This window comes from Saccopteryx leptura, chromosome 1, assembly GCF_036850995.1.
Source record: "Saccopteryx leptura isolate mSacLep1 chromosome 1, mSacLep1_pri_phased_curated, whole genome shotgun sequence".
Lineage (NCBI taxonomy): Eukaryota > Metazoa > Chordata > Mammalia > Chiroptera > Emballonuridae > Saccopteryx > Saccopteryx leptura.
This window is the reverse complement of record NC_089503.1, coordinates 214,312,840-214,384,928: the sequence shown is the minus strand read 5'-3', so window position 1 is coordinate 214,384,928 and position 72,089 is coordinate 214,312,840. Positions and strand designations below refer to the sequence as shown.

Below are 72,089 nucleotides of genomic sequence, written 5' to 3'. Positions count from 1 at the left end.
CCTACTTAAGTTGCTATTTTGCTTCTAACTCTGAACACACCTCACAATGTACTAACCAAATCAGTAAGACTTAAGGATCTACATTCTATTCTATTTAAATTTAAATGAGTGCTCCTTACAAGTTCTAAAAACACCCCATTTTTTCTAAATATTAGAGCCAGCATTTCCAATTTTTGCATGCAAAAAAACCTTAATTCAGACCTTAAAAACAGACATATTTTGACAACATTAAACAAAGACTAAACAGAGACAAGAATTAGATGAACCAGACAAACCAGAGAGAAACCCGGGATTTCAGAGCACATCCAGATTAGAAAGATGCCTGCCTGATATTAGTCAGGGCATTTTCTGACAGAGACTGAAGGATGTGACTAAATAAAATCTCCCTGAGAAAATTTGCTCTCGGCAGCTGCTGGGATATTTCCTATAGTCAAATCCAACACAGGTCCCCTGCCTCAACCTCCAGGCAAAGAACAAGAAACAAAATGATAGTTCAGAAGATCATAGCCAAAACATTAAAGAAAATCAGATCAGGACAGGAAAAGCTGTAACTTTCCTAATACCTGAATCTCCTATCCATTCTCAAATTCTATAATTGCTGTAACCAGCTCAGGTTGACTATGCTGAGATTTTTCTCCTACCTCAACAGCCCCTTCATGAAAGTCCAACTTCCACAGCAAATAATCACCACCGGAGAGACAAGCACAAGCAATCACCTTCCAGTCATTTGGGGGAAGAACCTTTGCACTAATAGTATCTAATAAACCAAGTGAAAAAGGGGCAGTAGGCCCATACTGAACACAAGCAAGTTTAAGCTCTTTCAGAGTTCTAAAAGGTACAGGTTCATGTTCTCGCACTAATCTCTCTGTATCATCCTGTCTTTCTACAACAGGAAAACAGGTAAAGACATCATTTATTGTTTCCCCTACATTTTGAGCCTGGTAATCAGCCTGATAAGGGAACAGAGGAGCAGAGGGTTGAATGTAGGAAGGAGCTGAGGGCAGCAGAGGCCCCGCGGCTAAGGCAGCCATAGCTATGGATTTTTCATCCCCCCTGTCATCCTCAGACTCCAAGTTATCCTTGTATTCACATCCCTCTGTTTCCAGCTCACCCTGATACTCTTCAGACAATGATTTGTCTTCATACAGAAACATTCCTACATAAAGGTCCCTTACTTTTGACCCTATCTATCCCATATTCTTTTACTCCCAACTACACTTTCCCCAAAAACTTTCTTTACTCACTGTGCGCTCTTCACTTTGGGGAGTTCCGTCACCTTCCTTCAGTTTTAGTTTCCTCGTACTCATACTCAAGTCTTCTGTTCGGGCACCACTTGCCGCGGACCAGCGCAGCTCCAAATAACGGTGCGGAATTAAGGAAACACACTTTGTCAGAACAAAACCGATGGGACCGGGAGGACTCCTCAAACTGCCTGGCAGCATCTGAGTGCCTCACAGCCCCAGTTTGCTTTATTATATAGACCTATGCAAATCAAGGACCCTGATACAAAGTTGCACATCAAAGGCTAAGACAGGAACTCTCCCAAGGCAAAAACAGGATACATTAGTGAAATTTACAAACATCTGAAACAAACAAAGAGTCAGAGGAAGGGCATGTATATTGCTTCCTGCAACCCAAGGAAGGAAGTGGAGTGGGTGCAAACACTCAGCATCAAAGCCAAATATGGAGATGGAGGGGGGAGAACTTAGCCCCCTGCCAAGCCTCAAATCTATAATGGATTTTTGCCATTAATGGTCCACAACACAATTTTAACATTAATAGTACATAATTTTTTTGTTTATTTAAAAATATGGTTAACATGTATTTTTATTTTCCCTGTCTCTCTTTTTAAGGGGGCCCAATATTTTCTTCTGCGCCTGGGGTCTCAACTGACCTTAATCGCCTCTGATTTTATAAATTTTGTTATACTTCTTAGATATTTCTCCATATCTAATTAGTTTAACTCTATTTTTATCTTAAATTATTTGGAAATAGAAATGCTTATTGAAATATATTTAAATGCTAATAATTTTGATGCCTGTATCTCTTTTTATTTATTTATTTATTTATTTATTTATTCATTTTAGAGAGGAGAGGGAGGGAGAGACAGAGAGAGAGGAGAGACAGAGAGAGAGAAGTGGGGAGGAGTTAGAAGCATCAATTCCCATATGTGCCTTGACCAGGCAAGCCCAGGATTTCAAACCGGCAACCTCAGCATTTCCAGGTCGACACTTTATCCACTGCACCACCACAGGTCAGGCCCAATGCCTGTATCTCAAAGTCAAACAGATCTGAGTTTGAACCATTGCTTTGATTATAGATAAAGTGTCCTAGCTTTAATTTATTCAACAATAAAACAGGACAAAATGGTACCTACAGGTTAGGGTTTTCATGAAGAGTGAAAAAGATAATTTATTTAATGTAACTATCAATAGAAAGTACTCAACAAATGTTAGTTTCCTTCTCTTTGATTCTTCTAAGCAGACTGTTCCATAATAGGGTGTAATCTGCTATGTAGGTAGAGGAACACAGGTGAGAATGTTTCAGGTACTTTTACCAGATTAGGCCTTACAGTTGAGGCCAATGGGGAAAGGGTCTATACATTCAAAGAGAGAAGCTAGACACATCACCTGGGATAACCAGGCTGGTCCAACAGCTAAGCACCCACCAGGAACCTGGAAATTCATTTAGAGTCGATTTCCTGCATGGCATTCCTGAGAAGAGAGAGCACTGCAGTTGTATGGGCCCAAGGCTGCATTAAGATCTCAATGCAGCCCTGGCCGGTCGGCCTGGCGTGCAGGAGTCCCGGGTTCGATTCCCGGCCAGGGCACACAGGAGAGGCGTCCATCTGCTTCTCCACCCCTCCCCCTCTCCTTCCTCTCTGTCTCTCTCTTCCCCTCCCGCACCTAAGGCTCCATTGGAGCAAAGATGGCCCGGGTGCTGGGGATGGCTCCTTGGCCTCTGCCTCAGACGCTAGAATGGCTATGGATGCAACAGAGAGACGCCCCAGAGGGGCAGAGCATCGCCCCCTAGTGGGCGTGCTGGGTGGGATCCCGGTTGGGCGCATGCGGGAGTCTGTCTGACTGCCTCCCCGTTTCCAGCTTCGGAAAATGGAAAAAAAAAAAAAAATGCAGTGTGCAATGACTAAGCATTCTTCTTTCTCTCTCTCCTCTTTCTCAAAAATGAATAAATAAAATCTTAAAAAAAATTTTTTTTTTAATGGTCTGACCTGCGGTGGTGCAGTGGATGAAGCTTCAACCTGGGATGCTGAGGTTGCCTGTTCAAAACCCTGGGATTGCCTGGTCAAGGCACATAGGAGAGTGGATGCTTCCTGCTCCTCCCACCTTGTCTTTCTCTTTCTGTCTCTCTGTAAAAATGAATAAATAAAATCTAAAAACAAAAAAAAATTAAAAATCTAAAAATAAAAGAATTCTCATATCACAGAAGCCAGGTGGAGTTTGAGGGCACAAAGGCTGGTGCCTGAATAAGCCAGAGGAGGGTGACTGGAACTAGCAGCTAAGTCAGGACCGGGAGACAAGACAGGAGAAGGCCTGCAGTCTATCTATCAACTGGTTGTAAGTATTTTGAGTTACAATGAAGCTAGTAAATTCTCATGCCAAAATCAGAAATACTCTCACAGACTAATGTCAATGTAAAACAGTTTTCACACCTGTAAGCATTTTTATGAGTTTATTTGAGCCAAACTGTGGCCAGGAAGCAAAGTCTCAATGGACTGAGAAAATGCTCTGGGAAATGGTGCTTTTACCAGTTATTTTATACAGAGACAAAAAAGGATTACAGGAATTGATTGGTTTGGTGATAGATTAGGGAGGTGGGAGAAAGCAAGGTGGAGGAATATCCGGGATTGGATAAAAAGTACTGACACTTCTTTTACATAGGCAGGAACGAGATAGTTCATAGTTAATTAACATGGTAACAATAACAATGGGGGGATTTGTGGGTTCCTGCCCTGAGGGTGGGGCAGGAAAAGATTACCTGCTTATTATCAGGTACAATATTATAGATGCAAAAGACAACAGACAGGCTAGATTCGTGGTGGGATTCAAATAATTTAACAACCAGTTCTCTGCTCTAATGACCATTTTAAGTATAAAAGGAGATATATACTGTACTGAAAGGTAGTTTATTATTTCACCCATTTAATACTTAAATAAGAACAATAAAAGAGGTACACAAAACTAGATTATGTTATAAGAAATAGTTTTAAAATATTAATGAAAAAATAATACCTGAAAAAAAGTAATACAAATTGTCACCCTCTGGTTGTTTGACAATTTTTCTCCTTACATTATATGTTTGTTTACTGAAGTAACAAACACAAGGGAATTAAAATGTAGTATTTCATCAAAGGTATAATGAGTTTTATGAAATGAACAAATAAATATTACAAGCATAGTTCCACCAATTCTTTTTCACCTGTGGACATAATGAACATTACTACAGGTGCTTAGAATAATATGCTATTGCACAGATGAATGTTAAAAAAAGAGTAAAGAATGTCAATTTGTGATCTCCACGTTGGGTGGCTGCCCAGGCACCCACCTCAGAGAGAACCCTGATTACAAGTGCCGTTTTAACAACCGGTTTGCTCAACTCAACAAAAAATTAGGTATCGGAATCGGCTGAACCCTACCGCTGCTTCCCACACCCCAGCAAGCCTGCACGTGTTCTTGTCTTTCTCCTTCCTAGGCTGCAAGGGCCCTTCTCTCACCTCTGTAACTTGTTTTCTGAATCCATGCAGCTTGGCTTCTACAACTCACTGCTACCTCTGGGACTTTAAATGAACTTTCACTGTGTTTGAGTCTTGGCTCTATATTCTTCCTTAGCCAGAACTCAAGGACCAAGGTCTAACATTTGGTGCCATTTGCCATCAATATAAGTAAAGAAAATCACAGAGAGTAATACCATTGAACTCATTAACTATTAGTTTGGTTGAATCAAATACTTTCTATAATCAAAAACAGCTATTCTCGCCCTAGCTGGATTGTTCATTTGGTTAGGGCACTGTCCTGATAAGCAAAGGTTGTGGGTTTGATTCCCAGTCAGGGCACATGCAGTAAAAGAGTGATGTTCCTGTTTTTCTCTCTCTCTAAAAAAAAATTAATAAATCAATAAATAAATTTTTAAAAAATAGAAGCAGCTTTTTTCTGTTGCCAGACCATCAGGTACTTCTGGTGCCTTGAGATAGACTGCTATATTTATTTTTTCACTGCAGGCTGATACCCACTATCTCAAAAGCCCCGTGGTGCCAAACTCAAATTTATTTACATACAATTGTTTTTTAAATAGCCTGAACCATCAAAATTTTAGTCACTTTGCACCTGCCTGCTTTGCGGCACCCCACAGACTTCACCCAGCATCTTTACTTACAGATAAACTTGCAGCAATAAGCCCCCGAGCCAATGCTGCCAGGGGGGCTCTGAAAACCCAAAGACTCCATGTTAGCCCCCTCTCTCATTCTTCTCTCCGCTGGGGGTCCATCGCCTTCCTCTTCCTCTGGATTGTGGCCCTTGACAGTAAGCATTGGAGTGGTCTCATGCTGGGAGGGGAACCGTGTGCTCAAGTGCTAGCTCTGTGTTACTGCTCTTCTTGGTCACCTTTTTCTTCGGTTAGCCTAGGATTTTATTTTATTATTTTTTAAAACAGAGACAGAATCAGAGGGATAGATAGAGACAGACAGACAGGAATGGAGAGAGATGAGAAGCATCAATCATCAGTTTTTCCTTGTGACACTTTAGTTGTTCATTGATTGCTTTCTCATATGTGCCTTGACCATGGGCCTTCAGCAGACTGAGTGACCCCTTGCTCCAGCCAGTGACCTTGGGTCCAAGCTGGTGAGCCTTGCTCAAACCAGATGAGCCTGCGCTCAAGCTGGCGACCTCAGGGTCTCGAACCTGGGTCCTCTGCATCCCACTCCGACACTCTATCCACTGCGCCACCGCCTGGTCAGGCTAGCCACGGATTTTTTTAAAGCCTTTCATGGACTAATGACAGATTCAGTGGGAAAATGACAAAATGCTGCCAATTATGAGTGAGATATAACTATAGAAAGAAATATTGTGAAATACATCTGTTAAACAAAATTCAACTGAGTACATTTGAAGAGCTAACTGGCTTTCCTAAGGATTCATAAATCATGCAACACCCATCTGGCAACTAGAAGGGGTGCATGAAATGGAAGATTTTCATAGAGAGAAGGGTGGGCAAGGGAGCAACTGACAAAAGAAAGGGTTACTTTTAGACCAGGACATCTTTGGGGGGGAAGGGAATGGCAAGGGTTTTTATCATGCAGATTGCCTCTTCCTTCTTTGGTGGGGAGGTGTGGAGAGAGGACACCCCCCCACTCACACACACACATTAATTTACTGGTACTTGACTGGAAAATTCCAGACTAGTTGGTTAAGATTACACTTCTGGGAGACCTTGAAACTGCAGTAAGATCCATCATTAAATCTAAGGTCGCTATCGTGGGGTTTTTTTAGCACAAGTGATGCCATTTTGGGTCCATGATTTTCTCTTTAACATATCTGAAGTTCAGTGATTGCAATCTGAGACTATTAAGGAGAGAAAAGGTGTAGGAATTTTACAAAGATTCAGAAGATGTCAATTTGGGCTAAGTAGCCAAATAAGTTTCAAACAAATGTATTTGTTCCTATTGCCACGAAATATTCAACAGGAATAGGCCATGATCTTCATTCTGTCATTTACTAATTGTGCAAACTTGAGCAAAATTTTCATTTACAGTCTTTGAACTTCCAGCCATGTACGAATAAAATGGAGATAATCATACTTACTGTGAAGTTATTGTGAGGAATTAGCACGTGGTACCTATTAGGTTTTCTATATTTGTTAACTTCACCCTAGATATGATGGTAACATATTTTCTTTACAAGGGTTCAAAGTACAATTACTTATGATGATATATGTCATTGATCTTTATAAACAGGGGCATTGTTTTCAGTAATAATTTACTAAAAAAAATCTTAATGGTTCAAAAAGTAGAGATGGTCCAAGTCACTTGCTTACCAAAAAGACTATTCTTATAGCCTTCCCCTCAGCTCCATGTCTTAAAAGAAGTCTTTGCTCAATCACATGAGTTTAAGAGTTTTCTTCTGGCTTTCAGCCCTGGTTAGGCTTCATTTGGAAGACAATGTGGTCTAGTGGCTAGACAGAACAAAGATCTTGAAGCTGGCTGATTCCATCACTGTGTAAGGGAGGCTAGCCATAAAATCACCCATGCTGAGACTCCTGACAAGTCCTTTGACCTCCCAAGCCCCAGTCAAACCCAGGACAACAGAGTGAAATGTGCTAAAGTCAGGTTGCCTCTTCCTTAGAGTAAAGCATTTTAAACGGGCCAAAGCAATGTGAGAATTTAAAAAACAAAACAAAACAAAAAACTATAGGCAAAATGAACTCCAAATGCAATAGCAAAAAAATGAGAATAAAAATATCATTGGTTCACATAAAAAACCAATATTTGAATCATGGAATAGCGATTCCCCAGGTCCTTCATGCTAGATATTTAAGCTCCCATGATGCCAAGAACTGTAAATTCTGATGTCTCAAGTGTAGACTCAGAAAAACAAATGGAAGGGATTACTTATATACGTAGAAGAATCCCCTTTCGATCCAAACTTGTACCATGTGTGGGAAAGAAGATGGTCTATTTTTCTTAGAACCTCACATTGAACTTCATAACATTGTGAAGATTTTTGTTTTAAAGTGATCTAATCCAAGGCAAAGACCTGGAAAGTATTTGCTATAGGAAGAAGCAGGAGGGAAGAATGCAGTAAGACCAGAGCCTGCATCCTGAAAGATGCCCAGCGTCTATAATGATTCACCCTGCATTCTAGGTCCCAGATAACATTTGAAACCCATCAAACTGTTTGAACATACACATAAATGTGCAACATCCAAAAATCTCTATAACACATGCCCAAGGATCTAATGCCATCTAAAGGAAGCTGTGGCAAATTGCAAAATAAATACGTGACTTAAAACTGGATACAAACATAAATAAGATGTTGTTAGTTTAATATTATTAATAATATTAATCATTAGGCTTAATATTATGGAGCTAAGAACAACAAATCCTCTATTGATTCTGTTGGGGAAGAAAAAGAATTTTCCTTCTACCCTCCTAAATTCTTCTGGCTGGTCTAATAATATTCCGGTGACACACAGCAGATTAACAGGAGACAATTGCATAAGGAAGGATGTCACATAAACATGAAAAGTTTTCATGTAAAGCGAATTGAGGTATACATGTCATTCTGAACTACGGAGAGGAGAAGGAAGTAGGGGGTCTGAGACTTCAAAGAGAAGTAAGGCAATCCACAGGGAGATGAAAGTTAATATTTAGTGAACAGTTGTTGAGCCATCTTGAAACAATGGGATACAGAGAGGACTTTGATAAAATGGGCCTTGTTCAATTTCTCCTTGTCTACCACACCTAATTCATATTAAACTATAGTGATCTATGGTAGTAAGTCCCTTCTTGGAGCAGGCCCTCTATCTTAAAGTCTTTTAGGCAGTTAGGGATACGGTCAAAGGTTTTTCCTGAGTCTTTCCTTTCTTGAAAATAACCAGCTTAAAACAATCAATTTCCCAAAAAGGCATATTTTGGGGTGGCTGCCCACCCTCAATTGCATATAATACCTATTAAAGCCAATAAAGCTTTTGTCCAAAAATTTCACATAAGCAAAATTAAAATACAAATAAGAGGCAAGAGGGGGAAAAAGTGTGAGAGCGTGTGTGTGTGTGTGTGTGTGTGTGTGTGTGGCGTATGTTTATCATGGTGATAAATCAAATAAACATAATTAAAACTGCACAGGGAATAGTCTTTTTAAAATGTGATGCTGCTGAACTAAAGGTGGAAGCAACCCAAATGTCCATTGATAAATGAATGGGTAAGCAGAACATGAAACAAAATGTGGTGTAATCCTGCAGTGGGATGTTACCCATCTTTCAAAAGGAAGAATTCTGAGCCATGCTACAACACAGAGAGGGGAGTCAGTGTTTAAAGAGTTCCAGTTAGGGAAGATGAAAACGTTTTTGAAATTGATGGTGGTGTTGGTTGCACAACCATGCGAATATACTAATTACCCCAGAACTCTACACTTAAAAATGGTTATAATGGTAAATTTTATGTTAAGTATATTTCACCATAATAAAAAACTTCAATGCTTGTGTGAGAGGGATAAGATACATTAATGTACTGTTGATGGATGGAAAAAATGATGTCATATTCCTGGAAAATAATGTGACAATATGGAACAAGAAATTCTTACATGGTTATACCCTGTGATTTATTAGTTCTATGTCCAGGACTCCATCCAAAAAATATGTATGTAACAGAGATATGTTCAAAGAATTATGTACAAGGATGATCATCAAAGCCTTATTTATAATAGAGAAAAATAGAAAACAGCTTACAAATCCTCTAACAGGGGAATAGATAAATAAATTATAGAAGACCCATTTAGAATAGTGTGCTGCAATTAAAACTATGTTTATGAAGAATGTAATGATATGTAGAATTAAGTTGAAAAAAAGAGAATCCTTATTTATTTTTGTTTGTGTATTTTACAACCATTCTAAGAATTTCTTGTTAATTGGGAAAATATGTACATATATATATATATATAATTTGTGATGATGAAAGAGTTGAATTCTCTATTTCATATTTATTATAAAGTTATTTTTATTTAAGTAAAGCCTCAGTAATTCATGTCACATTACAGTAATGGTGAAGACAAAATGTTTTTTACTATATTCTGTTTTAATTTAATGAGAAATCTGTAGAGACTGTTTAAGGCTTTGGTTGAGATATAATTAGTTCTTTATGGCCCTGGACAGTTGGCTCAGTGGTAGAGCATCAGTCTGGCATGTGGGTGTCCTGGGTTTGATTCCTGGTCAAAGCACATAGAAAAAGCAACAATTGCCTGACCTGTGGTGGCGCAGTGGAGAAACCGTCGACCTGGAATGCTGAGGTCACCGGTTCGAAACCCCAGACTTGCCTGGTTAAGGCACATATGGGAGTTGATGCTTTCTGCTCCTCCCCCTCTTCTCTCTCTCTCTCTCTCTTTCTCTCTGTCTCCTCTCTCTAAAATGAATAAACTAAACAAAAAAAAGAAAAAGAAAAAGAAACCATCTACTTCTCCCCCCCTCCTCTCGCTCTCTCTCTCCCTCTGTCTTTCTCTCTTCATGGTTCAATTGGTTCAAGCATGTTGCCCTGGATGCTAAGGATGGCTCCACCTCAGGTGCTAAAAATAGCTTGGTTGTGAGTAGTCTCAGATGGGCAAAGCATTGGCCCCAGATGGGGGTTGCCAGGTGGATCCTGGTCAGGGCACATGCAGGAGTCTGTCTCTCTATCTCCCCTCTTCTCAATTGGAAAGAAGAAGAAGAAAAAATACTAGTCTTTTATTTCACAGAAAAAAATTATTTGGACATTCAAATGTTTAAAAAATTCATACCATATCTATCACTATGAGAATCCAATATGAGTGAAATTGTAATAGGACCTTAATACTATAAAACAAGGCCAGCATCAGTGGCTGCAGCTCAAGGGTGGAGAAAAGGCTAAAGAGGACCAAGGTCCTTGATCTCAAGCTTCTTCCAATGACAGGGTAGCTCGTGTTTGCTGGAGAGAGAAAGAGCCATTCTCCATGGCTTGGTTACCAATCTTTTTTCTTTTTTTTTTACAGAGACAGAGAGAGTGATAGAGACAGAAAGGAATGAAGAGAGATGAGAAACATCAATCATCAGTTTTTCATTGCAACACCTTAGTTCATTGATTACTTTCTCATATGTGCCTTGACCGTGGGCCTTCAGCAGACTGAGTGACCCCTTGCTCCAGCCAGTGACCTTGGGTCAAGCTGGTGAGCTTTTTGCTCAAGCCAGATGAGCCTGCGCTCAAGCTGGTGACCTCAGGATCTCGAACCTGGGTTTTCCGCATCCCAGTCCGATGCTCTATCCACTGAGCCACCGCCTGGTCAGGCGGTTACCAATCTTTTTTATCTTTCATCTCATATTGCTTCTAGACCCACAGCTACAGTTGGGTGCCAACATGCCCCAGGGTCAGAACTGCAAAAATCTGATTTAGAAGGAGAAAACTGCGTCCTGATACATAATACAGACTAAACTATTATAGGCTCAGATCCTTCAGAACAAAGGTTGTAGGAATCCAGTCAGGTAAAGAATCCCAACAGTGACAGTGCTGGATGAGGACAAGAAGATTATGGAATGGGAGGTGAAGGAAGTGATGAAAATCATCCTTGGCCTTGTAACAGTTATAGAAATAAGAGGGGTAGCGCCCTGGCCGGTTGGCTCAGCGGTAGAGCGTCGGCCTAGCGTGCGGAGGACCCGGGTTCGATTCCCGGCCAGGGCACATAGGAGAAGCGCCCATTTGCTTCTCCACCCCTCCGCCGCGCTTTCCTCTCTGTCTCTCTCTTCCCCTCCCGCAGCCAAGGCTCCATTGGAGCAAGGATGGCCCGGGCGCTGGGGATGGCTCTGTGGCCTCTGCCCCAGGCGCTAGAGTGACTCTGGTCGCAACATGGCGACGCCCAGGATGGGCAGAGCATCGCCCCCTGGTGGGCAGAGCGTCACCCCCTGGTGGGCGTGCCGGGTGGATCCCGGTCGGGCGCATGCGGGAGTCTGTCTGACTGTCTCTCCCTGTTTCCAGCTTCAGAAAAATGAAAAAAAAAAAAAAAAAAAAAAAAAAGAGGGGTAGCAGCTATGCCACCCCCTTTTTGTAAAAACACATACTCACTATCTATCTACCTATCTATTTATCTTTTCTATGTATACAGATACACACCAGATTGTTATTTCTTACAGATTTTTCCCCCTTTCTCTTCCTCACTACATTGAGTGAGAACTGGTCACCAGGACTCCGAGGCGCCACATCAGGGAGGATTGCATATCATCACCTGGAGAACCTTTAGGTGTATACCATGGCTGATAGCATTTTGGTCTGGTCTCCCCCTTGCTGAGAAGATGTCAATCTTTTTGTTTGCATGATGGATGGTTGCTTCATGTTAGGCAGAATTATAAAGGTACTCTTCTCTTGGTCTAAGGGTAAGAATGGATGCTGGAGAGCAAAAAGGGCTAGACTCTGCTCTCAGATGCTCTACTCTTCATCTCATGGTTCCTTCTCCCACTAGCTTCAACATAGGTCCAGCCAATCAGAGGTACTGGCAGAAGAATGGAGGACAAGAGGAGGGAAGAAGGTAAATTATCTCTAACTTTGTTTCATGCAGCACCTGCAGAAGTTGTTATTCTTGGTTTTGGTTCTTGCCAGGAAGCCCTTTCTGTCCCAGCTCCGGGGTAAGCTGAGTATCCTCCATTCTAGCCCATTTTCTGGACTTTGGTAAGTACACCTCCTCAAGTTGTCCTCCTGCTATGGGCTGGTGGTGACATCTTGCATTACTAAGTTTCTGGGTTGCCTCAGTGTCCTATGCTTGACTTCTCAACTTTTTTTTTTCTTTTAAAAGATTTTATTTATTTATTTTAGAGAGAGGAAAGAGAAAGAAAGACAGGGAAAAGTGGGAGATATCAACTCATAGTAGTTGCTTCTTGTATGTGCCTTGACCAGGCAAGCCCTGGGTTTTTTGGGTATTTATTTATTTATTTATTTATTTATTTAATTTTTACAGAGACAGAGTGAGAGTCAGAGAGAGGGATAGATAGGGACAGACAGACAGGAACAAAGAGAGATGAGAAACATCAATCATCAGTTTTTCCTTGCGACACCTTAGTTGTTTGTTGATTGCTTTCTCATATGTGCCTTGATGCGGGCCTTCAGCAGACCGAGTAACCCCTTGCTCAAGCCAGCGACCTTGGGTCCAAGCTGGTGAGCTTTGCTCAAACCAGATGAGTCCGCGCTCAAAGCTGGCGACCTTGGGGTTTCGAACCTGGGTCTTTCGCATCCCAGTCCGACACTATCCACTGTGCTACCGCCTGGTCAGGCCATTTAATTATCTTAATTAATATCCCCTCTTGTGAAAGACCTTGAGCAGTTTCTGTTTTCCTGACTGGACTTAGATGGAAACAGATATGTATTTCATTACAAATAACTTCAAATCTTTTGCAAATAGATAGGAATTTTTAAAAATAAAAAATATTTGGGCCTGACCTGTGGTGGCGCAGTGGATAAAGCTTCGACCTGGAACACTGAAACACTGAGGTCCCCGATTTGAAACTCTGCACTTGTCTGGTCAAGGTTCATATGGGAGTTGATGCTTCTGCTACCCCCCTTCTCTCTCTCTCTCTCTCTCTCTCTCTCTCTCTTCTTTCTAAAATGAATAAATTTTTAAAAATTTAAGAAAAGAATGAATGCCTGACCTGTGGTGGTGCAGTGGATAAAGCGTCAACCTGGAAACACTGAGGTTGCCGGTTCAAAACCCTGGACTTGCCTGGTCAAGGCACATATGGGAGTTGATGCTTCCTGCTCCTCCCCCCTTCTCTCTCTCTCTTTCTCCCCTCTCTATAATGAATAAATAAAATCTAAAAAAAAAAATTCATAAAAAAAGAATGAAAATAAATAAAGGCAACTGTGTGGGCAGTTCTTTAAAAAGAATAAAAATAAAAAATATTTAATTCATCTAAATACTTGAAAAATTTTTTTTTTTTTAAGCACAGGACATTTTGTAGACACTAGCAGAACTTTTTTTTTTTTTAATTTTTATTTATTTATTAATTTTAGAGAGGAGAGGGAGAGACAGAGAGAGAGAGAGAAGAGAGACAGAGAGAGAGAAGGGGGGAGGAGCTGGAAGCATCAACTCCCATATGTGCCTTGACCGGGCAAGCCCAGGGTTTTGAACCGGCAACCTCAGCATTTCCAGGTCGATGCTTTATCCACTGCGCCACCACAGGTCAGGCTAAATACTTGAAATTTTATCACAATCATCTTTTGTAAAAATCAGTTATTGACTTTATAAAATATTAAAAAAACTTTGTCCTTTTGTAAATTATGAAGTCCTTTAATGTAAGATGGTGTTACTATTTATATGAATACTACTGAATATTTTTCTTGTAATGTGGCAAGGAAATGATCTTTTAAATTTTAGTCTCTTAATTTACACAATGAATATAGATAATCTTCTGGTGGATGAAATTTCACAAACCTACTCAAAGAAGTCTATTTCCCTATTTGACTAAGTCCTAAGTATATTCTTCCAGGCATTTTTTTTCTCCTTAAAATTGCACGTGAAGTTGCAAATAATCCAGATGTTACTGATTTGTTTACAGTTAAGTAATCAGCATTGTTTGGTATAAAACATTTGAAGACCTATAATATGATGCTTTCAAATATCTTTATCCTTTGAAGACCAAGGTTGAGTACTGCCAAGCCTAAGTGAAACTTGAACTACGCGAGACTCAAGTCCAGTGAACCTGAGAGCTTTTAAATTCACTAAGACCCAAAGCTAACTAATGTTTTAACATCTGGCTCTTGACACCAAGCCATGAAGGAAGAGTGGGTTATTTACTATTTTTTTGTGTGGGGGGAGGGTTGATGATTAATTCTATTCTAGTTGAAGGTTTCTATTCAATCACAAATTTTATTTAATGATTTATGATTTTGACCAGATGGCTTCAAGATCACACTGCACTGGCATGCAAGAAAGCAGCCAATGTTTTTGGCTTCTATTCTGAAACAATGTTTTGTTTTTTTACTGATCAAATGAGATAAGCAATTGCCAAATAATTCCTAAACATTGTTTTCCACTTATCCAATTTTAGTAAACTGATGTACAGCCAAGGTCTTTGAAGAATTTAAGTATATCGAACGAACAAATGCCCAACAGTATGGCAGAGTGATTGAACATAAGTTTTTGAGTCAGTAGGACTGGGGTGTGGATTCTAGCTGTATTAGTTACATGAAGGTCCTCCTCTGTAGCTGAAGATAAATAAGAATAGTAGCTGTCTCATGGAGCTATGATAATTAAAAGGAAAAATATATGTGAAGAGCTGAGTATATTGCCTGGCACATAATATATATTCCACCAGCTAATATGATTTTTATACATTATTTAGAACACACTTTTTCCACATTAGAAAATCTTTTTATATAAAATGATGACATCTCTATATGTGGGTAAAACCAGTGAAACTTTTGCGATCAGTGGACAGTTTGTTCATCTGTATATATAGGTATATATACACATAAATATTTTAAGATTTTAGTTATTAATTTTAGAGAAAGAAAGGCGGTAGTGGTTAAGAGCAGGAAGCATCAACTCGTAGTTGCTTCGCATATGTGCATTGACTGGGCAAGTCCGAGATTTTGAACTGGTGACCTCAGCATTCTATTACAGGTGGACACCTAATCCACTGAGCCACCACGGGTCAGGCTCATCTGTATATATTATAATTTTGTTTTGCTTTTGTTTATTTTTTCAAATAGCATTTTATATGGTTCAAAATTCAAAAGCTACAAAAAATATCCAATGAAAGAACTGTCTATCATCTCTATATCTGGGTTACACAGGTTTACTCCTTCCTTATAAGGCAACCAATGTCAGCACTTTTCTGGTGAATCCATATGAGATATGTTATGCATATACAAACAAATAAATATGATCTCTTCCTTTTACATAAACAGTAGCATGTTATGCAATTTGCTTGTTACTGCACTTGCTGTTTTTGCTTTAAGTGTATTCTATCATTCCACATCAATATGGCTGCATAGAATTGCATACTTTATTTTAACCAGTGCCTTATTTATGGAAATTTAGGTTGTTTCCAGGTTTTTGCTATTACAAATAATGTTGCAACAAATAACCTCATCTATGCATTATCTGTAGGGCAAATTCCGAGAAGAAGACCTGCTGGGTCAAACAGTGCGTGTAATTGTAATTTCGATGGGTTATTTTCAAATGGTTCCCCATAGAGATCACATCATTTTATAAACCAACCAACAATGTTTGTGGACATTTAAAAGTCTATTTTTAGGGCTAGTAACAGATCAAAGGTTCAGCTAGCTCAACAGTGCATGAGTTGGTCTGCATAGACTTTGAGCCCCACGTTCTATTCTTTTTTTAAGTGTTAACCCCCCCCCCCCCCCCGCAGAAGCATACCTCATAGAGATTTCCTTTTGTCTCCATGGTGACACCTATTTAGAAATCTCAAATTATTGTTCCTAGGTTACAAGAGTAAGAACTAGATTAAAACATGCTGCCCACTCCATGTTTTAAATAGGAAAGAGATAAGAAAAATCTTCATAGGCAAACAGTGGTACGCATACCGTGTCTGGGGGTTATTCGGTTTAGGACTTTTCTTAGTGTGTAAATAGGGGTCTATTTTTCTGCTCTCCAGGGTCTCTTCAATTTTGCCCTCTGGCTTTTGAGAAAGAAACTCTAATTTGTTTTCTTTACTGGAAGACCGGGAAAGAGGGCAGGAGGCAAGCGGGCAATTACAGGTTGGCACTTAATTTTCAGTCTCTCTTAGTAGAGAATTTTTGCTCTTTTCTGGTGTAGCTCTTGATAACGTAAATGCATCTGAATTTCCTTTTTTGCTATTAAGAATTAGAATTGTAATAAACAGTGTTTTCCAAAGACAAAAATAATTTCCTTTTTTACTTCGGTAGTAATCAGAAAAAAAAAAATTCAACTGAGCTATTAGAAAATCTCACAGAAGTAATCACATATATAATCCTAACTGTTACCAGTTACAGAAAAAAAGTCCCTCTAAGCTATCCTTCAGAAACATCAGAGAGGTATGTATGTGTGTGTTCCTACCCCTTGGGGTCCATTTGTGAAAATCTGTCCACTTGAAGTAAGGATTCGATTGGCCGTGAATGCACTTATTTGCAACACTAAATAGTTCATTTGTGAATGTGTGCCCATCTGCAGATTAACTGTCTTTTGCATTGGGCTAAACCACAGGAAGGTATTTAAAACAAAAGCTTTCTGAGGCCTTAAGCTTTCACTAGAATCTCCTTCCCCAGTGTTAATTTTAAATGCAAATTTAACATTAAGCGGAGCCTGAATTAATTGGTCCAGCTTTTTGACGCTTTTCAGAGTAAAAGCTTTTATCCTTGCTGTTCCTTGATTGGAACAAAATTAGTCTTTGAATTCTGAATGACTTGTAATTTCAGTTAAAAGAGAAAGCAAAGAAAAAGCAAAACTTTGTCGATTGTGTGATAATAACTCAAATCGGTTATTTGCCATACTTGAGAACAAAAACTTAATTGGTATGACAAGTATTTTGCTTTTTTTATTATTATTATTATTCGTTTTGACATCCTAAATACAGCTACCGAAACATTTTCTGATTGCAAGTCGTCAATACAGCCCCACCCAGCTTTTCAGGCTTCTCTCCAGGAACAGATGTAGAGTTGAAATGTGAGCTACAGCAAGTGAATCTTGAGTAGATTGTCTTTCCATATCTTTATAAAGGGAGAGGTGGCTATTCCTGCATGTCACAGCAAGTAGAGTGAAGTATTGTATTAGCCAAACTCAAGCCGGGAGATAAAAAGGGCAAAGAGAAGAGAAGGGGAAGGGGAAGGGAGACACTTGGTATTCTAACAGGGGAGATTTTATGTGGAGAATAGGTTATTCAGGAGTTGTAGGACTGAGAAAGCAAGATTGGAGCACTGGGGTGACCCAGAGCCAACAGCAGAAGCAACGGCTCCATCTAGGTCTGGGGAAACAAAATGGAAAGCAATGGGACTCCTAGTCACCTCTTTGGACGAAGGGCCCCCTTAGGCTGGGGATTGGCATTGCCAAGTGCGTGCTGCCTGGCCACCGCCGAGGGGCTGGTGAAGCTGGGGGTGCTGAAAGCTGGGCCTACACAGTCAGAACAGCAAAGATCAGGAAAGATGCCTCTCCTTTCTTCCTCTCACCTTCCAGGTGCAATCCAATGCTTCCTAATGGCAGAACTCGACAGCCAGATGGCAAAGGAGTCTGGGAAATTGGAATTTGTAAAAAGTCTCAGTCCTAGCATCAACAGTGAAACTATGTGTATGGTTGGTGGATAATGGGAAAGGTCAGACCCGGGAACTTTGTCTAGGACTGCCCACAACCAAGCACCCCAAAAGAAATTTCCCAGGAACCCTTTGGAAAACAGCGACCATCTGCCAGCCAGTGAGATTTCACCACGTCATATTAGCCCGATGTAAGGCCAGCAGCCAAGGCCAGGGCCAGCATCACAGCCGCCCGGCCCATGCAGGTTCGTATTGGATTCGGACAGTCGGTAAAGAAACAACGGAGCCACAAACTGGTGGGCCATCATTTTTAATTCTAGCTTGCACCCGGCAGGCAAGTAAAAAATACACACTGGGCTCCAAAACCCACTCACATTCAGTGCTCACAAAGCACTGACTTATCCAAGTTCCCTAGAATCAAAGGTTTCTAGCTCACCAGCCTTATTCACCTCTGTTCCCCATCTCCTTCCTTCTCCACCGTCCAACTGCACAAACTGGCCTCTCACTCAATACTCCGCCATCTTGGCTGCTTCTCCTGGCCTCCTCCACGTGGCCTCCTTCTGCTCTCTGCTCTGCTCTCTCCTCTAATGATAATCTCAGGAGCCAAGAGCGCAAGCTCCCGCTCCGTCCCCATTTTATATTGTAGCTTCACAACCTCTAATACAATATACAAAATAGGGAAGTCTCTAATACAAAGTCACTTCTCTGAGGCATGATTGGATTGTACCACCCCACATCAAAAAGGGTGGGAAAGGCTTAATCACAAAACCAAGCCCCAGGCTACAAGGATTCTCAACACACATTAATATCACCTGGGCGTCGGCCTCCATCTTTAACAAAGTGAGCATAATACATTTTATCTGCCCAACACCCAACTTCCCTAGAGGACCCCTTTAAATATTTCCCACGCGGGTCACCACTTGCGACTTCTTTGGCCTCCATCTTACCTCGGGGCCAGGGAACCTCGCCAGGTGGGATGCCCTGTACTCAATAAAGCCTTTTGTTATTCCACACTTCGTGGCTCAGGCCCCTTCCTTCCTTCCCGGGCGGGGGGTGGGGGGGGGTGGGGGGGTGTACCTTACACTATGTATTATGTAAGGGTCAATTTGGTGTTGTAGGATTCAATTACTTGAATTTTTACAGAAAGCAAATCAAAATACTATGTGCCAATAAAGCTTAGACATTTGCAGGTTACTCTATTTTTGTAAAGAGTTTTATATTTAAAAAATTCCACTTACTGGTTAGTTTACTAGAGAACTAATAAAACCACTAAGGATATTAAATCAGTAATAATGATTTTCATGAATTATTGAAATATAGTCTATGTCTACAGAGTAAAGAGGAAATGGAGTATTATATCTGTATTACTTGTTGATTGCTATATAACAAATTATGTCAGAGTTTAGGTGCTTAATACAACAAACCTTTGTTATCTCACTGAGTTTCTGAGGTCAAGGGTCTCAGAACCTCAGAATTAAGAATCTGAGCGTAGCTGGATGGGTCTGGCTCCAGGTTTCTCATGAGGGTGCAGTCAAGATTTCAGCCAGGACTGCAGTCATCTGAAAGATTGACTGAAGTGGAGAATTTGCTCCAACGCTCTCTATGGCTGTTGGTAGGAGTCCCTAGTTCCTTACCAAGAGAACCTCTCTGAAATTCTGCTTAGGACCTGTAGTAACTAGCTTCTTCCAGAGTCACTTACCTATGAGAGAGGGAGTGTAAGAGAGCAACCAAAATGCCAAAAGTTGCTTCTATTGCCTAATCTCAGAAGTGACATACCATCACTACCATCACTTTGGCCTCTTCTGCATTCTATTGATCAGGCAGGTGAACCTCGGTACAAAGTGGGATACTTACAAAAGGGTGTGAACACTATGAGGCAGGGATCATTGGGGGCCATCTATACACTGCCTACCACATTATCTAAATTGCTTTTCTTTTAATTTTTTAAGACTGTATTCATTTTAGAGAGGAGAGAGGAGAGAGAGAGAGAGAGAGAGAGAGAGAGAGAGAGAGAGAAGGGGGGACGATCAGGCAGCATCAACTCCCCTATGTGCCTTGACCAGGCAAGCCCAGGGTTTTGAATTGACGACCTCAGCATTCCAGGTCGATGCTTTATCCACTGTGCCACCACAGGTCAGGCCACAATATCTAAATTTTCAATGAAAAAAAAAACCTCTAGAAAACTTTTTTTTTTTTAAGTGAGAGCGAGAGAGGGACAGAGACAGAGACAGACAGGAAAGGAGAGAGATGAGAAGCATCAACTCATAGTTGCAGTACCTTAGTTGTTCATTGATTGCTTCTCATATGTGCCTTGATCCAGGGGCTCTCGATGAGCCAGTGACCTTGTGGTCAAGCCAGCGACCTTTGGGTTCAAGCCAGCAACCATGGGGTCATGTCTGTGATCCCACAATCAAGCTGGTGACCCCACGCTCATGCTGGTGAGCCCATGCTCAAGTCGGCAGTCTCAACCTCAGGGTTTTGAACCTAGATCCTCCGCATCCCAGGTTGACGCTCTAACCATTGTGCAACTGTGCCACTACCAGGTCAGGCCATTTTTTTAAATTATTTATTTCTTTACTTATTTCTTTCTTTATTTATTTTTTTACTTTTATTAATTTTTAGAGAGGAGAGAGAATGAGAGGGGGGGGAGGGAGGAGTAGGAAGCATCAACTCCCATATGTGCCTTGACCAGGCAAGCCCAGGGTTTTGAACCAGCAACCTCAGCATTCCAGGTTGACGCTTTATCCACTGCACCACCACAGGTCAGGCCCAGGCCATTTTTTTAACAAAAAATTCCATCCAGTATAACTATTAGCTGAAAACTTGTCAGAGCAAACAGACTTAAGGCATTGTGTACAAGGTAAAAAAAGTTAATTGACTTATTTGCATAAGATGAATTTGATTAATTCTATTAGTTTTCAGAAGCATTGAATCTTTCAGGTTTTATTTGATTAAAATGTCTGTTACCTGGCCAGGTGGTGGCGCAGTGGAAAGAGCATCGGACTGGGATTTGGAGGACCCAGGTTTGAGACCCCGAGGTCACCAGCATGAGCGCGGGCTCATCTGGTTTGAGCAAAAGCTCACCAGCTTGGACCCAAGGTCTCTGGCTCAAGCAAGGGGTTACTTGGTCTGCTGAAGCAAGGCACATATGAGAAAGCAATCAATGAACAACTAAGGTGTCGCAATGTGCAACGGAAAACTAATGATTGATGCTTCTCATCTCTCTGTTCCTGTCTGTCCCTGTCTATCCCTCTCTCTGACTCTCTGTCTCTGTAAAAAACAAAAAAAACCCCAAAAAACAAAACAAAACAAAAAATGTCTGTTTAGCTGGATGAAAAATGGTGAAGAGATTAAGAAAAAAACAGACACAGACAACAGTAATGATTGCAGGAGGGAGAAGGGGTGGGGGAGGGGGGAAGGTTAGAAGGACAGCTGGTGATGGAGGGACACTGGACTTGGGGTGCTGAACACAATGCAGTGTACAGATGATGTGCTGTAGAATTCTGCACCTGAAACTTGTATAATGCTATTAACCAGTGTCATCTCAATAAATTCAATTAAAAAAAGATAAAATGTCTCTGTTTAAAGAGTTCTTTGCTTTTGCTGATCAGAAATGGCTTCCTCAGAGTGAACTTTTTACTTCAGATGTGGTTTCTTGAAAAGTTTCAGAATTTAATGCTAACAAGTAAAGATCCTTTGAAAGTAAGTGAGTTTCTATAAGTTCTGGCCCAGTTTAAAAACATAGGCTCTTTTAAGGTTGCCTGAACAGCAAGCTATATTTGGGGATTTGGCATAGAGAGGGTCTGTGTTGGATTAGGTCTCAAAATACCTCAAGTATTTCCTTAAACAGGCCCATGGTCAAATACAACAGGTGTTTTACTTCTAATTTTGGAAGCAGAAGCAGCCAGTTTAGAGTGAGACTGTTATGTACTCATTCAGAGGGAGTGAGGACAATATGTAATTTTGCCAAGACATCAAGTGTAGAAAAAACCGGAAATGTGTTATTCTTCTAATACTTCTGATAACAAACCACATTTTAACAAGATAACATAGCATTTTGATAAAGACCTCTGTTTTCTTAGTATTTAATAATTTATTTAAAAAATATTGAAAGTGAACTCTAGTGTCAGGTTCTATACTACAATACTTATTGAAATAATTATGTCCATTCTTATTTTGATTATACTGTTGTCAGTGAATTAAATTTTTGCAATGGAAAACAAAGACATTGTAAAATTAAGGATATATTTGGTTTCCTTTTCTTGTCAAAATATTTTAAAGGAATTTGGGGGCTTTAGAAGATGGTGATATTACTTTATTAAAAAATGGAAGCACATTTAAATAAGATTAAAATATAGATAAGCCTTAAAATAGAAAATAGTCTTGAAACACTATTACTTACTCAAAATGAAGTTATTGTGCACATAAAAGTGAGCAGTTTTTTAAAAATTATTTTTACTTATTCATTTCAGAGAAGAGAGAGAGAGAGAGAGAGAGAGAGAAGGTGAGGAGGAGCAGGAAGCATCAACTCCCCTATGTGCCTTGACAAGGCAAGCCCAGGGTTTCCAACTGGTGACCTCTGCGTTCCAGGTCACGGCTGATATCCACTGTGCCACCACAGGTCAGGCAAAAGTAAGCATTTTTTATTTGAATGACTTTAAAAAATTAAAGCAGTTATCATAAACTTTTTAATTATAAGCATACATAAATTTTCAAATGTGAAGTCCCTGAAAATGTTTCTAATATATCCTCAAAATTTTCAGCAATGCAATCTTAGCATGATATATACAAGTATATTTTCCATAAATACACACTGAATGAGATTAACTTCAGAAATTCTTACAGAAAAAATACTAAAATAAATGGTAGGAAAGGCATGGTTTCTTGGCATATGAGAAAGTCTGTTGTTGCCCTGGCTCAGTTGGTTAGAGTGTTGGTTCTATACACCAAGGCTGTGGGTTCCATCCCCAGTCAGGGCAATGTATAAATAAGTAGAATGACACACTGATGTTTTATCTCTCTCCCTTTCTCTCTCTCTCTCTCTCTCTCTCTCTCTCTTTCTTTCTCTCAAATCAATAAATAAATTTAAAAGAAATAGGCCCTGGCCGGTTGGCTCAGTGGTAGAGTGTCGGCCTGGTGTGCAGGAGTCCCAGGTTCGATTCCCGGCCAGGGCACACAGGAGAAGCGCCCATCTGCTTCTCCACCCCTCCCCCTCTCCTTCCTCTCTGTCTCTCTCTTCCCCTCCAGCAGCCAAGCAGCCAAGACTCCATTGGAGCAAAGTTTGCCCGGGCGCTGAGGATGGCTCTGTGGCCTCTGCCTCAGGCACTGGAGTGGCTCTGGTTGCAGCAGAGGGGTGCCCCAGATGGGCAGAGCATCGCCCCCTGGTGGGCATGCAGGAGTCTGACTGCCTCCCTGTTTCCAACTTCAGAAAAATACAAAAAATACAAAAAAAAAAAAAAAGTCTGAACATGATAGGATCTATTAATTTGAAGAACTCAATTTTTAAGCTCTATGGTTGTGTTACTTTACTTTGAATTCATCTGTGGATTTAAAAGGCAAGCCCTGTTAAAAAGAAAGAAAAGAAAGAAAAGAAAAAAGGCAAGCCATGTTGTAAGTACTGTAGTGGTAAATCTCAGTAATTGAATAAGATTATGCACCGTAAATATGTATTTTTTTTAAAGGTCAGTGTGTCGTAGGTGTTTCTGTTTTTTTTAGATTGTTTAAAAATTTTATTCATTTTCAGAGAGAGGAGAGAAAGAATGGGGGGAAAGAGCACATATCAACTCAAATGTGTGCCCTGACCGGGCAAGCCCAGGGTCTAAAACCCGTGACCTGAGCGTTCCAGGTCAACACTCCATCCACTGTGCCATCGCAGGTCAGGTGGTAAATATGTTATTTATTTATTTATTTTTTGTGTTTTTCTGAAGCTGGAAACGGGGAGAGACAGTCAGACAGACTCCCGCATGCGCCCGACCGGGATCCACCCGGCACGCCCACCAGGGGCGTCGCTCTGCCCACCAGGGGGCGATGCTCTGCCCCCACGGGGGCGTCGCTCTGCCGCGACCAGAGCCACTCTAGCGCCTGGGGCAGAGGCCAAGGAGCCATCCCCAGCGCCCGGGCCATCTTTGCTCCAATGGAGCCTTGGCTGCGGGAAGGGAAGAGAGAGACAGAGAGGAAGGAGGGAGTGGGGTGGAGAAGCAAATGGGCGCTTCTCCTATGTGCCCTGGCCGGGAATCGAACCTGGGTCCCCCGCATGCCAGGCCGACGCTCTACCGCTGAGCCAACCGGCCAGGGCCAAATATGTTATTTTTAAAGATTTTACTTATTGATGTTAAAGAAAGGAAAGAAAGAGAGACAGAAGGATGGTGAGGGAGGGGCAGTGTGTGAGGAAGAGCAGGCAGCACCAACTCTAGCTGCTTCTAATATGTGCCTTGACCAGGCAAGCCTGGGGCTTTGAACCCAGCAACCTCAGTGTCTCATGTCAATGCCTTATCCACTGTGCCACCACAGATCAGGCTGCTGTGTAAATGTTTCTGAGGAAAAGTAACAAGTTTGACTTGAAACTAGATTTTTCTAAGTGATTCCATAATGTTCATTTCCCTACCACATGTACAAAATTTAATATTGGGACAATAAAATCTTAGGTCACAATAATTTGTTTCTTTAAAAACAGCACAATTGGAAAAACAATCTTTAAATACTAAGAAATCAAATTGAGACGCTTTAAGGTGAATGCACAATTCACTAGTGGCTTGCACTGAGAGTACTGAAAACTAATTTCTAGAATTTTCAGTGATTTGTGTTGGACCCTCACTCAGGGTACTGCCTTATCCCCATTCGCGTTTCTTGGACTACATGCCTAAACCTATAGTCACACCCCACTTTTTCCTTCTCCCCAACTCTACCTTGGCCTCAAGACTGGAGTAAAATTTATGATTAGCCGTGTATTTAAGTAATTAGGATATCATCTGCTGTTGAATTTTAGCAAAATAAAATTCTGGAGTCAATCACAACAATATGCTGGGTTCTCAACCTAGCCTGTCACTCAACTTCATTGGGTGGGAAATTGAGCTGGAAGCCTCAAGCACTGCGGGAAGCCATGGCAAGTCTAACATATCATCAAACAATTACAAGATGAAAAAAAATTTTTTTTTTTTTTTTTGCATTTTTCTGAAGCTGGAAACAGGGAGAGACAGTCAGACAGACTCCCGCATGCGCCCGACCGGGATCCACCCGGCACGCCCACCATGGGGCGACGCTCTGCCCACCAGGGGGCGATGCTCTGCCCATCCTGGGCGTCGCCATGTTGCGACCAGAGCCACTCTAGCGCCTGAGGCAGAGGCCACAGAGCCATCCCCAGTGCCCGGGCCATCTTTGCTCCAATGGAGCCTCGGCTGCGGGAGGGGAAGAGAGAGACAGAGAGGAAGGCGCGGCGGAGGGGTGGAGAAGCAAATGGGCGCTTCTCCTGTGTGCCCTGGCCGGGAATCGAACCCGGGTCCTCCGCACGCTAGGCCGACGCTCTACCGCTGAGCCAACCGGCCAGGGCAAGATGAAAAAATTTTAAATGTTTATTTTATTGATTTTTAGAGAGAGGAAGAGAGTGAGCAGGAGACAGGAACTTCTTTCTGTTCCTGTCTGTGCCGTGGCCGGGGATCGAACCCGCAACCTCTGCGCTTCCAGAGGATGCAACCGAGCTATCCCGCCAAGGCTCAAGATGAAATATTTAAGAAAAAAAAAAAAAAAATCTAACATTTTCTGACCAGTTTCCTCTCTTTGTGCTGGGGTACGCAACTACAGTGAAGAAACTCGTCGGTGGCGAAGGCATCATCTTGCCACAGCGCATGAGGTACACTCCGAATTTCTCATAGGAATCAACAGTTCTGGGTTGATTTAGGGACAATCTGTGTCGTCCAGCGCCGTGCCAGTTTCCGCAGCCTTCGCCCATTAGCCCTATTTTCTGCTTAAGCTGTTCAAGCCACCTCCATGGAAACGCCAGAAGAGGAAGGGGGGGAGGGGAGCAGACAGGTGCGCCCTCTGTTTGGGAATACACAAAAGGACGACCCAGCCGCCGCCGTGGCCCTGGCAACTCCACGCAAGCGGGGCGCGCGCACTTCCCGCGGACCGGCGGCGCAGTAGGCGGCCAGGCCAGCGGCGCGGCGCGCGCAAGTCGCCGCGCGTCAGCTCGCGGACACCCTCGGCCTGCTCGCAGATGCCGGGCCCGGGAAGCGCGAAACCCGCTCAGGAGGCGCACGCGTTGTAGGGATTTGTAGTCCGCTTGCCTCCCGGGCGCCTGCCCCGAGTAGGCCGGCCGCGCATCGCCGCCTGTCGCAAGCCGACTTCCTGCCGCTGCCAAAACTCCACCTCCCGGCATCCTCTGCGCTGTCGGGCCGAAAGCGAAAACAAATTCTGGGCTGCGAGGGAGCTGCCCTTCGCCGGGCTCCCCCACCCGCTCCCCGCCCCTTCGGCGCCCTCCTATGAGGTGGGGAGACGAAAGGCCGCGTCTTTCTCTTTCGGCTCCCTCGGCTCTCGGTGCGGGGCGCGCAGGCCTCGCTTCACCTGAGTCGGCCTTGCGCGCGGGGGGGGCGGGGTTTTCTCGCTTCAGCCCAGTCGGGACGAGGAAACCCGTGGGGAAGGCGCCCCCGGCCCGGGTCTGCAGCGCGGCAGTGAGGCCGCCGGGCAGTGACTTCTCACGCTCGGGCTTGCTTTCATTTTTCCCCCGGCTCCCTGGGCGCGCGGGGCCGCGGGGGGCGGCCGCGTGCGCGCGGCCATGCACTAGGCAGGGCTCCCCTATGCTCGCGGAGAGCGCGGGCCGCCGCCTCGGGCCGCCGCCGCCTGCCGCCCGCGGAGCCGCCGCCCGTCCTAGGCCGGGGCGTCGAGGAGCCGGCGGCGCGGCCATGTGGGGCTAGCCCGCGCCGCGCCTGGCCTGCAGCGCGACCGGCAACATGGAGGCGGCCGTCGGCGCCCCCGACGGCGGGGACCGGGGCGGCGCGGGGCCCCGTGAGGACGCGACGCCCATGGACGCTTATCTGCGGAAGCTGGGCTTGTATCGGAAACTGGTTGCCAAGGACGGGTCGTGCCTGTTCCGGGCGGTGGCGGAGCAGGTAATGGGGCCGGGAGCCGGGGTGGGGGGCGACGCGGTGGGCCGGCCGGCCGCCAGGGCAACCTGCGTCCCGGGCTGCGCGCGGCCCCGCCGGCGTCACCGCCGCCCATTGTAGCGCCGGCTCGGGTCGCTGGCAGCCGGAAACCGAAACTTAGAGCCCGTCGGTTCCCGGGGTGTCGCCGTCCCGGTGAAGAGGCGGTGAGCCGGGGACCACCTGGGAGGCCTGCGGGAGCTCGCCCGATTGATTGATGGCTGGGGACCTGGCGAGATGCTCTTCCCCTTCTGTTCCGCACTCGCCTTATTGTTGTGCGGGCGCAGGGGCGCTACCCCCGCACAAGGTGAAGCGGTCTGCGAGAGGAGCGGCGCGCCGGGCCGCCTCGGACCGCGTTCTTGTTCCTGCGGCCGGACTTGGGAATGTGGGGCGGTCGGGCCCGCCGGGGGCCGCTGGAAGCGAGGGAGTGGGGGGGTGCGGTTGGGGACGGTCGGGCTTTCCAACGTATAGACGGAGAAGAATGGACTTAGAGTAGATGCCACACTTTGTTTTGCTCTGCTGCACAGCATTGTAGATGTCCTAAAAATAATCAACTTTTTTTTTTTCCCCCCAGTCTGTTTTGGTGTTGGTAGTAGGAAGGATATAACTGGGTTGGTTTTTTTTAGGCCCTTCCTGGCCGAATTTTCCCGTTAATGGTCCAAATCACGTTCTAACACAGTTGCTCAGGAAGCTGTTTCTGATTGGGGGTGGGGGGGTGGAAACAGTTTATTCCGTGTTATATAATGACACTGTTGATAAGCGTGCAGTCACCAAAATCATTCTGTATTGAAAATAGCTGCTAAACTAGACTGCTTACAAAAATGAGAGGATATTTTATTGCTTCATATTCATTTTGAAATGTCTCATTTTTGTGAGCAGTATAGTTGGATGAAAGTTTCACGTTCCTGCTCTTGGTGTGTGTTTCATACCTTTCATCACAGTTGGCTTTCCTTTGGCTTAAGATTCACTCCTCCCCTCCGTGGAGTTTTTGTTTCTGCTTTTCTCACCTCTTTTGAATGCTAAATAGCTTATAAAATTTGTTTGTGATTAAATGTTTTACTCAGTTCTGTAGACCAGTCTTTTTTTTTTAACATCAAAACTCCAACCATTTTTTTGGAGGCCCTCTTTTTACATCATTTTTTGCTTTATGTAGCAGACATTGCCACTCAGAGGTTCATCTTATCAAGCTCTCTTTTTCAGTTCATTAGACTTCTCATTTTAGAAATTTAGGATGTTCCGGTGTTGCTGTGGGATATGTTCAAACACCCCTTTCCCCAGTCTTTACTATTTAGTAGGTAAACATTCTGTCCCATTTGTGAATTTTCCACATCTCCATTTGTCCTGCTTCCTCTGCCTCCCTGAACTCTTCAACACCCCCAGAAGCAGGGGGAAGAGGTAGAAGTGAATTATGTACAGTTAGCTCTAGCAAGTGTTTGGTATGGATGGAGGTCAAGATACCAGTAGAAATAAGGAATTACAGCGTTTATTTGGGATTGGATTGTCTAGATCTTGGTTTATATTGAAGCAGAAGGGTGTGTCTCATTTCAATATTCTGTGCCATAGATAATGGTGAACTTGATTATACAGAATTCTATTATTTTAGTGGGATGTCTTTTTTTTTTTTTAAGTACTTCTTCTTCTTTTTTTTTTTTTTTTTACAGAGGCAGAGATAGACAGGGACAGACAGACAGGAACAGAGAGAGATGAGAAGCATCAATCATTAGTTTTTCATTGTGCGTTGCGACTTTTTAGTTCATTGATTGCTTTCTCATATGTGCCTTGACCGCAGGCCTTCAGCAGACTGAGTAACCCCTTGCTGGAGCCAGCGATCTTGGGTCCAAGCTGGTGAGCTTTTTGCTCAAACCAGATGAGCCCGCGCTCAAGCTGGCGACCTCGGGGTCTCGAACCTGGGTCCTTCCGCATCCCAGTCCGACGCTCTATCCGCTGCACCACCACCTGGCCAGGCAGTGGGATGTCTTTTTAAGTAGAAGGAGGCAAGAGCTAGTTGTGCTAAGAACTCATTGCTAACATCAGATAAATTCCATTACAACGAGATACAATAAAGTGTGTTAAGTTAGGTATAAGGGATAACCCTGCCATTTATGTGACTCTGATTTGTAGTATACTGGGCTTAGGAAGTTGAAACCCATGAATTTTAGGAGAAGCTGAGTTCTTCAGTAGACATGGGCTGAGTGTGGAGCCTTCATGGCCAAAGGCAAAGTACATATGTGTATGGAGGGCAAAGGAAGTAGCACCAACCTCAGGCTGCCTTTTAGAAAGATGGACAAAGGATTTACTTTATTTGCCAACATTTTCTCTAATAATATCAAAAAAATTTATTGTTTCTAAGAAGAAGTTAGAGTAAGTAATCTGAATGGCAGTTTTGGGGGGGAATGAGGGCAAGACTTGAATTAGGGGTAGTCTTTCCCTCCAAATGATTTGATTTAGATAGGCCCTTGCCTTTTCTACACTTCTGGACTTTGGCCTGCAGGAGGCCTGACCTGAATCAGCTTTGTGGCCATGGTGCTAAAAATAGGGCTCTCTTAGAGGCCTTGTTAAAGCAGTGTATCTCAGCCTTTCCCCAGTGTTGATCATGATCTTGTCCCAAGTAAAGATCGAAAAGCCTTCTATTTCTAGCTTATTTTCATGTATATAATAATTTGCAAAGACATTTTAATTTTTCCTGAGTGTTCTTTGAGCTTGCATTTTTTAAAGTTGTCATGTAACCTTGCTTCTCTTACAGTGGCTTGGCTTCTGAATAACAGGGTCAGATTTCATGTGTTAATAAAATCTCTGTTAAAAGAAAAAAAGGGTATTCCTATCATTGTTTTTGATGGAAAATAGCTTTGTTCACTTATGTCTCCCACCTGTTGCTAGGTGACTCGCATTAAGACAGCTTCACTTTGCTAACTGCAGGAAAGCCCTATCAGATGACACTACCGTTTACTGGAACTAGTAATACCTTGATTCATACTGATATCTAACATAGCGTTTAAGTGTCCTTAACTGTCGTTTGTTAAATTGGCCAAACAAAAAAAATTGTGTGGTGGTTATTTTTATGTATGGACAGTTCTTCCGGTACTGGAAGCTTAACAGTATGTAAGGATGCTTCTTAATTCCCAGGACAGCAATGCAGGCACACTCGGTTAAGCTGAAAATCAGCTGTTACACTGAAAACAATCTCATTGGGGTGTCTTCAGTACTTCTCAGGGTAAAAGGGCATGCCTTGTGGCTCTGGTTCTGTGGGTGTAAATGAGGCCTGGCTGTTACCCAAAGACCTGTGAAATGTGCAGCAGGAGCCTCCTTTTCTTGCTCACAGTGAACATTAGGGAGAACTGCTCCATTGGAGCTGTAACTTTTTCAAGTGTAGTGGGTATACAATATTACATGAGTTATATTAGTTTCAGGCGTACAGTATAGTGATTTGACATTTTTATACCTTACGGTGTGATCACCTCACTAATTCTAGTAATCATCTGTCATGTGAACTTACCACCATATTATTGACTGTAGTCCCTTTCACCTTTTTCACTCAATCCCCTATCGCCCTCCCCTATGGCAACCAGTCCTTTGGTCTCTGTTTCTATGAGTCTGCTTTGCTTTGTTTGTTTGCTTTTTATATATTCCACACAGTATAAGTGAAACTACATGGTATTTGTGTCTTTGTCTGACTTTACTTAGCATAAAATTCTATAGGTCTGTCCATGTCATGGTATATGGCAAGATTTCATTCCTTTTTATTGCTGTGTAATATACTCCATTGTGTGTTTGTGTGTGCAAACACACCACATCATCTTTATCTGTCTATGGACATCTAGGTTGTTTACATATCTTGGCTATTGTAAATAATGATGCAATGAACATGGGGGTGCATATGCCTGTTTGAATTAGGGTTTTCTTTGGATAAATACCCAGAAGTGGAATTTCTGGGTTTTATGGTAGTTCTATTTTTAATTTTTTTAGGAATCTCCTTACTGTTTACCACAACAGCTGCAACAGCCCCACTAGCCGGGCACAAGGGTTCCCTTTTCTCCACATCTTCACTAACACATTATTTGTTGACTTTCTTATAATAGCCATTTTGACTGGTGTAAGGTGGTCCTTATGTCATTGTTTTGATTTGCATTTCCCTGATGATTAGTAATGTTGAGCATCTTTTGATGTCTGTTGGCCATTTGTATGTCTTTGGAGAACTGTCTTTTTAAGTCCTCTGCCCATTTTTTGATTTTTTTTTGTTTTTTGTTACTGGTTTTATGAATTTCTTGTGTTTTGGATATCAATCCCTTATCAGACATACTGGAGCTGTAACTCCCAAAGTTACTTTTTTTTTAAATTTAGAAATTAAATTTAGTGGGATGACATTGGTAAAATTACTTTATAATACAACTTTTCAAGAGGCCTTCATAGTAGTTTGAAATGTGGTTACTTTAAATGTCAGATTTTTTTCCTCCCTCACCTTAACCCAATAGAGGGTACCAGGAAGACCTTCATTTGAGACACCTAGTTATAGAAAAGAATTTTAATCTCTTCTTAAGCATGGAAGTTAAAGTATTAGAGGCTAGCCATAGGGTTCCTAAGCATTTCATAATTGTTTGAAACTAAAGCTTTGGAATTTTAGTAGGAGATAAAAGGCCAATAAGTTATTTTTTTGTTAAATTAGTTGTTTAACCGTACAACATAGAAGCTATAGAGGTTGTAAAGTGAGAGGATTTGGTTCATCTTTGTAGTGTGGTTTATTTCAGATGGTGCTTTAAGATTTTGGGCATACGAGCAAGTTTTAAGGCTATTGAGTTCACAACACACAGCTGCTGTTTGCATCCTGTGTGCTGCTCACTTTAATGTTCTTTCAAGAATCATGTAAGCCCACCAGCTAAAGATTTAAGAATGAGTGCCTTATTTTTTTGAAACCACAGTAGACTTAAATTTCTACATAAGGCAAGCAATTCAGAATGCATAGGATGAAGCTAAGCACAGTATAGTAGGGATTCTGTTAATCCTGTTTTTGAAGAGCATAGTTATAGTAGAGAGCTGGCTGAGAGGAAAGTATCTGAAGTTCACAAAGATTTTCTCAAAGGACTGATTTCAGTGACTTAAAGGGGAAATGGTAATAAGGTCTTTATAGAATGACATCTGGCCTAAGAAATACTAGTTTTATATGTTATGTCATCTTTTTGGTTAGGTGGGAATGAATCAAGATCTAGAAATTATAAAAAGATAAATAATGCATCTACGGGTTGTGAGGTTGTTTGAGGTGTGAAAGAAGGCATTAGGTTTCAGCTTAAATCTTTTAACCAAAATGCTTAATAGTGTTGCTTTTTCTTTTTAGGTACTCCACTCTCAGTCTCGCCATGTTGAAGTCAGAATGGCCTGTATTCACTATCTTCGAGAAAACAGAGAGAAATTTGAAGAGGTAATTTGTCATTTTCAACATGTAATGGTGTCTTGACTTGGATTTTCAGTTCACCCTTTAGAAGTGGTCATTGGGAATTTCACAGGGTGGATCTTAATGCAGGTTATGAAAATTCTGGTTATATTCATTTGTGATAAGTTTTACACCATTTCATAGTATTTATTTATTCAGACATTTAGGAAGCTTCTATGACAGATAAGACACAGCTGTGTCTTAGAGGGTGACTTGGGCAGGATTCTGACATATTCAGAGTGATCTTTGTTGGACATAGGGAATCGGGTTGTGGTTAATAGTTTTCTGTGATTTATAACCTCCTTATTAAAACAATGTAAACTGAGCCTTTTATCAGAAAGCATTTATAGATTTTTATTTTATTGATTTGAGAGAGAGAGAGAAGGGGTGGGGGAGCAGGAAGCATCAACTCATAGTAGTTGCTTCCTGTGTGTGCCTTGACTGGGCAAGCCCAACATTTCGAACTGGGGACCTCAACATTTCAGGTCGTTTTATCCACTGTGCCACCACAGGTCAGGCACATTTATACATTTTTAATTTTTAGGGCTCATCATTGTGAATCACATATTAGAACACTATAATTATGAAAATGATTAATAGTTAATAGAGTGTTGTAGAATACCTTACAGGAATTTTCTCAGTAGTATGATGTAGGCTGTGAAATATGTCAGTGACCTATTTTCATTTTGCATTGAAACCCTTATAAGATTTACCTAGAATTATGTCATCTGACAAATTTCAATGGAATTTTCCTCTGTTAACTGCTAAAAGAACATTGACATTTTGCAAGTCACTCAATTCTAAGAATTACTATACCCTGGCCGGTTGACTCAATGGTAGAGCATCAACCTGGTATGTGGAAGTCCTGGGTTGGATTCTGGGTCAGGGCACGCAGGAGAAGCGACCATCTACTTATTCACCCCTCCTCCCTTCTCTCTCTTTCTCTTTTTCCTCCCACAGCTAAGGCTGATTGGTTAGAGCACATTGACCGAGGGTGCTGAGCATGGCTCTATGGAGCCTCTGCCTCAAGCCCTAAAAAGGGCTTGGTTGCTAGTAGGCCCCAGCTGGGCAGAGCATCGGCCCCAGACAGAGATTGCAGGTGGATCCTGGTGGGAGTGCATGCAGGAATCTGCCTCTGTATTCCCCCTACTCTATTTTTAAAATAAGAAAAGACTTAATCGATAAATGATTCTTGGTTTGGGTGTGCTCATGGGTTGGTGTTCTATGTTCAAGCAAAATATTATTACTGGTACACTTTTAGACAGTAATACATTTTAGGAGGGAGACTACCTCCTTGATCAGGAGATCTGAAAACTTGTCATACATAAAGAAAACTGTTAATTAGGAGGCTGGATAGAGTATTAGGGTATGGTGGAGAAGAGGAGAGTGAATGTAGTTGTCTTTAAATGTTTGAAGAAATTACAAATGAGTTATAATTATTGGTCCCAGAGGATAGCACTGTTAACAGTAATGGAAATTGCTAACACAGCTTGAGTACTTACTATATGCCAGGCATTATTTTATTTTAAGTGCTTTACATATGTTTGATTTAGCCCTTACAACCTTATGAGATACGATCAGAGGTTAAAAGTTCCAAAGGGGTAAGTTTCACTTCCTTATAGTAAGAACCTTTAATTTCTATTGGGCGGAATTAGAAAGGTTGTCATAGGAAGCGGGGGTGTTTCTTCTGACAGAATGTTCAGTAGGCCTCAATGGATGCTTTCTGATTAGAAGGGAGAGTCTGATATTGGATGTAGGCTTGCAGAACACTGTTTGGGTCTCTTCCAACTTGAAATGGTTCTGTGGTTGTTGTTTTTTTAAGTCTATAAATAATCACCTAATACGGAACAGTAACCTCTGATTGGTGGCATATTTAAAATATGTAGCTATTTTATTGTACGAATGTGTTGAAACTTCAGATAGTTTTTAGAAATTTGACAGTATACGATTTAGAAAAGAATTTCAATCTTTAAAAATGTCCATGGGCATTGAAAAGATTTTTATAGACTGGGAAGTGTACTTTAATGCTTTTAAGTGTATTGCTTTGCTAAATTGACTGGGGCTACAATTTAAATAAAATTGAATTTGATGTTTCAGAGCTTTCTCAATTAAATTAGTATAATCACTATTAGAAAAACAAAAAATTTACATAGCTTGAATAAACTTTTATGTTAAGGTGACAATGTTGAGTCTTCAAAATATTAGCATTCTTAGTTTTCATCTCTTTTTAGTATAACCAACCTAAGGGACAATGCATATTCATATCTGTGTGAGTAAACTAATATTTCTTAGCTAGTGTATCTGTCTTTATTCTCTTGTACACATTGGCCATTACCAAATGGCAATCTTAAAGTGCTGCTTTTATCATGTAATTTCTCTGTTCATAGTATCACCTGCAGTGACCTTGAATTGTTTTGTCTTCATCTTCTGAAAGTCCTGCCTGAGCTCAAGGCTCTCTATGAACAGGTGTCCAGTCTGAGTTTTCTTTCACTGATCTCCCCATGAAGTTATCCTGTTTCTGCTGACCAGGTCACCCCTGTCTGCCCCACATAGGGTTCTCACCGTTTCCATGTGCCATCTCTGCATCCTGGCCATGAAAATTTTCTGACAGTGTTTCCTTCTTTAAATTCTTCTGTATATTTATGATCTTTACTTAATAATTTGTGTATATTTTCATAATTAGATTGTGTGTGTGTGTCTTCTGTACACACACACACACACACACACACATATACTTACTGATATGTCCAAGGTTTGTGTAAGAACTCAATAATTCAAAGTAGAGAGGTTAACTGTTGTTTTGATGTATTAATAAACTTTTTCTTTTTCAGTTTATAGAAGGGTCATTTGAAGAGTATTTAAAACGTCTGGAAAATCCACAGGTATGTAATAATCTTAATATATCTCTTCTTACATATATAAGGTCAATGTTATAGTGTATGGAAGGGTTAATTCACAGTATTTCCTTATAAACATTTTTTAGGTGCACATTTTATGTAGCGTTTAATTGGAAAGACAGTTGGAGCTTTGTACTATATACTGTGTAAGGATGTTGCCTAAGGACAGGGTCTTTATCTTTGTTAAAATGGCATGTGTAGCATAAAAGCTAAAATAACATAGTGCTCAATTTCCGGATGCTTGTTGGAAGGTTTATGGAGTTCAGTTGACAAGGCAAGATTGCATTGCTTCATTAGATAACTGAGAAGATAGTTCTCTGAGGGAGGTTCATTTCCTATGATCAACTTGAAAAGAAGAGACGGCTGAGAGGAAAAGGACAGCACTTCCCTGTCAGGTCTCACAGTGCCACACCTTCTCAGTCATATTGAAGTTAAAGTAATTTTTTTTCTGCTTACAAAACTGTAAAAATCCAGATATCATGGAGTGCCACGTAGAATGCCATATAGAATGTTCCATCATCTCCAGAGGTAATTAAAATGACATCAGCAAAGGAAGAAGCTACGAAGGGGAAGGAGTTAGTCAGGCAGAGAGGGAAGGGAATAATATCACAAGATCAAGGTGTTTGATCAACAACTGGTATCCTAATGTGATTCCCTAACACTAATTTGAGTGCTTATTGTGGGCCAAGAATTGCCAGTCACCCTGGGAGTACAGAGGTAACTGGGATTTGGATGCTATTTCCAGGAGTTTCCCTGTGGTGGGGAAGAATATCTACAGTGAGAAAATACATATGTCATAAGAAGTACAGGTGTGATGCTATAGGAATTCAGTTTTCATTCCAGCTGGGAAGCAAAGCAAGAATTGGAGAGTAGAGTGAAGTCTGAATAGATTCTGAATAAAAAATGTGAGGGGGGCCCTGCCCAGTTGGCTCAGTGGTAGTGTCAGCCTGGTTTGTGGAAGTCCTGGGTTCAATTCCCGGTCAGGGCACACAGGAGAAGCACCTGTCTGCTTCTCCACCCTTCCCCCTCCTTTCTCTCTCTCTTCCCTTCTCTCAGCCAAGGCTCCATTGGAGCAAAGTTGGCCCTGGTGCTGAGAAGGATCCATGGCCTCCACCTCAGGCTCTAGAATGGCTCCTGTTGCAATGGAGCAACACCCCAGATGGGCAGAGCATTGCCCCCGGTGGGCATGCTGGGTGGATCCCCTCGGAAAAATCTAAAAAAAAAGAAAGGAAAGGAATAAGTATAGTAGTATTGCAGTTTGGGAGACACTCTCTTATGCTTTTTCTCTACATATACTCCTGACCACATTTTTATTTCAGAGATTTCAGTACTGAGTTTTGTCTGTATATCATGGTCACAAATTCATTTTCATGAAGTTTATATTTTTTCTCTTAGTTTATAAGCCTCTATGAAGGAAAGGATTCTGTATTGCTTTTGGAATTCCCATCATTTTTTTTCAATTTTGGATGCCTTATTGATGAGCAATTTGTGTGTTGAATCAATGTTAAATCTATATTGGATTTTGTGTAATAGGAAAGATAAACACCAGAATGTTAAAAGTTTTTATCTCTGGTAGTAGTATTACTAGAGATTTTCCCCCCCAATTGATGTACCATTTTGGTAGAAAGTATTGTGTCAGGCTTGTAGAGATACAAATCACAATTAACACATTTGAGTGGCTGTCATGTCCTTGGATGCCAGAAATAATGGAGAAAGAATAGGTGAACAAACATCATAATTCTTTCACTTGTTTTAAGAAAACTAACCTAAATGAGAATTTGTAAGCAAAAGATGTATGTGGTACTGGTGATACCCTCTTTATGGAAAATAAAGGAAATGACAAAGACAACTTATTTTTTAATCAGAAAAAAACCCATGATGTCATTTCATAGTAGTCTTGTAGTTCAGGCTGTTAGCTGTGATGGTCTGAGAAAGGATTGACATGATGGAAATAGAAAGAAGGGAACAGGGAGAAATGAGATAATATGAATAAATTGAGAGTGATTTGGGATTCTGGGAGAAGAAGGAGGGAAAGTTGCTGTGGTTTTGAGCACAGGACAGGTGTCTCCTTTCCAGGGTTCGGGATGGCCACCCTTTTAATTCTTATGGTCCCGTATCCCCCAGTCTGATCCAACTTTTTTCCAGTTGTTTTTTGTCCATTATTAGCAACAAATATTGTATCTTCATTTGTTTCTTTCTCTTTGATATATGTAGTGCATGAAATGAAAAAAAATAGTTGATGGATAAGGTTCATTGCTTCATCCAATTCTCAGAGAAACCATCTTTGTTCTTTTTTACTTAAAATAGCAGTGGAGGCCTGACCTGTGGTGGCACAGTGGGATAAAGCGTCGACCTGGAACACTAAGGTCGCCGGTTTGAAACCTTGGGCTTGCCTGGTCAAGGCACATATGGGAGTTGATGCTTCCTGCTCCTCCCCCTTCTCTCTCTCTCTGTCTCTCTCACTCCTCTCTCTCTAAAAAAAATCAATAAATATTTAAAAAAAAAATAGCAGTGGAGCATTTTGAAAATTTCTCACTTTTTGCAAGAGTATTTGTCAGCTTTAATGTAAAAATGACAATAGAATTCACCAGTTTTAAGTGTATAATTTGATGAGATTTGACAAATGTCTGCTTTTTGTAACCATTATGCCTTTTGCACTTCATTTTCTTCTACCCCTTTGGCATCCACTGATGTGATTTCTAAGTTTTGTCTTTACTGGACTTATGCAAATGCAATGATATATGTACTTTGATAGTTTGTAGTCTTATATGCCTGGCTTCTCACCTAGCGTAATGGAAACACTTGAGATTCATCCATGTTGTATGTATTTGTACGTAGTTTGTTCCATTTTATTGATAAGTGGTCATTTATTACATGAATGTACTACAATTTGTTTATTCATTTACCAGTTGATGGCTATTTGGGTTCTCTCCAGTTTTAGGTTATGATTAAAGCTGCTAAGAACACTTATAAATCTTTATGTGAATATGTTTTTTCCTTCCTCTGGGATTAATGTAGGTGTGGAAATGGTGGGCCATATGGTAAATGTATGTTTAACTTTTTTTTTATAAATTTATTATTTTTAATGGGGTGACATTGATAAATCAGGGTACATATATTCAGAGAAAACATCTTGTATGTTTAACTTAATGAAAAACTGCCAAACTATTTTCCAAAGTGACAATGCCATTTATTTTTTTCATTAGCAATATATGAGAATTCTAATTGTTCTACATCTTTATCAACACTCAGTATGGTCAGCCTTTTAAATTGTAACTTAGGTTTTAGTAGTTGTGCACTGCTGTCCATCTGATATTTTAACTTGCATTTCTCTAAGCTTTTCATATGCTTATTTGCCATCCATGTATCTTAATTGGTAGATTTTGCTAAATTTTTATTAAATTGATTTTATTGAATTATGTTTTTTATAATAGATACAAGTTCTGTATTGGATATGTATTTTGTAAATATTTTCTTCTAATTTGTATCTTTTCATTTTCTTAATAGTATCTTTTTGAGAAACAAATTTATTTCTGTTGCCTAAGTACATTTAAATATGTGATTTTGATATAGTGTAGAGTTCCTTAGATTAACATATATTTTGCAGAAATGAGAGTAGAGTGAAGTCTGAATAGATTCTGAATAAAAAATGTGAGGGGGGCCCTGCCCAGTTGGCTCAGTGGTAGTGTCAGCCTGGTTTATATTTTCTCTTATAATAAGGAAGTGTATCAATTATTGCAAAAAGTGCTGATTAAATAAATTGTAGCCTTCAGGTGAAGTCAATGGTAGAACATAATTTTTCTTTATTTTAGGTGAGAGGAGGGGAGATAGTGAGGCAGACTCCTGCATGTGGCCTGGCCGGGATTCACCCGGCAACCCTATCTGGGGCTGATGCTCATTTGAGTACCTAGCTGTTTTTTAGTGTCTGAGGCTGATGTACTCAGACCAACCGAGCTATGGCTGCGGGAGGTTGACGAGAGAGAGAAGAGGGAGATAGTGTGGGAGAGAATCAGATGATTGCTTCTTCTCTGTGCCCTGACTGGGAATTGAACTCAGGACATCCATACTCTGGACTGACGCCTTATCCACTGAGTTACCAGCCAGGTCTTTTGTTTGTTTGTGTGTGTGTGTGTATATATATAAAGTTTTTTTTTAATTGACCCTGGGCTTGACCTATTGTGGCGCAGTGGATAAAGCATCTACCTGGAATGCTGAGGTTACTGGTTTGAGTCCTCAGGCTTGCCCAGTCAAGGCACATGTGAGAAGCAACTACAGGTTGATGCTTCCTGCTCCTCGGCCCCCAGATCCTGCCTTTCTCTCTCTCTCTGTCCTTTCACTAAAAATCAATGAATGCGATCTTTTAAAAAATAAATAAAATAAAACTGATCCTGGTTAGAGAAGACAAGAAGATAGCCATTGTTTACATAACCAGACTATAGCAAAATTTATTTTTTTCTTTTATTAATTTTTAGAGAGGAGAGAGAGAGAGAGAGAGAAAAGGGGAAGGGAGGAGCAGGAAGCATCACCTCCCATATGTGCCTTGACCAGGCAAGCCCAGGGTTTTGAATTAATGACCTCAGCATTCCAGGTCAATGCTTTATCCACTGCGCCACTACAGGTCAGACCAGCAGAATTTATTCTAAAGATTAAATACTTATAAAATGGTACATTATTTGAGAGGTAGTATTTTGTTGATACTAACTAGTTAGAATAATTTTCCATTTTTTAAAGTGATGTAACTCATTTTATATAAGGTAGATATAGCTTGTGTTTATGATCTAAGCAGACTGGTTTTAGTGAGGGATTTCATTTATACCAGAGGTGGTATTGCTTGTAGCAGTTTATGACAAGCCATGATTGTTAGGCAGAAGCTTATTTTAAGAAATCTATTTTAATATATGGTACAGTTTCATTTTGAAAACTGAAGCCAACTTTTAAGAACTATTAAAATGAAAAGTCTCTAGAGCAGTGGTCCCCAACCCCTGGGCTGCAGACCGGTACCGGTCCATGGGCCATTTGGTACTGGTCCGCAGAGAAAGAATAAATAACTTACATTATTTCCATTTTATTTATATTTAAGTCTGAATGATGTTTTATTTTTAAAAAATGACCAGATTCCCTCTGTTAACATCTGTCTAAGGCTCACTCTTGACGCTTGTCTCGGTCACGTGATATATCAATATTTATCTGTCCCACCCTAAAGGTCTGTGAAAATATTTTCTGACATTAAACCGGTCTGCGGCCCAAAAAAGGTTGGGGACCACTGCTCTAGAGGAAAGATTATCCTTGTCTGAGATCATTGTATAAAATCTTTTTCTTTTCTCAAATTTCTTTTCTTTCAAGGAAAAAGTTGCAGCTTTAATGTGCCATATTTTTAGTGATTGTTGGTACTAGACCTTTAGTAATTGCACAAGTAGTAAAAACACATTATTATAGTAAAAGATTTAATATAGAATGAAGAGTGAAAATTTCTTCATTTTTCCTTATCTTGAATTCTGTCTCCACTGTGAGTTTAAGATGTGTCCAGTCTTCTTTCAAAGAATGTACACATATGTAGTATACATACCTTTTTGTTTGTTTTATACAATAGGATTGTTTTTCTATGACTTAATTTTTATACTAGTGTAAGTAATTTTTTTCTAAGTTCATTTGGGTATATCTCTTTTTTTTTTAATGATTGAATGTTTCGTACTTAGTGGGACACCTATTAGTGGAATCTTGGGGCTTTAAGAAAGAAAATCTTTAACTTACAAATAGCTATAGTGAACATCCTTGCTTATGTGAATGTGGATATATGAAACACTTCTGTATGATAGATTAATAGAAGTTGAATTGCTATGTCAAAGAGTATATGGATATACTTTAATATTTTTATATAAACTGGCCATATCCTTCAAAAAGGCATAAAGACTTAAAGTTACTCATTTGAATTGTAGAATCTTTCCTTTATTTCAAAATAGTTACTGGGAGACTGCTCTCTTTGTACCTTCATTCACCCTGAAGATGACCGATCTGTACTTTCTTAACCATCCTGATTCCTGAGTTCGGCTCTGTTCAGCGTTTCCTTTTCTGAGCACATACCATGTGCCAAGCCCTGTCCTGGGTACTAGGTTGGAGGACAAGTGACCTAGCATTCAACTAGTTCTCAATTTAGGGATACCATTCCTTGGTCTTGTCACACCAATAGGACGTGTCATTTCATCCTGTTTCTAAGGATTTTTGCAGCAGAGACTTGGCTGCCTTTTATTATACAGTATATTATAGCCTATTTCATATGAATGTTTTTATATTTATAGTACTACAAATAATACTGAGCTTTCTGAATCATTAAGTCTATTGTATAAAGGTATGCATGAAGATTAAGTTTTGAGGGGTGGTTTTTAACCTTTTCATCTCATGGCACATACAAACTAATGAATAAAATTTTGTGGCACACCAGAAGAATGTATTTTTGGCTGATCTGACAAAGAAATAGGTATAATTTTGACTCATTAACAGCAGATGACTGTTCTGTTGTCTGCAGTCATTTTTTAATTTAAAAAATTTTATTTGACAGTCTTAGGGAAAAGAGGTCAGTGTCCCTGATCACATCTTTTAAAAATTCTTGCAGCACACTGGTTGAATATTGCTGGTTTAGAGGTATATTGTAAAAAAGTATGAGACACTTATGTGCCTTTTTTTTCCCCTTTTATACAGGAATGGGTTGGACAGGTGGAAATAAGTGCCCTTTCTCTTATGTACAGGTAAATACCATAACATAAATCAGGGGTCTCAAACTCGCGGGCCGCATGCGGCCCGCCGAACAATTTTGTGCGGCCCGCAGACTAATCCACAAAGTTCAAAATATTTTGGATAAAATTAAGTAAGCCTAGGGGCCTACTTAATTTTTCATTTCTGTATTTTTCATTTCTCTAGCATCCTAGCTAGATATTAGCTTAGTTAACAGCAGTTGTGATGCGAACTACAGTTTCTGGTCGTTTTGTGACACTGAGTAAACTGCATGTATGATTGTGCTTGTTGTACTGATTTTTTTTTGTTTTCAACTGCAGTGAGAAAAGTGTTGCATAACAGTTGCCTTTTGTAGACCTAGTGCGGCCCGCCGAACGGCTGTGATCTTGCTCTGCGGCCCACATGCTGAGTTGAGTTTGAGACCCCTGACATAAATTAAACAAAAAGTTAGTGGAAAATTAGTATACTACATTGTACTAAAAGTTGTTAAAATAGCAATTTTATGCCTTGGTTGTGATGCATCTTTTCCAAGTTTTTGTTGTATGAATTAGATTTGAACATTTAAATATGTCAGCATTTTGAAATTTTCTCAAAATACTTTTGGAAAGTAATACAGGAAATGTTTTAGGCCTATAAACTGGATCATTTATCAACCTTATAGGGAAATGATTATCTACTTTCTCAAGGCTGGTAGCATTGAATGGCTTCTAGAACAGAGGTGAAACACGCTATTATCAATTTTACTACTTTGCCTAGTAGAGGAGCAGGTGAATGCTTTTCTTTTTAAAATGCCTTTATAAATATCCTCTTGACAATTTCTGTGGTTTTGAGGTCTCATTTAAAAATTATATCTGAAGTCACACATATACAAGTTATATTTGAAATTTTATTTTTTTGAAAAGATACTTTTTTGGAGGCACAATGAATAAAAATGTCAACCTGGGCCCTGGCCGGTTGGCTCAGTGGTAGAGCGTCGGCCTGGCGTGCGTAAGTCCCAGGTTCGATTCCCGGCCAGGGCCCACAGGAGAAGCGCCCATCTGCTTCTCCACCCTTCCCCTTCTCCTTCCTCTCTGTCTCTCTCTTCCCCTCCCGCAGCCGAGGCTCCATTGGAGCAAAAGATGGCCCGGGCGCTAGGGATGGCTTCTTGGCCTCTGCCCCAGGTGCAGAGCGATGCCCCCTGGTGAGCGTGCCGGGTGGATCCCGGTCGGGCGCATGCGGGAGTCTGTCTGACTGCCTCCCCGTTTCCAGCTTCAGAAAAAAAAAAAAAAAGTCAGCCTGGAATGCTGGGGTCGCCGGTTTGAAGCCCCAGGCTTGCCTGGGCAAGGCACATACCAGAAGCAAGTGCTATGAGTTGATACTTCCTGCTCACCCCCTTTCTTTCTCTCTTTCTCCTCTCTAAAAATTAATAAGTAAATAAAGACAAGATGCTTTCATATAGGTATACTACGACTTAGTTACTCCATTATTGACTTATGTTTACTGATATATCCTAAGTACTTAGACTATTGCTTGGCATATACTAGGCTGTTGATGAATGAATGAATAATTCTTAATTCATAAAATATATTTCATCTGAAATAATTTCTAAATATTATTTTCAGGAAAGATTTTGTAATTTATCGGGAACCAAATGTTTCTCCTTCACAAGTAACTGAAAATAATTTTCCTGAAAAGGTAAGAATACTTTTCAATGTTTTTTAAAAATTTAAGTAGAAGCAGCAGTCAGTTGCCACCTATTCTATAATTTTAAAATGATTTTGGAAATATTTGCATGAAGGTTAGACACTGCATTGACGTAGTGTAGTTCCTGTTAATTATTGAGCCATATTATTTTGTAGTTTTTCCCCACAAATTACTGTTGATAACATTTAACTAGCAGAAAAAAAAATTGAGATACTAATGTATATGATTAACCAGACTGTTACTGTTTTTTGTCAATATAAACATTAAATAGTAAAACTTTGTTTTACTTAATTGTTTTGGAGTCATCTGGGCTGATTTAAAGTGTCTTGTCACCCTGCTAATGATGGTAAGGAGGAGGGTAATTGAGTGAAATACCATCTTTATAAGAACTTAGGGTTTCCAAAGTGCTTGGTTCTACATCTGGCCTTTTCCAGTACAGTTTTTGAAATATGACAATTTAAATAAAATAAGTGTGCATTTCTCCTTGCATAAGTAATTGACTATTTAGAAAGTACAGGTGACCCTTGAACAACATGAGTTTGAACTATCTGGGTCTACTTTGTGGATTTTTTACAATAAATATACAGTTTGTCTTCTTTGTTCCAGGGTGTCACATTTGCACATTCAACCAACTGCATGTTGAAAATAGTATTTTTGATTTAAGGCTGGATGTTGGGAATCTGCAGATCTGTAGGGCTAACTGCATTCATTGTTCTGTGCCATTTTCTATTAGGTACTTGAACATTAATAAAGTTTTGAAATATTTTCTTATAGTCTCTTAACTTTTGTTCTTTAAGTAGTTGAAATCATGTTGTTTTCATATATTTGTTTTTTGTTAAACTATAAGTATTTTCCCAAGTCAGTAAGAACCTGGTGATTTAATGGCTTTGTAACATTTCAGCATATAGACCATCATTGACTGCATTGGAGCTTTAGGTTGCTTCTAAAATATTCATTTTCTGTTGGAAATTATTTACTAATAGTAATTGAGAGATTGGCAATAATAAGTTGCTATGTAAATGTCATCTATGAAGCGCTAAAAAATGTCTTTTATTTTTCCCTTCCAGGTGTTACTGTGTTTTTCAAATGGAAATCATTATGATATTGTCTATCCCATAAAGTATAAAGAGAGCTCTGCTATGTGTCAGTGTAAGTATCACCCTTGTGTTTATATAGGAAATTATATTCCTAAGCTCTCTAGTCTTCATGCATACAGGTCAGGGCAAGTATACTCAGTTTTATTGTATAAAAAGATATTTCTAAGAACCTTAGGTTACCAAAAATATATTTTTTCTTTTGTTTCTAAGTGAGAGGAGGGGAAATAGACTCTCACATATGCCTCGACTGGGATCAACCCAGCAACCCCTGTCTAGGGACCGATGCTCTGCCCATCTGGGGTCCATGCAACTGAGCTATTCCTAGTGCCGGATGTGGAGGCTCCTTGGAGCCATCCTCAGCACCCGGGGCCAATGGGCTTGAATCAACTGAGCAATGGCTGTGGGAGGAGAAAAGAGAGGGAGCGGGGGTTGAGTGGAGAAGCAGATAGTCACTTCCCCTGTGTGCCCTGACAGGGACTTGAACCGGGACATCCACACACCATGCCGATGCTCTAACCAATGACCAATCCAGCCAGGGCCCCAAAATATTAATACTGTATTAAAAACTTGTTTCAATAGCAAAAAAAAGAGCTAGTAGCTAGAGTTGGACTTGTAAATACAAAGTTATTTCTTTCCTGAAATAAGTTCAATAAGGATTTGTATTTGTTTTTCAAACTGGTAGTGTATAGCTTAAAAATCTAAATGACTGAGCAAATCAAACATTTGATTGTATTTGGCTCTAGAGCAGGGTTTCTTAATCTTGGCACTGCTGACATTTTGGGCCAGAATATTCTTTGTTGTGGGGCCTGTTCTATATGTTATGGGATGTATAGTAGTATTCTTAGCATCTACTTTGTGAGATCTCTTTCCTATATAGACAACCAAAAATTTAACCAGGTTTTGCCACATATTTCTAGAGGACACAGTTTTCCCTCCCTTTCCAGTTGAAAATTATTGCTCTATTAGTTAGTTTCTTCATCTGTTCTGACAAAGTACACCTCACTAATGCAAAGCAGTAGTGCTGGGCATATGACAGCATTTTCCTCTGTTCTTAATCTAGTGGTGATCAGTAAAGATACTGTGTAATGTAATTTTTTTTTTTTTTTTGTATTTTTCTGAAGTTAGAAGCAGGGAGGTAGTCAAGTAGACTCCCACATGTGCCTGACCGGGATCCACTCGGCCTGCCCACTAGGGGGCGATGCTCTGCCCATCTGGGACATTGCTCCATTGCAGCTGGAGCCATTCTAGTGCCTGACGCAGAGGCCATGGAGCCATCCTCAGCTCCCAGGTCAACTTTGCTCCAGTGGAGCCTCGGCTGTGGGAGGGGAAGAGAGAGAGAGAGAGAAAGAGGAGAGGGGGAAGGGTGGAGAAGCAGATGGGCACTTCTCCTGTGTGCCCTGACTGGGAATCGATCCTGGGACTTCCACACGCCAGGGCTGATGCTCTACCACTGAGCAAACTGGCCAGGGCTGCAATTTTTTTTGATTGTTTGAGTTATGAAAGTCCAGCTGTCTATCTTGGGCTGTGTCCTTTTTTCCCCAGTTAGTGAAAATCTGGACATGTCAACTTTGGGAGGATAGTCATGGAGCCTCCTTTCTTGTACTTCTCAGTGCCTTTGTGTTGGATGATATTGGGGTTGCAAGAATGATGGTTTGGGCCCTGGCCGGTTGGCTCAGTGGTAGAGTGTCGGCCTGGCGTTCAGAAGTCCGGGGTTCGATTCCCGGCCAGGGCACACAGGAGAAGCGCCCATCTGCTTCTCCACCCCTCCCCCTCTCCTTCCTCTCTGTCTCTCTCTTCCCCTCCTGCAGCCGAGGCTCCACTAGAGCAAAGATGGCCCGGGTGCTGGGGATGGCTCCTTGGCCTCTGCCCCAGGCGCTAGAGTGGCTCTGGTCGCAACAGAGCGACGCCCCGGAGGGGCAGAGCGTTGCCCCCTGGTGGGTGTGCCGGGTGGATCCCGGTCAGGCGCATGTGGGAGTCTTATCTGTCTCTCCCTGTTTCCGGCTTCAGAAAAATACAGGGGGGGGGGGGGAAGAATGATGGTTTGTGAGGAGGTCTCTTTGAGATCTCGTTGATGAATTTTTAGTATACTTGTTTTCATAAGGATAACTGCAATAAAATCAAATGAGAGTCCTAAACTACATATGTAGGTGTTTTTGTGTATTTAGTAATATATATTTCCATGTCTTCTGTTTTATTTCTTTTAAAGCAAAAATATCTAAATATGCTTCTTCATTGGCTGCTGAGAATACATTTTATAAAAGGTTCTTTTCAGTTCCTCTTTTTTAAAAAAAAAATTTTTTTTATTTTAGCCATAGAGGAAGGGTGGGAGGGAAAGAAAGAGAGAGAAAGAGGAACATTGATTCATTCTTCTATGTGCACTGATTGGGGATCAAACCAGCAACCTCTGTGCTTTGGGTTGATGCTCGAACAACTGAGCTATCCGGCCAGGCTTCTAGCAATTTTAATGTCACAGTATGTTCCAACCAAGTCTCTTAAGGTTGGGCACATTGTATGGCATCTGTAATTCTCAGTTTCCTCTTCTGTACAATTAGAATAATCATACCACTGTGCTGGGATTAACTATGAAGATATTATAAAGGCTTTACACAGTGCATGGAGGGTAATAATTGCTCAGTAAGCATGCTTAGCTTTTATTGTCATTGTACATGTTTCACAGTTGTGAAGTGTACACAAATCCTGGTTGCACTCTACCTAGGTAACTTTCTGATTAAATTGTGTTATCGACCACAGATATAGCAGGTGTCTGTTTAGGATTTTAGAAGACGGCAATAGACACTCAAATTTTGTTACAGCATAAAATTAGTTAATGTTGCATAACACCTTTTTTTGTTAATTGTAGCTCTCCTTTATGAATTGTTGTATGAGAAGGTATTTAAAACTGATGTTAGTAAGATCTTGATGGAACTGGACACTGCTGAAGTAGCTGGTGAAAACAGTGAAATATCAGATTCCGAGGATGATAGTTGCAGGTAAGAATGAATTTAAATTCTTCAGTATCTTTGATATTCTTAAAATATAGCAGTCTTTTGCAGTACAAGTTTCTTTTTCCCTGCTACTAATTTTATCTAATTTTTATTAAGAAACTGTGATATCTTTAGTTGATAAACATCTATTTCTTTGAAATCTGGTTGTATATATGTGGAACGGATTTGGTCCCCCTATCTGTGTAGTATTACAAAATTTTAAGGTTAACATGTCAATTGTGTACCTATACACTGATGAAAAAATGATTTTCTTTACATTAAATAATGCCATCTCTTTCTTTTCAGACAATAAAAGTACCAAATTGGGTCTAGTATGTGAGCAGCTCACATTCACATACTCGCACACTTTACCAAAACTTGTTTGGGCTCATTGGAATATGGCTCTGACTTTTTGGAATATAATTCTGACTGATGACATTTTTATGTGAGGATAGAACAAGTTAGTTGCATGCAAACATGTTGTACCCTTAATTATGGTTTTATTTTTTCCTTTGTAGAAGTAAAACTACTGCTACTAATGATGTGAATGGATTTAAAGCTTTGCCAAGTGATCAGGTATTTTTCCCCTAATGGTTTTAACTCTTTAATATAAGAGCTTATGAAATTATAGTCTTAATTTTTTTTTCTCTTTCCTGGTACATTTTGGGTTATTTAAAATTTTTTTTCTGGTTCATTTCAGTAGAGTCAGGGGCGTCTGCTAGTAAGAAATTGTCAGCAGCATTCTAACTTTGGAATTCTTTTGATTTTATTTATTCTTATACATATCTCAAACAAAAAGGTTTCATAAGCATGTATGTATTGATTGGATTTCCTGATTTTGCTTATTTCTTAGCACTTGAAAAACAATGGGAACTCTCCAAATCTTCCTTTGTCTAGAAAGGTTCTTAAGTCACTCAACCCAGCAGTTTATAGAAATGTAGAATATGAAATTTGGCTGAAGTCTAAACAAGGTAAGTTTAAAAATCTACATTGTTAATAAATTTGTTTTGTGGCACTTGAAAATAATTAAATGAACTTGATATTATACTGATACTGTTTGCAGCTCAACAGAAACGTGATTATTCCATTGCTGCTGGGTTACAGTATGAAGTTGGAGATAAATGCCAAGTAAGTGATTATATAAAAGAAAAGATTTTGCTTGAAATCTTGTTGTAATAGAAACTGAGAAAGCAGATCATTTGATGGTGTTGTCAGTTTGGGAATTCAAAGTATATATTTTTCTATCTGCATTTTTTTTTAAATTAAATGAGAGGGTGAGAGGTGAGGAGCCAGAGACAGACTCCTGCTTGCACCCTGACCAGAGTTCACCCAGCAATCCCCCTGCTGGGTGATGCTGCGCCCATCTGGGGTGCTGCTTCATTGCTCGGCAACAGAGCCATTTTAGTGCCTGAGGTGAGGCCATGGAGCCATAGACAGCGTCCAAGCCTAACTTGCTTGAACCATTATGTGGGAGGGGTCGGGGGGAGGGTGGAGAAGGAGATGGTCACTTATGTATGCCCTGACCGGAAATCAAACCCGGGAATTCCACATGCCGACCGATGTTCCTAGTGCAGTCATGGTAGATGCCCTGTTCAGTGTGTGTTGTTTGACTACTGAAAGAAACCTCAGGGCTTGCTTTCCTGTCACAATTTGCTCTTGGAAATACCAGTTTGTGTGTTAGACAACAGATAATGGATCTATTTTTAGGGAGAAGAAATGTTACACATTTTGAATATTGGGAAAGTGAGAAGATAATAGTAATTACAGTGGTACTTACTCATGTTCTTCATATGTATAATACATATCTCATTCCATCTTAATGACTCCTATGACTTTAATACTATTATTAGCCTTATTTTGCATATGAAGACACTGAAGTATGAGAAGTAACTTGCTCAAGGACATATCATTGTGAAGAAGAAATGCCAGGCCTGAAGTTCTGGCGTGTGTTGTGCCAGATCTCTGAGCGCAGAACGAGGACAAGATACCTTTCTTGTTGGGAGTACTAAAGATTCTGCTCCTTTTATCTGTGTTTGTGAGTCTCAGTCACCCCATTAAGTTTAATTTCTTAAAAAAAGAATTGTACTCCTACTTTTATTAGAAAAAGAATTTAGAACAATTTGGGAAGGCTAAACAGAAGTCTTTATTATAAAGGTAAAAGTACAGAAGGCTGGGAGGTCAAAGACACAAATAATTGTACACCTTTTTGAAATTAGTTTTTTGTTTAACTGTACATTTCATTTTCTCTTTAATTGGAAACAAAATAAAATTTAAAAATGGATCATTAATGCAAGGAAGCAGGTCACTGATCTTTCTGGAATTGTTCAACAGGTTAGGTTGGATCACAATGGAAAATTTTCTAATACAGACCTTCAAGGGGTTCACTCTGAGAACGGCCCAGTTTTGGTTGAAGAAGTTGGAAAGAAGTATGTACTACTCTTCAACTAAGGCATTTACTGTCTTTTCCACTTAGCGTTTCTAAATGGCTCTGTGTATTTGCAAATTCAATTAAAGGTGTTTCCTATGTGTAGGAAATATATTGGTTTAGAGCTTTTGAAAAAATAGGTTGAGTTCAAATTCAATCTTTTGCATGGTTACATATTTTAAATTAAGAAAAAACTCGTTTTTTTTGGTTGGAAATAGTTCCTAACTGTAGTGGGAGCTTTGGAGGACAGCAACCATATTAGTTTGTAATATTATTCAGTATTGCATTTTATGTAGTTAATTTTAAGTAAATGTCAGATGGAGTAAAAAAATTTTATGGTTGGCTTACAGTGTTACTTTAGAGCACCCTTTATTTAATTCAGTTGCTGCTGCTCTTATTAGAGATAAAGGTAGTAAGTCACACCTAAACTTACTATGGAAAAGTTGAATCATACACAAATGTAAGGAGCATAGTACAGTGAATCCCAATATACCATCACCCTGTTTCAGGAATTAATAGTATTTGGCAGTCTTTTCTAATCTGTTCTCCCTAATTATTTTTAAAAATGAAAATGGAATATTTCAAAAAATTCCAGATACTACACCATTTTTTATAGACATGTAGATGCTTTTATGTGTCTGAACACAGTAAGGACTCCTCCCTTCCCTCACCCGTTCCTGAGTGCTCCCCAACCAGAAATCAGAAATCACCTGGCAAGCCCCCTATCAGGCAATGCTCTGCTCATCTGGGCCGCTGCTCTGTTGCTCAGCAACTGAGCTATATTAGCACCTGAGGCAAGGCCATGGGGCCAACTTTACTGGAACCATTTGAGCCATGGCTGTGGGATGGCAAGAGAGAGAGGAGAAATAGAGAGGGGGGGAGGGGTGGTGGAAAAACAGATGGTCACTTCTCCTGTGTACCCTGATAGAGAATCAAACCTGGGACTTCCACATGCCAGGCCAGTGCTTTACCACTGAGTCAGTCAGCCAGGGCCTAGTCTTGTTTCTGAATTAGATTAGAAAATACAGTTTTGATTTATGTTTTTCTTGTTTGATTAGATTATATCTGGATTGCTAAATGGCTTTGTTTGTACTTTTTTTAAAAAAGATTTTATTTATTGATTTTACAGAGGGGGGGCTTGAGAAGTGTCATAGTTGCTTCACTTCAGTTGTTCGTTGATTGCTTTTCGTATGGGCCCTGATCTGTCAAGCCCAGGGTTTGGAGCTGGTGAACTTAACATTGCAGGTCGATGCTATCCACTGTGCCACAACAGGCCAGGCTAATTTGTTTTTGTTTTTTTTTGTATTTTTATGAAGCTGGAAACGGGGAGAGACAGTCAGACAGACTCCCGCATGCGCCCGACCGGGATCCACCCGGCACGCCCACCAGGGGCTGCGCTCTGCCCACCAGGGGGCGATACTCTGCCCCTCCGGGGGCGGCGCTCTGCCGCGACCAGAGCCACTCTAGCGCCTGGGGCAGAGGCCAAGGAGCCATCCCCAGCGCCCGGGCCATCTTTGCTCCAATGGAGCCTTGGCTGCGGGAGGGGAAGAGAGAGACAGAGAGGAAGGGGGGTGTGTGGAGAAGCAGATGTGCGCTTCTCCTATGTGCCCTGGCTGGGAATCGAACCCGGGTCCCCCACACGCCAGGCCGACGTTCTACCGCTGAGCCAACCGGCCAGGGCCCAGGCTAATTTGTTTTTAATCCAAGAACTAAAACTGGAAATTCTTTTTTTTTTTTTTTTTTTTGGTATTTTTCAGAAGCTGGAAACGGGGAGGCAGTCAGACAGACTCCCTCATGCGCCTGACCGGGATCCACCCGGCATGCCCACCAGGGGGCGATGCTCTGCCCATCTTGGGGCGTTGCTCTGCCGCAATCAGAGCCATTCTAGTGCCTGAGGCAGAGGCCACAGAGCCATCCTCAGCGCCCGGGCAAACTTTGCTCCAGTGGAGCCTCAGCTGTGGGAGGGGAAGAAAGAGACAGAGAGGAAGGAGAGGGGGAAGGGTGGAGAAGCAGATGGGCGCTTCTGTGTGCCCTGGCCGGGAATCGAACCCGGGACTCCTGCACGCCAGGCCAACGCTCTACCACTGAGCCAACCGGCCAGGGCAAAACTGGAAATTCTTATATAAGTTGCAAATAAAATTGTGCTGAATACTTAACTAGATGTATTTACTACAAGCACTTTATTACAAGTCTTTTTCTTCCTTTTGAAGACACCCAGTGAAGAGCCTCAAACCACCTCCCTCAGAAAGCTGGAACACAGTGTCAGGGAAGAAGGTGAAGAAACCTTCCCCTTCTGGACAAAACTTCCATTCTGGTAGGAGGACATCAAGTTACTCTTTGGGGGGGAAAGGGTGATGGTACATGGGTTGTTCATCATAGGAGAATTATGAGGTATTTTTGGCTTCTTGTCACAGATTCAGATTACAGAGGGCCAAAGAATTCAAGCAAACTGGTAAAAGCTCCATCAGCACTACCTCCTCGACTCCAGCACCCTTCGGGAGGGAGACAGCATGTGTTCGCCAGTCACTCTGCAGGGCCACAGTCTCAGAAAGTCTCCAGTGAGCACAAAAGTCTTAGCAGGATGCCCTCACAGATCATGAGGTAACCTTTCTGAATGCAGGAGCCATAGAAATTAAGGGAGGGGGAATTTCTTTTATTTCCCACATCACATGCTTTTAGTTAGAAAATAATTTTTTAAAGTATTGTTGATAAAATACTTTCCGAGGATTTCAGTTCGTATTAGTTCTCTTTAAATAAATAGAGTTAATGTGTAGGTAAGTCATCTTTATTTTTGAATAACTCCCCCCACCCCCTACATGATTTGGGAGATCTTATTCTAGTCAAATTTTATTCTGTCACTTACTAGATTTCTGGTAGCATGTAATAGGTTAAAATACTGAATTACAAATTGCATTTCTAGTCTTTTGGATGGTGAGGATATTTAATTTTTTTATATATAGGAGTTTAAATCAGCAAAAATGGTTGGTTTACTTGGTTCTGATAAGTTTGTATTTTTAGTATTAGTGTGTCTAATACTGAATGGGACTGCAAGTTTTAGGTTCATGTAATCATGAATATCAGCATCTGACTATCCAGACACAGATGAACTTCAGGGACATAATTTCCTGTGCTATGGATTTAATTTTTCCTAATCTGTGTTTCTATAGAGTAGTTTATAGCACTTTGGGGCAGCTTTATTTGAGACCATGTATCTTAAGTGGAGACTGTCCTTTTCATGCAAACTTGGCCTTGTCTCCCGTGTGTGCTGGAGTCCTCCTAGGTTACTGTCACCAATGCTTTTCTTTTCTGAGTCATCTGAACAGCTGTAGCGTCAGTTTATATTGTGCTTGCAAAGCTCTGATCATTAGTTCCTTTATTTCTGACATTCGGGCATTTCCCTTTCTTGGGTTGTACTTAACATGTCATTAAAGATTGTTTATGTAACATAGCATCTTTAAGACAGCTGTAGGTTCTTAGGCCAACATGTTACCCAACTTGATGGAAGAAAGCAGTGTGCAATGCATGGTTGTGAAGCTTTGGAGAATTTTTGACATTGTGAATGATTATATAGAAACCTGATTGTATTTGAAATTAGTATACCTTCCTCACTATATGTATGAGTGGATTTTACTAGTACAGTATATTGAAACAAATTTAGAGACTACTGATGATCAAATATTTAAAGTCAAAGTTTGGAATTTTATAGTTAATAGTCCTCTTGATTTAAACCCATTAGAGTTTATCTTTCTAATATTTAACATCAGTTTTGAATTCTTCTAGTTACAGAATGAAAGCACTATAATGTTGAGCATGAGACCTTCATGACCTCTCACTCTGAAAAAAATAAGAATATAATAAAAACCAAGCAGATTGCCATGTATGGCTTCATTATGTGAGTGCTGAAAATGATAGTAACATCATTGCTCTGTCTTTCAGCTAAGTACAGTGAGGATGGATTGGGTTCTCTGTGTGGTGGGTGAGGATAGGAGGGGCGATTTGGGCAATAGAACAGACACAAGCTACTGTTAACTTTCCAGAGACATCTGGAATTCGCTGAGTTGTCTTTGGAGGCTTCCACCATGGGGGCTTGAGAGGACTGGTCTAAGATTACCAGGGTCCAGTTTGCTCCCCTGGTTTTTTCCCAGTGACATTGGGATTGACATCTGTGATGGGGAGTTAGGATGCGATTTTAAGCGAGACTGAAGACATAAAGTGGCTGGTTGTCATTTTGGATGTAAAAAAAACATGGTATCATTGTGCCCCTCTCTCTTTTTAGGAAGATTATATCTCTTTGTAAATTGTGAAGATATTTTTCCTTTAGATTTTGGCTTTTCACTTCCCACGGTTGTGAAACTGTTCGACACAGTAGAAATAGTATTCATATTGACTGTAATAGGTAAAAAGTATATAGAAATATTAGGGTTATGTTGTTATAGGATACTAAACTCTTTCCATGAATTTTTTGGTTCTCCTTCTATGACCAAAATTCTATTGAGAGGACAACAGTCTTGTCTGTGCAATTAATATTTAGCCTGGCCCATTTTATTATTTTTTATTTTTAGCTTTCCATCTCCCTTGATGGTATCATCAAAAAGCATGAGGATTGTCTTAGAGTCTTTGAACGTTGCCCTTTACTTAGAACAGAAAATTAGAATGTTTTTGAGACCTAAACTAATAACTTTCTTTTTCTTTTGGTGAGTTTTTAGGAAAGTATTAGAATGTGGAATAAAGAAATATATGCAGTTCCTACATTTCTGCTCCAATGAGTGGGGGAATAAAAACCTTGTCAATTATTTCTGTATCACTTTCTTTTCTCCCCCCTCCTATCATTTGTAAGGTTGTTGTCTTGACATTGTATAATGTAGCATGTATGATGCCACAGGAGATTCCATGGTTCAACATTCATTCATTGGGTTGCCAAAAGTTCTATAGTAATGTCACGGTGTGTGTAGCTAAATTATCCAAATATTTGTATTGGCAAAACAGGTTATTCTATTTTAGGTATTCATACATTTATTTGTTTTTTGTGACAAGAATGTTTTATTTGACAGAAAACCCGATCGTGAGAGAGCTGAGGATTTTGATCACACGAGCCGAGAATCTAACTATTTTGGCCTCTCCCCAGAAGAGCGCAAAGAGAAGCAAGCTATAGAAGAATCTAGATTGCTTTATGAGATTCAAAACCGAGATGAACATGCTTTCCCAGCCCTTTCTGTATGTATAAAAAGAGATTTTAAAAGTTCTTGGTTAGAAATCTCTCCTTAATATACAGTTGATCCCTGAACTATACAGGATTGGATTGTGTGGGTCCTCATATATGCAGGTTTTTTTCAATAAATACAGTTGGCCCTTTGAATCTCCTGATTTGGCATCTGAAGATTCAACCAACCACAGAATCAGTAGATATGGAGGGCTGGCTGTGTGCGTTCTTTTACATCATTTTGTATAAGGAACTTGAGCATCCATGGGTTTTAGTATCTGTTGGGGTTCTGGAATGAATCCTCTGGATACTGAGGGATGCCTGTAGCTAAGTTTTTGGGGAGTTAAAAATTATATGCAGAGTTTTGATTCCATGGGAGGGGTTGGCATCCCTACCCCCCCCCCCCATGTTGTTCAGTGGTCAACTGTAGTTTTAATATATTAAACTATATAGTTTCTAATGATAGACTGATAATTTTTAAACTGAAGGGTACCTTAAAGATCATTTAATTGTTCCTCCTTTTCACATTTTTCATGAAGGTGAGGTCTAAAGATAATTGGTGTAGGAGCTGAAGCAGTTAAATTGTTTAGCTCATTTGTAGATTAGTGTTGTGAATTAAAACGTTTATTTTGCTAGCCAAAATAACAAGATACATCAATAAAATCAGGATAGTCTCTTCAGTGTTTTTTTTTTTTTTAATTTTTAATTTTTTTACAGGGACAGAGAGAGAGTCAGAGAGAGGGATAGATAGGGACAGACAGACAAGAATGGAGAGAGATGAGAAGCATCAATCATCAATTTTTCGTTGTGACACCGTAGTTGTTCATTGATTGCTTTCTCATATGTGCCTTGACCACGGGCCTTCAGCAGACCGAGTAACCACTGAGTAGCCCCCTGCTCGAGCCAGCGACCTTTGGTCCATGCTAGTGAGCTTTTTGTTCAAGCCAGATGAGCCCGCGCTCAAGCTAGCAACCCCGGGGTCTTGATCCTAGGTCCTTCCGCATCCCAGTCCGACGCTCTATCCATTGCGCCACCGCCTGGTCAGGCTCTTCAGTGTTCTTTATTAAACACGCCCTCACTTACTAACCCCACATGTACAGTAAGAGCCGTGGTTCAGAGTGTTTGCAGTTGGAGGTGGTAGTACCTATAATCTGTTGTCTTTGTCCTTGGCTCTGTGTCAGATGCGGGGCTGGAATGGATGCTTCTCTGATGAAAGAAATGTTCTCTACCTTTACCTTTCTTAATTCTTTTGGGAGAGTCAGAATGGAAAACAGTTTCTCCTGTAGAGTGAAGTATATATTGTGTGAGGAGGGTTCATTGGCAGAATAGGGGAGCTGTGATTCAGTCGAGTGCTGGGAGCCTCACACCACCTGTGATCCACAGTGGCGCTTGGACTGTTACAGGAGGCTACCCAGCATACCAGTGTAAAACATTAAATAATGCCCCTCACACTCCATTCGCTGACCACTGGCTTCTGTGGAATCCTTTAGAGGTGTGAGATGCTTCTCTGGAATAATACTTTAGTCTGGTACAGGGGTTAGAGCTTAGGAATTACTGGACAAAGTGCCCAAATTCATGTGTGAATTAGTCATGGTCTGTATGTTAAATATATATATGTAATATGTTATTTTCCCATAATATTTAGATAATATTAAGTTTGTACTCAGCTTTTTGTCTTTTTCAGTTAGTGAATGGTAAGAATACAACTACTGTTTGTGGGACTAGATTGTGACACATTTTGATTGTTAAAATGGAGTCATACACATTTTTATTTATTTATTTTTTCACAGAGACAGAGTCAGAGAGAGGGACAGATAGAGACAGACAGACAGGAACAGAGAGAGATGAGAAGCATCAATCAGTTTTTCATTGCGACACCTTAGTTGTTCACTGATTGCTCTCTCATATGTGCCTTGACCGTGGGGCTACAGCAGACTGAGTAACCCCTTGCTCGAGCCAGCGACCTTGGGTCCAAGCTGGTGAGCTTTTGCTCAAACCAGATGAGCCTGTGCTCAAGCCGGCGACCTCAGGGTCTTGAACCTGGGTCCTCCGCATCCCAGTCCGACACTCGATCCACTGCGCCACTGCCTGGTCAGGCTCATACACATTTTTAGATTAGGCAGTTTGAATCCTGTCTTGTCCTCTAGAGCAGTGGTCCCCAACGTTTTTTGGGCCATGGACTGGTTTAATGTCAAAAATATTTTCACGGACCAGCCTTTAGGGTGGGACGGATAAATGCACAAAATAAAATTATGCAACTGGCGTAAAAACTGGTATTTTTAAATATAATTGTTGAACTTACGAGACAAGGGTCAAGAGTGAGTCTTAGACGGATGTAACAGAGGGAATCGGGTCATTTAAAAAAAATAAAACATCGTTCAGACTTAAATATAAATAAAACGGAAATAATGTAAGTTATTTATTCTTTCTCTGCGGACCGGTACCAAATGGCCCACAGACCAGTCCCGGTTCGCGGCCCAGGGGGGACCACTGCTCTAGAGTACTCCTGCCACAGCGGGCTGGGATTCTCCTCTCAGCTCTGAGCAGTATTTACTCATGAGGTACCAACAGGAGAGGACCTTCAATGATAATTTAGGTTAAAAACCTGACTTTATCCAGTCTCTTTGTTACACCAATTAAAAGATTAGATCTCATGCAGAGCTTTCTTGATTTGTGGATAGTCAGCATTTCATTGATAACATCCTGGTGCACTTTATCTGCTAATTTGCACTTTGGCTCTACAATGTTGTGTTTGAAGGTGGATAGAAAGGGTGCTATTCTCTGTGCAAAGAATGTAAGTGTAAGTTGTGAGGAGAAAGTTTGGTCAGAGCACCTTCCTGAGTTCACGATATGAGGAAGTGTTATTAATAATTTAGGCTGAGGGTCGGATTTCCTAATACTTTGACTTATTAATAGGCCTATAACTATAGAGTATAAAATTAAATATGGACCGTAGGTCCTATTTTATAATGTTTGGAAGTATAAAGATAAAGGGGCTATGAATTTTTAGACTTAAGTCAGATGTATGAAGAGTGCATTTGTGGTTAAATCTTTTAACACAAAGTGTTCGGTTTTGTTAATTTGAAGAGCTCATCAGTCAGTCACTCATCTTCTCAGAGTAGCAACTTGTGCATCCAGAGAAAATCATCACATGTGAATGATAGGAAAGGAAGCAGGCGGAGGATCGATACTGAAGAACGAAAAGATAAAGGTATGTTATTTCATCTTTTAAAAGCAGATACTTAAGATCTGTGTCTGGTTTAAAGTCATCCATTGAGAAGAGAACCCTTCTAAAATCATTAAACAATTTAATATCACATATCTTACTGTTGCAAAGAAACTGACTTAAGCCGATGCTCATGTTAAATGTTATTCTGAAAATTATATTTTTCACTGATTTAAACATGATTCAAATAGTACTGTTGGCTTTATATTTTGTTTTTCTTTTTTCAACCCTGACTCATGGCTGATGCTGTCTTTCTTTATCTTGATCTGTTACAGACTCTAGCCATGGACATACTCACCCAGATAAAAAACCCGGGCCAGCTACATCAGAGGTAAATGCTCTTAATACTAACTGCATCTTTTCTTTTTCCTTCATACCGATAGCAGGAAGAAGGTCGAAGGAGAAGATGTTGACTTCATTTTAGAACTGTTAGAGAAGTAGACAAGTAGAGAAAAATGGAGAAAAAATGTTAGTGCCTTAAGGAGAATTCACTCACAAATTATAACCATTTCTTCCAGGGTACATTATGAAGACCTGTCTGAATTGGTGGAGACTAGCTTTTATTTTCTAATACTTCATAATAGATTGAGATTTTTAAAGGAACAGTCTGTTCTTAAAACCATGTCCCCAAGAAAAATGGCTCAGTATGACATTAAAAGATGTGCAGTAAAGTTACCTATCTGTTGCAAACCAGAGGTAGTTAAAAAGTCAAGAGGATTTAGTCAAGTGTAGGTAGGGTGAACTAAAAAGACAACCACCATGATTCTAAAATGTGGGTTTTGAAACATGAAAGTAAGCCTTTTTTTTTTCTTTCAAAGAATATTAGCGATGATAAATGTGCAAGAATTTCATCACCATTAAAGTCGAAATTAGAATGCCCACCTCCTGCAGAACAAGTAAGTACATTGTTGCATCTGACATGGAAGTTTCTGTTCCCTGTTTCTTTTTTTAGACAGAGAGGGAGGGATAGACAGACAGGAAGGGAGAGAGATGAGAAGCATCATCAATTTTTTTGTTGTGGCACTTTAGTTGTTTATTGATTGCTTTCTCATATGTGCCTTGACCGCGGGCCTTCAGCAGACTGAGTAACCCCTTGCTCGAGCCAGGACCTTCAGCAGACTGAGTAATCCCTTGCTTGAGCCAGCGACCTTGGGTCCAAGCTGGTGAGCTTTTGCTCAAACCAGATGAACCTGCGCTCAAGCTGGCGACCGCGGGGTCTCGAACCTGGGTCCTTCCGCATCCCAGTCCAATGCTCTATCCACTGCGCCACTGCCTGATCAGGCTCTCTGTGTTTCTTAGTTCTGTATGTGGTTAATTTAAAAACAGAAAACATCGGCCTGACCTGTCGTGGCGCAGTGGATAAAGCATCAACCTGGAACACTGAGGTCACCGGTTCCAAACACTGGGTTTGCCTGGTCAAGGCACATGTGGTAGTTGGTGCTTCTTTCTCCTCCCTGACTTTTTCTCTCTTCTCTAAAATGAATAAATAAAATCTAAAAAAAATAAAAAAATAAAAACAAAAATGTAGGAAACAGGGAGATGTAGCATAATTTGGGTGCAATTATAAGTTTTATAATTCTGTTATTTAGAATGTTCTAAGTTTTTATTGGATGCTATTTTGATATTTTTATATTCCTTTTTGGACATAGAAGTCATTCTTAATTGTTTTTTGAATATGTTTGTGTTTGGTACCTTGTGTTAGTTTCCTTTGTGGTGGGTTGGCTTGAAAATTAGATTTTTGAAGGGAAATTGAGAATTTCTACTTTATTTTAAAACCTTTGAGTTGTCTGCATTCTTAACAATTATTTCATAGAAGGTAGGGAATGCAATGATTAAATTGTAATGAAGTGATTAGAAAAAAAATATTTATAGAGCAATACCACCAACTTACAAATTTAAGGATGGAGGAACCGGAGTTCTGTCAGAAACTTGGGTTTTGCTCTAATACAGGAGTAGGGAAAGGTCTTAGTCCTTGCCTTTCAGTCACATCCTTTCTGTCAGGTAGAAAGCATGTAGTTTCATGGCATGTCTTTGTCTGAGGAGCCATTTTAAGTAACTCAGAGATTTCAAGGTGATTTCCATGATTTTTTATCTTGCCTTAAAAGCATTGTGTCGAAGTTCCTTTAGAGTTTGTTTCTAATTCTGCCAATGACTTCTGTGAATTTTGGCAAGCAGTTCCTGGTTGGGATTAAATTTGTGTGGAATTTTTGGCTACTGTGCTTTTTTCTTTCATTTCTAAGACTGGAAAGACCATTTATGTAGAAACTGCAGCTGTATAAAAGGTAGGCATTTCAGGGTATGTTTGATGGTTAAAATGCACTCTTATCTTTTTCCACCCCTCTTCTCGAAGAAGCCAGCAGAACATGTGTCTTTGTCAAATCCAGCTCCCCTTCTAGTTTCTCCAGAGGTCCATCTAACTCCTGCGGTGCCTTCTTTACCAGCCACTGTGCCAGCCTGGCCAAGCGAACCTACATCTTTTGGACCAACAGGTTAGATCAGAATTTCAAAAATGCAGTGAACTATTCAACATAAGCATTGCAAGTCAGAGACTTCAATTCTCGAGTGTGGAGCCTCACAGAGCATTTTCTGATCCACTGCCTTGCTCTGCTTCCAGTATGGGAGGTCTTCATTTGGTAATTCATTTGAGATACGCCCTTAATATCCCAGGAGCGAGATGTTTGAGCTCGTTCTCACCGCTGGTGGGTCTGGTTGCTCAGCACAGACCCCTACAGTTTGCATTCCTCATGGACCAATTTGTATGACCCGTTAATAGCTTTGCCACACTTTGTCTACATGTTTGTGAGAGCTACTATTAGATGACATTGATGCAGAGCTTGTTTCCTGGCTTATTTTCTCCTGTGTGTCCAGGAGGGTCCTTGGTTAATAGAAGAAGTTTCTTTGTATTGTTTAGTACACATCTTTTTACTAGCTATATCATTTGTACAGCATTCTTTTACTTAGAGTTTAATGAAATGTATTTGTAGAGAATTACTTTCCACTTTCTATAGTTTTTTATTTCTTTCCCTTTCTTTTGTAGGTGTCCCTGCTCAAATCCCTGTCTTATCAGTGACACAGACTCTGACTACTGGACCCGATTCTGCTGTGTCCCAAGCTCATTTAACACCCTCTCCAGTTCCTGTGTCAATACAGGCAGTTAACCAGCCCTTGATGCCTTTGCCTCAGACACTGAGCCTTTACCAAGACCCACTCTATCCTGGGTTTCCTTGTAATGAAAAGGGAGATCGAGCCATTGCACCACCTTACTCACTGTGTCACACTGGGGAGGACCTGCCTAAAGGTATGATTCTTCTCCAAGTTCAAATTGATAATAAAATCAGTACTTTGTAAAGTAAATTGATAAGATTCAGTGAGATGTCTAAGTAGAGGTTAAAGGTCATGTTGCCGAGTGCGCCAAAGGATTTACGTGGGAAAGACAGCAGAGATTTGGTATTAGTCATTCATCCTGTGTTTCAGCTTGTTGTGCTTGATTGGATTATGTTTTTGTGTGTTTACTGGCTGCACCTTCACCCCATTATTTTTTCAAGAATAGCCTAAAACCATTTTGAATTAAGTTTTCATGTTAACCAGATAACTAAATATTTACTGAGTTTTCTCATCACTACTCATAATTACTTCATGAAAATGTTACAGGGATGAATATAATACATTATAGCTGTCATATTTTAAAAGAATTCTTTTTAAATTTTCCCGTCCTCTTTTCTTTAAAGGAATTATAAGTTGCACAATTTCCTATTTGTAGGCAAAGTAATGCAGTAACTGTCTGTATGCTCTTTACCTGGATTTTTGTGGATTTTTTTTTCATTGGCTTCATGTCTGGTCTGTGGGTAACTGGTTAATGTCAGATGAATACCTTAACTGATATTATCCTATTAATAGTAATGAGTTAGGGTTATGTTGATTTTACCCTTAACCCTCATCATTTTTATTTCATAATATTTTGAACTCCACAGAAAAGTTGAAAAAGAAATAGAGTGAACACCTGAGTTTCTTTCACACAGATTTAATTTAAATTAGAGACAAATCTCAGTTTAAGGTATTTTGGGGCTTAAGACAAAGCATATGGAACCTGAAAATGACCTATAGAAACAGAGCCTGGTTTTGGTTATATTAAATTTGGTTTTTATCTATGTTTATATCAGGCTAGAGAGAATTCCAGTAGGCAGAGTTGTCTTTAGAACTATATACTATTTGAGAATAAAGAAAAACTTTTGAATGTATAATTGTAGTGAGTGATTATTATTTATTTTCAGATAAGAACATTCTCCGATTCTTCTTTAATCTTGGTGTAAAGGTATTTACATTTTATTATTTTAAATTTATTTTTAAGTTAACAGTTTTAAATTATTACTGTTTAATATCCTGTCAGTAGAAGTAACCTAAAGTTTACTAAATCTCATTACTTTAAAAACCATCATTTTCAATAGTGTAGTACGGGTTTTTTGTTTTGTTTTGTTTTGTTTGATGGTAGTTGAGGCTCTGAATTTTGCTTGCTTTTCCTTTTCACTGGGCAGTGATTTAACCCTGTGAATATGTTCAGGAGATGGCATTGTCCCTGGGCGACCTAGTGGGAATGCTCTCACTGAGGGATTCAGCAAGCCATTCAGGTTTGAAGTTCTCTATCACTTGTGTCTGGATAGCCCTGGACAAGTCATTTAATGTATCTGAGCCTAGCTTTTTTAATTTATGGAGTGAAGATTGCATTCTACCACCTGCCTCAGTTGTTGAAATGATCAAAGGAAATACCATGTGAAAGTATTCTTATGAAGTGCGGTGTTGAGCAGTGGATCAGAGGTATCCTTTGGAAGTGCTCAGCCAAAAAATAGCTTGTCTTAGGAAGAGAGGCTGGTGCACTCTATGTCCTTGTCATTGCTGTGTTGTCTTCTTCCTATCTTGGATTAGTTTCTTTGGGTCCTAGACTGTTAATGTAAAATGAAGTGACCTACTGTAGTCCTATCTACCAGTTCATAAAAGGACACGGTTAATTTTACTATCTACTGCATTTCATTGCCCAGTTTTACATTTATCTAATGTTGGTTTTAGCTAAATTAGCCATTCAGCTGGTAAAATTTTTTGTGTGTGTTTTGATCTTTTGCTGATACTTAGTAGGGAAAATATTTGGCATACTTTATTTTCAGTCATATTTTCAGTATTACCCTTCTCTGATAGGAGTCTAATTTTCATCCTTGCAGAGTGTTCTGGGTCTCCTAGAACTGTGGAGTCTTAATCTTAGGAGTCATCTCTTATACCAGCATTTTTCTGGTAGAAGAGGTCCAGATCAGTTACCTAGTTGGCATGAGATCACACAGTGAGCTAGTGGTAGAGCCAAGAAAAAAAAATGCAGGTCACACTAAATAGTCAATGATTGAGATACTCAAAGCTAGAGGCTCAAGTGCTTGCTGGTGGTTATTTTTGAGATCTGTGTTACCCATAATTATTTCTTTGTGTTAACATCCGAAGGATGAAATTAATGTCCTGATAATCTGTGATTGGGTTCATTACATTGTTGTCTGTCAAACTCTGCACAGGACTTTGGGTTGGTTTCAGGATAGGACAAGGAGTGGAGCTTTAGAGCAGTGACTTAATGTAATTCCTTTTCATGTTGAATTTCACAGTGATGTAGTATTTGGAATGCAGATTATAAAAAAAATTCATATATGGTCTTTGCAGGCATAAGAAACTTGCCTTGAGCCCATTCTAAACTTTTTTTAAACCCCCTTTTTGTTTAATTTCACTGTTTTTTGTCTTTTTTAGGCATATAGTTGTCCTATGTGGGCCCCACATTCTTACCTGTACCCTCTGCATCAGGCCTACCTGGCAGCCTGCAGGATGTACCCAAAGGTCCCTGTCCCGGTGTATCCTCAGAATCCTTGGTTCCAAGAAGCTCCTGCTCAGAGTGAAAGTGATTGTACGTGTCCCGATGCACACTTCCCTATGCAGACCGAGGCCAGTGTTAATGGTCAGATGCCACAGGCAGAGATTGGACCGCCGACATTTTCTTCACCTCTGGTTATCCCTCCATCTCAGGTGTCTGAAAGTCATGGACAGTTGTCTTACCAGGCTGATCTTGAATCTGAAAACTCGGGGCAGCTTCTTCATGCTGAATATGAAGAGTCACTGAGTGGCAAGAATATGTTCCCACAGCCGTCCTTTGGGCCTAATCCATACTTAGGCCCAGTTCCCATTGCACCTCCGTTCTTTCCTCATGTCTGGTATGGGTACCCTTTTCAAGGATTCATAGAAAATCCAGTAATGAGGCAGAATATTGTTCTGCCTTCCGATGAGAAAGGAGAATTGGATATATCCCTGGAAAATCTGGATCTGTCTAAACAGTGCGGTTCAGTTTCGGCAATAGATGAGTTTCAGGAGGCCAGATGTGAAGGCACACAGCATTCCCTCCCTGAGGCAAGTGTGAGTAAGCATGAAGGTCGGGCAGAGCAGTCGTCCCAGACGCCCAAGGCAGACCTGGCGTCCGCGTCTCCTCCTCCAGTGGCAGAGGGGAAGGCTCATCTTCCCACTCAGAATCTAAACAGAGAGAGAGAAGCTGTGCCTGTTGAACTTGAGCCTAAGAGGACCATTCCAAGTCTGAAAGAAAAACCAGAAAAAATGAAAGATCCTAAGACTGCTGCTGTTGTGGTCAGTGGGGCCAACTCTGTGGATAGCAGACTGCAGAGACCAAAAGAAGAGAGTTCAGAAGATGAGAACGAAGTGTCTAATATTCTGAGAAGCGGAAGATCCAAGCAGTTTTATAACCAGACGTATGGAGGCAGGAAGTACAAAAGTGATTGGGGCTATTCTGGTAGGGGAGGCTATCAACATGCAAGAGGCGAGGAGTCCTGGAAGGGGCAGCCAAGCAGAAGCCGGGAGGAAGGTTATCAGTACCATCGAAATGGCAGAGGACGGCCCTACAGGGGGGGGGATAGGAGGAGATCAGGGATGGGAGATGGCCATCGGGGACAACACACTTGATGGCTGTCACTGGAGTATGTTAGAGCAAAAACCTTTTCTTAGGTGGAACGTTTCTGACGGCTTTAAAAAAATACATTAAAATAAAAATCCAAATTGGAACTATCTCCTCCCCTTCCCCTTCCCCCTCACTCCTGGACGAGAGATTGGATATGTGTTCAAGGGGGCAAGTGAATTCTTGGCATTGCCATTTTCCTCCGTTCAAAGTTTGTTTATTTATCGGGTGACTGCCCCCATAAAAAGAAAATAAGTTTGTTAAAGTATTTTTTATAAACAGTTTAATATAAAACATTATAGATTTAGTGTTTGGTTTTTTTCCTCATATAAGTTTAATTTCAAATGTTGGAAATGTGTGCTTTATAGTGTTTACTAAAGTGACAAGAAAATACACCATTTGACACATGATAGATTCCAAAACATAACATTGCACCAAATAGAAATGTATATTTTATTATGCAATGCCTTAGTCATGAACTGGGCTCAAACAATTCTTAGGCTAAAACACTGTTGTCTTTTGAAATGCTTCCAACCCAAAGGCCTTTCATCTCAATATCTGTCAAACTTGAATAATGTCTTCTCTTAATATTACACATAAGGCAGCCTATTAACCTGTGTCTTAGAAATGTTGTATATAGTTCTTTTACTATTAATAGGGTATATTTTTGAATTTCAGTGAGTATTTGTTGAACCTGAGATCGCATACAAGAACAGATGTTTAAGAAATAGTAGGAAATCTAATGAAATGGCTGTTCCCACCAAGAATTTTTAGCACTGGTGTAAATATGGTGCCTACTCGAAAGAAATGTAGATGCTATGCATTTTGAAAATAATCTGCATCTGTTAAAACTGCAGAAGTTTTTTAATGCCACTTTAACACTAATGCACTGACAGATTTAAATATTTTGTGAGAAATGTTAAAAATTTTTAGCTCGACAGGTTTCTCTAGTTATTGTGTTTTGTTTTTTCTCTTTGCACCATTGGTTATGTGTATCACTTTACATTTGCATGTTCAGTTTATCACAGCTGGAACTACACTGTTCAAAAAGGATGATTGTGACTCTAGTTCTTTTCTAGAGGATGCTGCTAGAAAGTGGTTTTGCTTTTGCATTTTATAGCTTGTACCCCTTGCGTCACATCTCTGATCCTGCTTCCATGCAGCCTTCTCAGCGTTTCACTACAAGTTCCCTTTGCATGTTGCACTCTGTTCTCATTTGGAGATTTGACTCTGAATTAACACAGTATTCATTCATCTGTGTTATACTGTATAAATAACTGTAGCTTATATTTCTCATTTGTACATACTAATGTGAAAATCCTTTTTCATGTTCTCTTTTGGTCAGGAACTTTTGAGTGCTATGCAAATCAAGTAGTAATTTCTCTTTGCATGCCATGTAAAATATTCCTAGCCAAAAATTGATTTTTTTAAAAAAATAAAAGCAAATTACTTTAAAAAGCAAATACAATTCACTTGAATTTGACAAACTGAAACATGAGTTTTCTTGGTTCTCTGATAACTTCCAGGAATGTTTGGGATGCCAGCTAGGCTCAGTGAATCTCCACTGTACTGTAATAATGGTTATTTTACCTCTGTGTTGTTTTAATTACCTAATGTCTGCATAACTGCTGATTTGAGTAGTGATTAGCATTTAGATGTTTTGTAACATAGGGTTTTAGAGAGCACTTTGAAAGATAATGTTTTATGATGGTGCTAGGTAAAAACTTTAAAAGATGCTTGTATGGAAAAAAATCTTGAGAGAACCTGTTGAAAGGAATTTCTTTTGTCACCTTCTAAGCTCAAACAGTTGGGGAAGGTACTGCTTAAGCCATTTTTTTTTCCTTAGTCAACATGAGTAGTTATGGGATGAGATCAGCTGGTCCTTCACTTTCAGCTCATACTTTTTTATGTGTGCGATTAGCTTACCTGAATTTTTTATGAAAATCACCTTTGGATATTATGACCACATTTAAAAGTTCAATATACGTTTTAACTCAGGAGTCCAAAAGAAATTGCTGTCTTTCGTTTTATTACTGGGATTTGATCTTATTCTCAGTTTCTTCTGGAAATGTTGAAAATTGGATAGGAAAGAAACTTCATTTCTTCACTGTCACTCTGTCTTACCTCAATTGAGTAACAGAATACTCTCTAGTTCCTGAAGGAAATACTGATTTGCTTACTGTTTCCTGTATTTTACCTCCAGGACATGATGGAAACAGTGGTGAAAGAGAACTTTACAGACGGTACTTTACTCAGTGACCTCTGGAATAAAAGAACTCTGACTTTTGATAATTAGTTTTAAAATTATGAGTCTTTGCATGAAGGTCAGTTTTTTTTCTTCTTTAGGTTTGTCTTAAATGTATTCAGGGGATTTTGCCTTACGCTGAGGTCAAACTAGGGCCAAGTAAGCTTTTGTCCTTCATTATAGCTGAGTCATATGGTATGTTGACATGAAATGTTTCTGTATTAACAGAAAAATGCTTAGAAGTGAGAATTATTTGTATTTTGAGTTGGAAATTATGGAACTTCTCTGTATTATGATCATAAACATTTTAAAGAACAAATGTTTAGAATGACCAAAGCCCACTTCTTCCTTTGGCTTTTGCTAAACTTGATTTTTGTCCCTTCTAGTATTGTGTATATATTTTACTTCTTCAAGTTCATTTCCTCTCAGATAAAAATCTTCAAGTCCTGCTCCATGTACTCGTTGGCAGAATGGTAGCATCTGTGTAATTCGCATCCTGTTCCCTGGTAACCCATGTGTTCTTTCCATGCTGACCCAAGTGCAGACCCTGCCTGGATCCGGCAGGAGTAGGTTTTCCCAGACCGCAGTGCTTACACAGCCTAGTCGATGCAAACGGCATAATCTTGGCATTGTGTTTCCTTTGTGACTCAAGGTTGAATTAAAATGCCTGTGAACTGCAAACTCGTTTAGGATTGACTTGGTGCAATAAAGTTCCTTTCTAACCACTCTGGTTTAGAAAACGTTCAGCCATCCTAGAAACTAGCAATATTTATTTACGCCTCATTTATTTTACCTTCAGTTTTAGTTGAGGGAGCCTTAGTCTTTCACTTGTGGGTACTAAGCAAGGTCCATTTTAGTGTAGCTGAAGAGAATGCATATTTGGCTACACTATTTCTGTTTACTATATTTTGCTTCTTATTTAATGTCTAAATTCTAGTTTTTGTTTAAAACCTTAATAATGGCTCAGTTCCAGCATGTCAGTTGCAAAGAACTAAGTTTTGCTAGTAGTGTCAGCCATTTACTTTCCCCTAATTAGGGGGTTTCTCCCTGAAATAAGTTTTAGAAAATCCTAGAAGAGGGGGGTGGGTGCATGTCTTAAAGCTGGGAAATGGCAACTTTGGGATTGAATTTACTTGAAAATGGATTAAATTGCATTGTTACAGAGCTAGAAAAAAAATTTAAGTATGAAAAATGATTAATAGCCTTACACTGAGTACAAATAATACTTAAAAGCATGTGAAGATGTGATCATTTGTGATGTTACTTGTAAAAGTATATATAAATATCTTTTGAAGTGTTGAAAGGATAAATAGTACTTTATATTCTTTATCATATCACTTTTTGTAAGTGTTGAATATATTCCTGTTTATTTTTCTATGTTCTGTTTTGTAGCCTTAAGAAGTGTTTCAAACATATCTGAATGTATAAGTAAATGCCCTACATGGTGTGATGCTGCATTATATATACAACTGTGTGCATATATTAAATTTTGTCTGTTGATTCTGCTTGTGATTCTTTGCTTCCAGGGTTAACCAAGTAATATAGCATATAGATCTTAAGAGGAATTTAGTAAACTTCTAAAAAAAATGAGGTTTCCAAGGTTTTTATCCAGTCTGAATATAATTCTAGTATGTGCAACTAAAAACCACGTGGGATTGATAACTTTGGGGTAGGTACTGTTCTTTTCCCTGCTTTATATATACATATAATAAGACAGAGGCAGGCCCAGTAATTACATTTGATTAAGGTCATGAAACTTGTAAGAGGTAGTATTTGATTTGAATCTAGCTGAGAGGTTTTAAAGCTAGTGCTCTCTGCCATTTTTTTCAGCAGTCATGAAATGGGAAAATTAATTTGTAGATTAAATGGCCCTTTTATTTTTTTAAAGTCAGTATTCAATATTTGTGTTTTGAAGAAAGATGAAATCATTTGGAAGTTTTTTTAAAATGTAAACCCAAGTTTCTTAAGGCTGTATTTTTTCATTAAGTCACTTAAGAGAATGGCTAGTCAGTACTTGACTAACCTACTTACTGATAGGTACTCTCTGTCTTAGAATGGCTTCACCAGAAGGCAGCAATTGAAACAAAGGCTTTGTTCAGTACAAGTGTTTGACAGAAAGGTGATCTAGGAACAGGGACAGTAAGCTGGGAAGGGCAAAAAGTTGGTTAGTCATAGGGGCCAATGTTTTGGGACTGCTTGAGGTGGTGAGCGAAGTATCAGAAACTTGGAGGGTCAAAGGGAAAAAGGAAGAAAAGGGGAAGGAAACATTTATCTGTTAGCTATTTGAGTACCAGTATGTTTTTGCTAGTAAGTTAATAGAGAAGCCAGCGTATGGGGAGGACATCAAGAGGTATCTGTTGGTTGGAGCCCTTGCAGAATTGGTCATTTGAAATGGATGGATTGGATAAAAAAGGCAAGGCCAAGTGATCCACAAGAGATGCCCTATCCAGGGTTTCTCTTAAGTCTTCTATATTAGAAGGGCCTACTTTTCACTTGGAGTATTTTACATGTTCACTTCACTTGGACTTTTGGTCTATGTCTAGGGAATAGTATGAGAATATATAGATCACAACTTCTTTTCAGAGACACTAATTTATCAGAAACACCCAAAAGTGAATCTCACTCCTCAGGGAGGGTAGGTAAAATGTCATGTTAGGTGTTTTTTTTTGTTTGATCTAGAAATTAGAGCTTTAGAGTTAACCATTTTTAAATACATATCAATCTTTTGATTACATTTTCCTCATTTACAAAGAAATCTTGTAAAGATTAACAATGTAAAGACAAAAATATCCCCTAAAACAAACTGGTTCTTAAGGCCTCCTGTGCCTTTCAGTAATCTAACAAAAATGGCAAATTTCTGTTTCCTACAAAAAAATTATCTGTAGTAAGCTAATTTTTTTGACTAATTGCCTGCAGATGGAATAGAAAACAAAAGTGATGCTTATATACCTTATCTAGGGAATATACCTGTTACTGTATAACTTGTTGCATGCTTTAAGTTACTTTCTAAATTTGGAGTTAGTAAAAGCATTTATGTCCTCTACAATTTTATAAGGTATGTTTACAAATCAGGGGCCAGAAATGGAGACCAGAGGTGCAGGCATGAAGCCACTCTAAGGCTGCGCTCTAGAAGTGGGTATCAGACAGACATGGCTGGTAGCCTCATTAGCTGAAAACCATGTCGATAGGGGAGACATACTTGGGCACATGCAAGTTGGGAGCTGGAACGAGCACCCCAGTAAAAAGTTTAATAGTTAACTATTATGTAAATTTCCTGTAGACAAGCCTCTCCTGCCCTGGGTTCCAGATTCTTAAAGGAGAAACAAAACATGGAGGATGTTATCACATTTTAGGTTTGAGGTCCAGGACTAAGTAAGCTAAGATGAAAAGGGATTCCAAGCTGGAAGTATGCTTCCGTCACCTGGTAGAAGCAAACTGAAAGCCTTTGGACAGACCTCAGTCAATAAGCCAAAGTTAATTGAACATAAAATCAGTGTAAGTTATTAGCTTAAACAAAGGAATTTATTTCCCTTTTGAAAGAGATCTAGAGGAAAGGGGCTGCTCATCACGTTAGGACTAGCCTTGTGGCATTTTTGGCATTTCTCAGGTCACTTTTGGGCACAACATCTACAAGAATAAGTACCAGATAGATACACTTACTAGGAAAGCAAGGTGGCTTTTAGAGACACTCCCAAGAGACTGCTCCTTTCAACTTCGTGGCTAGGACTGGGTCCACACGGCCTTGCCTAGCTGCAGGAGACTAGGAAACCACGGAAGAGGATGCTGTGACTGTCCCAGTCGTGAACCACAGCCTGGGGCTGGGGGTCCGGCCTGCTCTATAGAGTTGGTGAGGAGGGTGTTAGTTGTATAAGGTTGGGAAAGGAAGTGTTTGATACCTAAACCGTAGGATTTTTACAGATAAAGCCTCACAAACCAAAATTATACAAGAGAACAATCCAAGAGCAAGATGTGACAGACAAAATATACAGTAATGGATGTGTTAAATGGACATGCTAAAAGTTTCAGAAGATGGAAAGACAATGGGATAAACAATTATAAGCTCCTGAACAACTAACTGCTGTCTTGATAATTCTAGTAGCTGCTTCTTGGTAACAGGTTTTGCT

At 40.2% G+C, this 72,089-nt stretch overlaps 1 protein-coding gene across 2 annotated transcripts; it reads left to right on the top strand.

The window, feature by feature from the left end:
• The first annotated feature begins 26,752 nt into the window (after nucleotides 1-26,752).
• Nucleotides 26,753-69,470, top strand: OTUD4 (OTU deubiquitinase 4). Of its 2 annotated transcripts, none has more exons than XM_066385951.1 (21): nucleotides 26,753-27,048; nucleotides 32,405-32,488; nucleotides 35,332-35,382; nucleotides 42,094-42,140; nucleotides 43,728-43,800; nucleotides 44,877-44,958; nucleotides 47,767-47,896; nucleotides 48,409-48,466; nucleotides 48,744-48,861; nucleotides 48,954-49,018; nucleotides 50,222-50,316; nucleotides 52,526-52,629; nucleotides 52,730-52,916; nucleotides 55,367-55,529; nucleotides 58,603-58,726; nucleotides 59,017-59,072; nucleotides 59,560-59,637; nucleotides 61,095-61,230; nucleotides 61,779-62,039; nucleotides 63,013-63,053; nucleotides 64,514-69,470. In XM_066385951.1, exons 1-21 carry the CDS (start codon nucleotides 26,890-26,892, stop codon nucleotides 65,726-65,728), a joined length of 3,327 nt encoding a protein of 1,108 aa, XP_066242048.1. In that variant the 5' UTR covers nucleotides 26,753-26,889; the 3' UTR covers nucleotides 65,729-69,470. The 2 variants fall into 2 exon arrangements, with proteins under 2 accessions (XP_066242048.1, XP_066242042.1); XM_066385945.1 differs by having other exon boundaries at nucleotides 61,092-61,230.
• Nucleotides 69,471-72,089: the final 2,619 nt, after the last annotated feature.

Excerpts from the sequence above, each read along its gene's own strand:
- OTUD4 (XM_066385945.1), top strand. The coding sequence starts at position 26,890 with ATGGAGGCGGCCGTCGGCGCCCCCGACGGCGGGGACCGGGGCGGCGCG. Across the intron at positions 52,917-55,366 it reads ATGCCCTCACAGATCATGAG|AAAACCCGATCGTGAGAGAG; the intron begins GTAACCTTTCTG and ends TTTATTTGACAG. Across the intron at positions 58,727-59,016 it reads TGAAGAACGAAAAGATAAAG|ACTCTAGCCATGGACATACT; the intron begins GTATGTTATTTC and ends GATCTGTTACAG.